The following is a 72089-nucleotide window of genomic DNA, read 5'->3' on the forward strand; positions in this document are numbered from 1 at the left end:
GGCCTGTATCAAAAGTGTGACTCAACTTAGCCTTGAGCCGAATAATCTTGAACTACAAAAAGTCTGCCCTTGAGATTCTCCTTAAATCATTCTCTACTCTCCTATTTTGGATAAAATAGTCATATCATCAAAACAAGTGTCCACAAGCTTTATGTATGTGCAAAAATGCAAGTCTTTGTATGGTTGAAGAAGCCACACTTGACCAATGATGTCTTAACAATTCTCTTGCATAAAGTTGTGGACTTTAGAATGAAACCAAGGATATTTTAAAGATAAATCAATTTCAGTATGCAGATAAGATTCTGGGAAGTTGTTTATTAGGGGAAATTTGTGAAGATCGCCCTTGGTGATGAGGAAGGAAAGGTGTGTTGGAAGGTACTGTGTGAGCATGGAGGGGACGTATGGGCTACCAGCTGTTGTGCAAGGGGGAAGGGGGGAAGAGTATTTTTTTTAAAGGTAGGGCATCGCAAAGTGGGCAAGGGACCTGTCATGGTTCAATGGTTAGGTGATGGCTTTGTCTGAGCGTAGGTGGTGGGTCGATTGTGGCTTGTTGCAAGGCATTTGTTCCTGCAAATTATAACCAACACACCCTGGGGAAATCTAGAAAATTCTAACTAATGAAAGTATCAAATGGAGTGAGCATGTAGTAAAGCAAGGCAAACAGCAGAATCCATCCAAGATGTAAAAATCCTTGAATTAGGAATGAACTTGTGAAGAGATTGAGAAAGAAAGGGGGAGAAAGGAAGAGGAAAAGAGAAAAGAGAGAGGGGGAGAAAGGAGGGGGGGGGGGGGGGGGGAGAGAGAGAGAGAGAGAGAGAGAGAGAGAGAGATGAACAGAAAGCACGGAATGAACTTGTGAAGAGATTGAGAGAGAAAGGGGGGAGAAAGGAAGATGAAAAGAGAAAAGAGAGAGGCATGAGTCAAGCGGCCCTCTCATGCTAACAGTCTCTCCCTAACATAACAATGCATCTCGATGTGCTTTGTGCAAGCATGTAGCCATTGGGTTCCTCGTAACTGCCAAAGCACTTTGGTTGTTACTAAAGATAGTTGTGGTAGTCTAATATCCCCAACACCCAAGTCAGTCAAAAGGCATCTAAGCCAAAGGCTCTCAACAATGGCTCCAAAAGCTTCCCTATACTCATCCTCACAAGTAGAAGTGGCCTTTGTGCGATGCTTCTTCCTCAACCAAGATATGTGTGAGGTCCAAGCATGAAACAAAAAGCACTATTGGACACGTGTGTCATAGCAACCATCCCAATCCCATTCTAAAAAAGCATGTAAATCTAGTGGCAATCATTCTCCCTTGGGATAAAAGAACCCAAAATATATGGGGGGATGGGAATGGAGAGAGCTTTTGGAAGGAGCTTTTTCTAAGCCATATTGTTTGCAGGGAAAAAGCTTTTCGGGCCTAGGTGGAGAGAGCTTTGTGGAGGAAGCTTTTTTTGTTATTTCACAATCCAATAGAACATTCAAAGTAGCATGTGCATTGGAAAAAATTATGCTCCGAACATAGGAGAGGGACAAGAAGACACAAGCCACCATCTCATATCATGAATTCCAAAAAAAAAAATTACAATATTAAATCAACTGTTGAAGTTTGTGCCATACAATTGCATATGGGCACTAGGGGATGTGAGCGAACTAACTTAATTACAATGCTTTTTTATGTTGTACGAGGATAGTTGAACACACGAAGTAGATCCTCATTTGTTAGCTTGCTTTGATGGATCAAGATATTATGGTTCAGGTCCAAGCCAAAGTAGCAAAGGAAGAAGAAGTAAATATTCTTGCAGGCCATGTAGGGTTTGGTTTGTGCCATTCGGTTTGCAAAGTCACCGCATGTACACATTGGGCTACTTGCAATATTTATTTCATTCCTCTCGCCCTGCACTTGTGAAGAAGATGTGTCCAACATGATTTTTTCATGCATTCCTACCCTCACGACAGTGTGCATCTTTCACTTGAGTCTGAATGTCGCCATCCGTAGTGGAAATGATGGCAAGTATCTCACTGTTACTACAACCTCCATAATCTACAGGATTGACAATGGCAAATCTTATAGGGCAATCAAGCAACAAAGGTTCACCGCTAACAGTACTCAAGACCAAACTCACCTTGCATGACGAAGAGGAAGCCATCGTTGGTAGAGCTTTCTAGAGCTTAGTGGCTATCCAAATATATTTTAGGTGACAACCTAAGCTATATTTATAGACAATCGACAAACCCAATCTAGCAATGAAGCTCTCTCTATATGTTACCCTATCATTAAGTAAATCTTGGAAAAAACCAAGGTGGTTGAGGACTTTATTAGTATCAATTTCTTGTCTGTTCAATCCCTCTCTCTATTCATATCTCTCTATCTACCTTTATCTTCCCCCTACTTTCTCTTTCTATCTTCTTTTCCACACTCTTTATCTTCCCCCTACTTTCTCTTTCTATCTTCTTTTCCACTCTCTCTCTCTCTCTCTCTCTCTCTCTCTCTCTCTCTCTCTCTCTCTCTCTCTCTCTCTCTCTCCCCAGATATTGGATTAAATCCACAAGGAGTGTATCAATTTGGTCTCATAGGTCATTTGGCTCTTTTGAAGATGTTTCATATAACATTTCATTTCATTTCATTTCCCTCTCTCTCTCTCTCTCTCTCTCTCTCTCTCTCTCTCTCTCTCTCTCTCTCTCTCTCTCTCTCTCTCTCTCTCTCTCTCTCTTCGTATGCCCAAGCGCTAGCGTCCACAAATCATTCGTGTGTGTGGATTGCAAGCGCTAGTGCTCATAGGGGGCATTGGTCTACCTGAGAGGGTGATCTCTCTCTCTCTCTCTCTCTCTCTCTCTCTCTCTCTCTCTCTCTCTCTCTCTCTCTCTCTCTCTCTCTCTCTCCGTCCTTCCTGCATGTGAGGATGCTCTTGCTCACACACGTAGGCTGCCTGCGATAGTGGAGGTGTTGATTGAGCAAGAGCAGTCCGCAGGGAAAACACCGTCGAAAGTGGCAACGCCCAGCTAGTTGTACTGGCACCTTACATTTGTTCACTTGAAAGCGAAGCACCATGAAGAAAATCCTACCTTGTCGACATGACGATAGCATTCTTTAAAAACATAAGAGTATGTAGTCCAAGCTCATCCCTATTCATTCCAACAGTACAAGATTGACAATGTCATTGTTTGTCCCATCGGCATATTGAAATCGTCCTTCTTTTGCAGTGAAGCCTCAGCACCTATAATAAGCCTACCTGCGCCTTCCCCGCGTAGCAATCATAGCAGCTTTGTGTGCAACAAGACCCAATGACCAGCTGAGCAGTATGTCTAGCTTCAACTACCTTACTCAACTGGTTTCTGCAGATGCAACTAGTTATGGCCAGCATTATGCCGCTCCAAGTACGTATAGATCATGCAAATTCAACAAGCATGTGCCCTCAGCTATCCTTCAATGTTCATGGAAATGATATGCAGCAGGTTCCCATGCCTAATTCTCAAGATTCACACCAATTATTTTCCGCACTGTTTACCCGTGCAGCAGCAAGCTAGGTAGAACCAGAAAGGAGTATCGGAGACCTTTCAAACCCTGGTTATATTTCGCAGATCATCAAGTTGGAGGGTACTTCGGATGCTTGCTGATGTGATGAGCACTCTGAAAGATCAGATATTTCGTACGATCAACCCATGGCAGAGGTCTATTCTAGTGTTTTGAAACAAAAGATATCAGATTTCAATCAATGATCAATTGGCCTAATATGGAGTCAAATCACCAATACTCATTGCCTTTGCAGGCCTGTTCAGCACATTTTTTTGTTGATGCTTTCAGGCTGTTGGCGATGCAGATGGTGGAGGCCAAAGAAATGGAAAGAGTAAACATCGAAGTGGAAAACATGAGGGCAGAAAGCTTAGCAAGATCGATCACATTGAAGCTTAGGATGGTTATCCTCAAGTAATTAAGCCAACGGCTTCAGTGCTAACTGCTTGCACTTTTAGAATAGAGTGTGAGGGGATTAGTGGCACACAACTCAATGTCAAGGGAAAGGCATTGGGGAATATTGCCACTAGTGCAAGTCATGGGACGGATGGAGAGAAAATGAAATGAAGAGAGAGAGGGTGGGACAGATGGAGAGAAAATGAAATATAGAGAAACCAAAATTGAAAAGAGAGAGAGAGAGAGAGAGAGAGAGAGAGAGGATGGGACAGATGGAGAGAGCGCATCCAGGGAGTGGGCATTATCGCTTGGTTGGGGAAACGATGGGAGAGGGAGAGAGAGAGAGAGAGAGAGAGAGAGGGTTTGCCTATATAAAGGCATATAAAGCTATACTTTTTACTCTATTTAAAATTATCATCGAGTGAGTTTTTTTATTCGATGTAAGTTAACAGGGTTTGCCTATATAAAGGCATATAAAGCTATATTTTTTACTCAATTTAAAATTATCATCGAGTGCGTCTTTTTATTCGATGTAAGTCTCTCTCTCTCTCTCTCTCTCTCTCTCTCTCTCTCTCTCTCTCTCTCTCTCTAAATCTCTATCCCAACCGCCACTCTGTAGGGGTGTTTGTTGATGTGGTAGCACAATTTTGGGTGAATGGCGCCGACATTTACCAACATTTGCTGGAGGGAGATTTTTGCATAAGATTAAGTAATCCAGCGCAAAGTTCATAGAGAGAGCTTTTTCAATAAATTTGCCAACCTGCCCATTTTTCAGAAAAAGCTCCCTCCAATCCCCTACCCAATGTATGGTCCCATTCAAGTAGAAAGATCCACTTAAATGTATAGATCCTCAACTATGTATAAATCTTTTCAAATGTGAGATAGTATAGTGAACATCCTGCTCACCTCTCTTTGTTCAATCTATGCATACCTTGAATCGCTTTGATGTTCATATTTTCACAATGCCTGACACCAACAATATAGAGAAAAAAAGACATATGAGGCCAGGGTTGTACTGACGCATAGAGTGAGAGGAAAAAAATCGGTGACTGCTTGTTGTCCTACGAACTTCATCAAGGGACTTCCCACGTCCTCCCCTGATGTGCTTGGTCACCGTGTCTTCCCACCTCATTGGTCAGCGTGACACAAACACAGTGCGTAGCTGCAAACGATGAAGGTAGAAATGGCGATGGCAGTGGCATGAGAGAACAACGTGAGGAGGAGGAGAGCGCGACCATGTTTTTCTCTCAATTGAAGGGCTCATTGTATGGTTGGTAGCTTCAGGAGAAGGGTGCTCCCTTGCGTGCAGGTGAGAGTGAAGGAAAGGTCGTGAAGCCGGATAGACAGTGGGGGAGGCAAGGAAGCGTAGAGGCATGGAAGGTCCTGATGCAGCACGACACGTGACATTTTTGAAAGTGAGAGAGGCTCGCCTCAGGCAGAGAACTACGAAGCATAGCGAGGAGGGAGGGTGGTTGGGGGGGGGGGGGGGGGGGGGACGCAACTCACATCGGAAGAAGGGCAAGCTAGCATGGCCAAAAGAGGGCTGCAAGATGCGAGACGTCTAGAGCAGAGGAGGGCGCCAGGACACACGGGAATTGGGGCAAAGCAAGACCATTTAGTTTCATAAAACTGAGAGAAGGTATCTACTCGTGTAATTAATCAATGTGTGTGAAACTTATATCAATTTGGCTAGCACTTTTTCTCTTGCCATATTTCTTTTCTGGTTGTGTGTTCCCAGTTTGATCATAGCTAGCCTTCACCACCCTTTTGGTCCATCTACGCGCCATGTCACCGCCCCGTCTCTAAACATTGTTGTAATTAAGATGCTACGCAACTAGAAAGTGCCTCTTTTGCTTGATGCATATAACTCTTCTACATGGCAAAATGTGTATACTAGGATTAGAGGGCGCATGCAACATAGGCCAACAAGATCTTCATCATACACACCACAAGGAACATCCACGTAACTGGAGATTGCCAGCAAGTTGCAATTGATCCCCCCATCTCAAAATATGCAGGAGGGATCAAACTAAACCTAGAGTTTTTTCTAGTACTAAGGTTGAGGCTCCCATTAGGATGAAAAATTTGAGAGTGTACAAGTTAGCACATAAACAAGGTGCCGTTGTCAGTCATGTGGCTTCTATCTAACCCCCCCCCCCCCCCCCCCCCCCTTCATCGTTATCGTATGTCAATGGGTTGAATGCAGCCTACTAGGGTCTCCATCATGCGGTTTATTGCTTTACTACTGCAACTTGAAGCCCTCAATCATGGCTCTTGGATCATCTAATTGTGCATATGGTGCACCCGTTGAGGGTGCATATAGGTTGAAGCAAGTTATATGCAGGGTTGTCAATGCTTGCAATCTCTATAATCCAACATTGGCTATTTTTTTGAAGGCTTTTGTTGATGTCAATGCACTCAAATGAGTCATTGATCTCCCACCCCTTTTTGCAGACTCCCTTTGTCTGCACAGCTAGTTTCCATCTCTCTCTCTCTCTCTCTCTCTCTCTCTCTCTCTCTCTCTCCTGCTTTTGCTATAACCCCTTTTTCTCTCGTGGCTAGCTTTGAATTGTTTGTGTGTGTTGTTATTTTTAGACTAATACTTCTACACGAAAGAACATAACAATTCAAAAGACAGTTTGCTTTAGACAAAGGACAATGATGAACACAAAAACAAATCGGTTCTTGATTCATTTTTTTACATCATAGTGAGAATGAGGTATCATTCTAGTGTTTTGTACATAAAATAGTCAAGAATAACTTATTTTGAAGTGAAAGAGGCTAGGTTCGACAGTGATGGGTAGTAGCTTAGCCAAAAAGATCCTAAGTAAAGATAGAGTCATAACCTGTATCCATTTAAACAAGACAAAAAAATTGTTAGCTTTGATTATGTATTACAAGTGTTAACAAACCTATCAGTTTTTATCCATTTCTTACTTAAAATTTTTTAACTTATACCTACCATCCATGTAGTGTTAAATATAGCAAATATGCATTCTTAAAACAGCAAGCCACAAATAAAAGTGACATATGTGTGTGTGTGTGTGTGTGTGTGTGTGATTGAGAGAGAGAGAGAGAGAGAGAGAGAGAGAGAGAATTATTGAACCAAAGCAAACTTCTACTTACCATGATTGAAGGTCTATACTTAGATAACAATTTTTCAACCTTAACATGTTGTTAACGTTATGTTCTATCCATGCCCAACGCCTTTGTCTCAAGCTGCTTAAAAGCCAAAAAATAAATAGTGTGTGAAACACCAATGAGAAAGAAAGAGATACCAAAATCTATGGAATAGAGCATATTTGAATGATTTATGGATAAGTACAATGGAAAATGTAAATTCAAGGTTGAGAGGATAAAACAATAAACGGGTAGGCTTTGGTCCATCAAAAATTTGGACAAAGAAAATTTTATAGTTTTAACAGGCAACTGAACACGTTTGAGAAAGTTGTTGGGAAAATCCACTTGGGTTAAAAGATCTAATGCTTTGCTTTGAGGAACCAAAACTCCCTGTGACAAAGACCCTTTGAAGTTATTAAGGTTTTAAATTTACAAGAGTTAAAATTAATCCTCTGTGCAGGAAAGCAATGAATCTCCGAAGGAACCCACGATGCTAGAAGTTGTCCGTTGGTTCAAGTGGTCATACCACATTAAAGAATCACCGCTTGGGGCTTGAGGCCCCAAGACATGCAGGTACTTGAGGGCCGCCAATTCGAACTTGAGCCGAGAATGTGAATTTATGATTGTTTGAAAAAACAATATAGTGGACTACTTTGGAGACCGTTGATGTGCTCTGGCTCGTATGTTGTTGATTAATTTGATGTCGTTTAGTTGCTTGCAATTTTTTTAAATTTTTTTATTTTTGCAAAACTCACAATTGTGAGTGAATTTTATTGATCAACCCAAAAAATTACAAAGTCTTGTCATGCTCGTGTTGAGCCATGACACCATCCAGGGACCAAAATTACATCGGAGTTGCTTGCAATTTAAAACGGGTTGTTGATCTCAATTTGAAATCTTATGCAATCAACACGCCTAATGAAATTTCATGTGTGGCTAGCTAGTTTGGCGTTAAAAGCTCTTGTTTTGCCTTTTGAAAAAGGGCTTTGGTAGCTTTTAGGTGATATCTAGAATCAAGACATGTGTTAGTAGCTGCCATGCGATGGCCTTGGATCAACAAATGCTATGTTGCCAAGTGGCTACATCCTCCACCCGTCTTCTGACAAAAGACCTTAAGCCAATCAAGCTTTTAAAAAGCTAGGTGTAGCGTAATCCCACCTATAAAATATGAAATTTTTCCTCAAAGAAACCTATAAAGTTTAGGCTTAGTGTTATAATACTCGAATCTACTAACATAATATGACGAAAGGGCTCCCCTTTACACGTGTCACAATCTACGACCTGAAGGCTAAAGTCCCAAAAAAAAAAAAAAAACCCAATTGCACGCGATAAAGAGGGAGAGAGGGGGAGAGAGAAAGGCCGCCGAAGGCGGCTGGCCGTACTAGTATAGTCTAATAACCTCTTATGTGTTGGTTTTCGAAGTTTTTCATTTTAAGCACCCAACTAGGGCATCTCTCACACACAAGGTACAATAGAAGCATTTATTTCTCTTTCTTATGTGTTTCTCATCCTAAAGCAAGAAAAGACAACAATCACCAAGGCCAGTTTAGGTATTGAAATAGTAGGTATAAAGAGCAAAGCATGGAGCGGGTATGTATAGTCCATAGATTGATCCAAGTAAGAAGTTTTCTTTTTGTTTAAGTGGTTTTAGATTTTGCTCATTTCAAATGATCTGTAGCAATTGAAGTTGTTTGAATCAAAATATGGCTCAATCATAAAAAGTACATGTTTTATTTATGTTGTGAGGTCGTGCCTTTTAGGTATAGAAGGGTAAGTAGCTCTAGCAAGTTCACGACTGAACTGTTCTAGAGTTCCAGGGCTAGAAAAATACATTTTTCCTAACCGATCAAAATAAGGGGAAACTTGAAATTCTCCCGGTTTTCAGGTCAAAATTTGAAGCTTTTCTTGCTGATTATACGCAAACTTGTGTAAATTTGCCGATTTTCTTAAAGGCAAGCTCAAAATCTAACCAGGATTTTATAATTTCAACCGGTTAAAATACACTAGACCCCGGTTTTTTTCTAACAATGTTCTAAATATGGCTCTAATCTTTATTATTCAAAGCTAGTGTTATTCATTATGTGTATGTTGCATTGTTTTCTTGATTCATTGGTTGCTTTTTCATTGGCAGGACTTGTCACTATACTTTTCTGGTTAGGTTAAGTGGATTAACAGTTTTAGCTTTGTTTGTGTTTGTGTATATTTACCATCCTAAATGACAATGATCAAAACCACTAAATGATCAATGATCGAATGGTTTTGATGCTTATTTTATCAGTACTATTGTGTTTGTTTAGCTTGTTAAACTTCTATTGGTTCACTGAGAGCTAAGTAGATAATGTGGATTGCTAAGTTTTTCAAGTAAGGTCGATACATAAGATCAACGACTAAAGTCCTTAGAGAGATGCAATCAGGTAAGCCCCTCCAGACTATCTCGCATGGGCATGCTCAAATGGGATCGACGGCTGAGGTGATCTGGATCGTTAGATGCGCATTTGGTAAATTCGGGGAGAAAAGTAAATTCGAGCAGGCTTGTAAATTCGGATCGATCGGTACCCCATGTTTTGAACCCCCGACCTCCCCACCACGAGTCATGTGCACTAACTACTACACCCTCATGCGTACGTTGAAATATAGGAGATTCGAGTATGTCATATTGTAAATGTGGCCTGATTAATAAATTCGAGCAAATTAATAAATTCGAGGCAACTTCAGATATGACGATCCATGATTGACACACCCCGTCTTTTCCTCCTCCACCATTGATCCCATTTGCCCATGCCCGTGTGATATAGTGATGAGGAAGCCCTCTTCTACTTTCCTAAAACAAGTGAAAAACTCATGGAGCTGACACACTATTGACAGTTTATACAATTTATCAGTTTGTAAGGTGTATTTTACACTTGATTTTGTGACCATTGCACAAATAGAATATTAAGCTTAATCGTTAAATTTGGAGTTCTTGTTTGAGCTTAGTAACTCTTTTACACAAGAACACGTCAAAACCTTAGAAGAATTCCCTAATTTCATCATAACCAAGCAATAGAGATACACCATACAAATATAGATGTACCTTTTTATGTAAACTAGTAAAACGGCGTCGTCTTCGACAACAGCATGGCCCCTTTTACTCTCAAGTTTCGTACAGAACAACCCGTATCGTTGCATGACGTCCACCATGCCAACCTTTGTGGGTGTGTACGCTTAGAGAACACAAGCACAAGTATAGGTAGCACCACAACAGCGTGACATAGAGAACATCTACAAAGACACACTCGCCTTTAATGTGTGCTACCAAGAGCACCTACAACTCTCTCCTAAGCATGGTGGTGAGAACCTTAGCCTCGTCAGGTTTTGCACTACCTGTCATCCATGCAACGGGGCCGCCTCCATGGGATCTAAGAACTTTGGAAGGCATTTATAACCTACAGGAGCGTGCATGCATATCTTGTGATTCCCATCTACACACACGCGCGCTTGCTTGTCCTTCCTCCCTTTAGAGTGTGCAAGAAAAATCATTTTTCCAAACATACTAAAGTCCTTTCCTTGAATTTGCCAACACAAAATTTTAGAAAATTAGGTTTGTTTGAGGGTTTTTATATACTATGTTTCTCTATTTTGGTGTGGAATTTCTTCTTTTCCTCTAGACCTCAACCGGAATTTTTGAAATTGAAAACGGCACGATATTAAGCTGACGCATTTTTCCCGAACAATATCCCTCTAGCTATTGCTTCGGGCAAGTGAACCCTAAGCAGATATCGAATCCAAGCTCACGTCCTTGATCAGTCCCATTGAAGAAAAGAAATCGCATATACGGTATGGTTGTGAAAGTGAGTGGGAAATCGAGGCGCCCTGGCTCCAAATATCAACTTATCAAATGCAACCACAATGGCCATCCACACCACATGCCATGCTAGTTGTCCTTAGCCAAAGCTCTTTGATTAATCATTGTTCAATAGCATTGCTTCCATAACCATTCTTGCTCTTATTGCGGGTGTATTTCTTTCTCTCTTGTTGTTGCTGCTGTGAAGCAAATGCTCAAGCAATTCTTGTGATGACCCTCACAAAAGCAGACCAATTGCGGTGCACCACGTGCAAGAAAAGAGGGTGAGAAAATCATCCAATTAGGTCACAAATGTGGCAAGTGGAAACTAAAAAAAAGCATCCAAGACCTCGAGTCCTCGACGCCCACATCCAACCATAGCTGCCTCTGCGCGTTTGTGAGTTTGGATGAGAAAAATGTCCTTCGCGTTGAGGGGATGCAGGATATGAACGACGCAGTGGTCGGATGCAAGTGACCATGCCTTTCCTTGGACTCCAGCTTTGCGATCACACAAAGCAGGCAACGCTTAGGCATCTCCTCCAGTTTCATCTTGGCCACGCCGGCCAACTCCTCTAATTTCTGGCAACGGTCAAGCATCTCCTTTGACTTCATGTCCACCATGCCGGCCAGCTCCTTCTCTCGGTTGTCGCTACGTCTCGCCCTTGGACTCCAGCTTTGCGATCACACAAAGCAGGCAACGCTTAGGCATCTTCTTCAGTTTCATCTTGGCCACGCTGGCCAACTCCTCTAATTTCTGGCAACGGTCAAGCATCTCCTTTAACTTCATGTCCACCATGCCGGCCAGCTCCTTTTCTCGGTTGTCGCTACGTCTCTCCCTTGCATTTCTTCTCATCTTAATGTTTTACCTTCTAGTACGGCTGGCGGCCGAAGGCTGCCTCTCTCTCTCTCTCTCTCTCTCTCTCTCTCTCTCTCTCTCTCTCTCTCTCTCTCTCTCTCTCTCAGCAATTCCATATCCATCTACTTCAGTCTTGAAGGATCAACCATCAAATCTACGTTTTGAGTCTGTTCGACAGTCGTCGCTGATCACCTCAACGTAGGAGGCAGTGCTGGCTATCCAATGTTGAGCACTGCTAAAAGACCTCTCTCCCTCTCTCTATAGATGTCTCTCTCTCTAGCATGAGAGATGGAAGGCGACGTTCTCTCTCTCTCTCTCTCTCTCTCTCTCTCTCTCTCTCTCTCTCTCTCTCTCTCTCTCGCGTTCGAGGAAAGTGTGCCTCGAGTGTTCAAGAAAAGTGTGTCTCAGCTTCTAAGGCCTTGAGCTGGTTGAGAAACCAAATCAGCCGATTGAAGGGGGGAGAAGGAGAAAACCTGCTTAGAAAATTTTAAAAAATAGAGTAAAATTGCAATAATCATGGTTATTTTACCTTAAAGGGAATTTTGTATGTTTGTGAAATTGATTTTTCTCGTACAGTCTGCTCCCCGTTGGTAGTACTCTCTCTCTCTCTCTCTCTCTCTCTCTCTCTCTCTCTCTCTCTCTCTCTCTCTCTCTCTCTCTGCTCCAGTTGGAACTTGGAGGATTCTGAGACTGCGCTCCCGGTTGGCTCAACTAATGCACTAATGGAGAGACCGTAATCTCTCTCTCTCTCTCTCTCTCTCTCTCTCTCTCTCTCTCTCTCTCTCTCTCTCTCACTCTCTCTCATGAATGCGTAGGAGTGCATACGGACACGCCATATACGGAACTGGTGTGATGATGCACAGACGCAGGTACACTTGCATGGAACCAAGCCAGCTTCAGGGCCCCCTGCCACGGTCATGGTTCACTGGTTTGAACTTTGTCCCCACTGAGCGGCGGCGATGAGTAGCGGCAAATACTCCTTGCATTCGAAGTGCGTAGGCCGGCCCAGGCAGTGACCACTCTCTCTCTCTCTCTCTCTCTCTCTCTCTCTCTCTCTCTCTCTCTCTCTCTCTCTCTCTCTCTCTCGGGCTCAGACAGTCTCTCTTTCTCCCTCTGTCTCGCTGTCCATTTGCCTCACCGCTGGGCTTGAAGGAAAAATAGAGTAAAATTGCAATAATCATGGTTATTTTACCTTAAAGGGAATTTTGTATGTTTGTGAAATTGATTTTTCCCGTACAGTCTGCTCCTCGTTGGTATACTCTCTCTCTCTCTCTCTCTCTCTCTCCTCCAATTGGAACTTGGAGGATTTTGAGACTACGCTCGCCGCTCAGGCTGCGCTCCCGGTTGGCTCAACTAATGCACTAATGGAGAGACCATAATCTCTCTCTCTCTCTCTCTCTCTCTCTCTCTCTCTCTCTCTCTCTCTCTCTCTCTCTCTCTCTCTCTCTCTCAGTGCAGCCGTTTTTTGACCTAGTAGACAGCAGTCCACTCTTTTGATCATAACTTCTTCATCCGAACTCCGATTTGGGTGATCTATAGCCTCAATCGAAGAGCACGAAGTCCTCTACGCATTGATGTAAAGACAGAAATTTTCAGAGTTATGGAAGGTGTTTCTATAGCAGCATTTCCGAAGTGAACAGGTTCAACAAAATTGATTCTCATCTCCTATTTTACATACAATGTCTTCCGGCACTCGCAAGGGTTCTTCTTCTTCAACAAGGTCCACAACAATTGTGGAAAATGATCCAAAATCTCTTAAGTGTGGAGATAGCAACACAACCACCCAACCAACGACATCGGAAACCATGATCATGGCGTACTTGGTATCATTGCAAGAGACCGTAAACAAACAAGGCGAAGACTTACGAGCACTTGCAATGGAGAATGGCACACTAAGGGTACTTGTGGTTGAGAATGAGAATCTCAAGAGGACACTTGAGATGCAAACAACACGTTTGATGCAACTTGAAGAGGAAGTCAAGGAATGTAAACGCTCTCTTGTGGACTTGAATGCTTTGAAGGAGCGAATGAGCAAAGTAGAGCATGACCATGTATTGAAAGAGGAGAAATTTGACACTATGAGCCGGGATGTATGCGACATGAAAAATGTATGCACAAACAAGTCTTGGGCTGATGTATGTGGTAGCAATGTGGTTTCTAATTCCTCACTCATGCAAGCTATGGTTCAAACAAAGAATGTTGAGAATGTAGATGTGGAGGAGTTGAAGGAACGGGAGCGACGTTCCAAGAACATTGTTATTCGTGGAATTCCCGAAGAGAAGTTAGAGACACCTCCTTCTCTTGCCATTGTTATTGAAGATTTCTTCAAAACCCACTTTGGCATGTCCGGAGTTATGGTCTATGGAGCACATAGAGTGGGGAAGCAAGGAGCTCCTCACTCGGGAGAACGGCCAATTGTATGCACCATGCCGGATGAGACCAAGCGAAAGATTATCCTTGATAATAGTTGGATCTATTTGAGGAATACAAAATGTTTTGTATGGGAAGATCGCACTATTAAGCAACAAAATATGCGTCGCAAGGCATATGAGGAAAAGAATAATAAAAACAAGGAAATCTCTCATGAAGAAAATGTGCCCAAGGAGGAGGCAAGTCTCTCAAGCAAATAGGGATGCGTGACCTATGAGACCGAGTTACAATTGAAAATATGCTTTTGGAATTGTAATGGATACCCATGGAATGCGGGGGTTGGCATTGATGAACTAACAAGCAAAGCCGATGTTGTACTTCTTGTTGAAACTTGGGAGCATGATACACAAAGGATTAACGGCTTGGAGGATTACAATGTACATTCATTGATGTGGTCAAAGAATCTCAAGCAACGAAGAGGACAAGGAGGGTTAGCATGTATGGTTAAGAAAGGATTGGAAGATTTTGTATCAATTGTGAAAGATGACAAGTACAAACGTTATGTATGGCTGAAAATTATGACACCAAAAAGAGCACCCTTTTTTGTAGCCGGTTGCTACATTCCTCATCATGATTCTCCCTTTTATGCTTGCATGGATAGAGATCAACCATTTTCTGATTTGGAAGAGGACATTGCTTATTTCAAAGGTGAAGGTGATGTTATTGTATTTGGGGATATGAATGCTCGCACAAAAACATTGCAACATGATACTCAACAATTTGATATGCCATACATTTCAAGGGAGTTGAAGGAAGCTCACTTGTATGATCGTACTTCAATGGATGAGAAAGAGCCGGATCACTATGGAAAGTTACTTTTACACATGTGTAATAGCACGGGTATGCTCATTGCCAATGGTGTATCTTTGTGGAGTGGAACCAATGGATTTACATGTAGAAGACATAATGGGGATAGTTTGATTGACTATATGCTACTCTCTGAAGCCATCATGTATCGCATAAAGAGTTTTATGTTTGGTCAATGGACCCCGGAATCCGACCATCGCACCTTATGTATTGACCTTTCATGTGGAGAAGCAACTAAGCATGATAATCTCAGCCAAAGGAAAGAGAAGTTATCACTATGTATGGATTTCAAACGGGCACCAATGTACATTGAAATGGTTGAGCAAAAATTATGGATGACAAAGCTTCAATGTGATGCACCATTGGAAACTAAATGGGAAGCTTTCAAGAAAGCTATTTGTTCTTGTGCGGAAGAATGCTTTGCCATAAAGCATCTCCATGGTATCAACAAAGATAGATCACGCAAAAGGTGGTTTGATAAAGAATGTCAAGATGCTCGAAAGTCCTTGATAAAGCTTGATGCAACTATGGACAAAGACAACTATCAAAGTCATTTGCATACATACAAGGCATTGATTCAAAAGAAGAGAAGAAGATGGGAAGTAAAGCAACAAGAATTTCAAGTCCAAGAAAAGGCACATGCATGTGGAAGATTTTGGAGAAACTTGAGAGGCAAGCGGGTTGAGAATTTTGGTAACTTGAGTCTAGTGGATATGTACACACATTGTATGCAATTATATGAGCAAGAAAATACTGAAAAAATGCCATTTTATGGTTCACTCCCATGTATGCCGTCTTTTTTTACTATTGAGGATGTATGCGGTGGGCTTGAAAAGTTGGCCACTCGCAAAGCGGGAGATCTTCAAGGTATCAAGCCGGAGATGATCAAATGGACGGGAGATTTTACCCATGAGTGGATGTGTGATATGTTCAACCTTGCACTTCAACATGGTATGCCTTATGATTGGAGTACTAATTGGGTTAAGCCTTTGCATAAAGGAGGGGATGTAAAGAATGTAAGCAACTACCGGACTATAATGATTGGGTCTCTTATGGCAAAGTTATTTGGATGCATAATGGAGATGAAATTGAGTGATTGGGCTGAAGAGAATGACAAGCGTGCAAAGGGACAAGCGGGTTTTCGTCGATGCCATAGCACCATTGATCATCTTGTCACTCTTCGTGTTCTCATGGAGGAAAGTCGGTTGAAAGGCAAGCGATTGTATTGTTGTTTTGTGGACTTTAAGAAAGCCTTTGATATGATTCCACGTAACAATTTGTGGAGAAGGATGGAACAACTCCAAGTGCCAAGTGAGTTTATGCTTGCGGTTTCTCGAATCTATGAGAAGGTGATTTGTCAATTGCGCATGGGAAGAGAAATTTCAGAAATTTTTGTAAGCACTATTGGGGTTAAACAAGGATGTCCATTGTCACCAACTCTCTTTGGTCTATGCATCGATCAATTGGAACAAATGGTACTTGACTTTATGCAAGAAGAAGGCATTGAAGAGGTCACTATTTGCAATGTGGTAATCATGCTTTTGTTGTATGCGGATGATGTAGTGCTTCTAGCACACACTTTAGAAGATGCACAAAAGCTTATGGTTGTCCTTGAGAACTTTTGCTTGCATAGTGGGCTGATTGTAAATGAATCCAAAACAAAGGTTATGCTTGTGAAAACCAACCATAAGGAGAAGCCATGCATTGTGTACAACAACGAGACACTTGAAGTTGTTGAGAGCTTTAAGTACCTTGGCCTTGAGGTTCCATCCAATCACAAGTGGCATGAATGTGCTATGCGTCGTTTGGAAGCGGGAAAGAGAGCATATTATGCATTTGAGAACATCTGTAATGCGGGAAACATCAAGTGTTGGGTTCTCAAGAAGTATCTTTTTGATGCATTGGTGACACCGGTTCTTCTTTATGGAGTTGAAGTGTGGGGTGGGAGCATCTCAAAGTCTACTTGGAAAGAGTTTGAGAATGTCCAAAAACGTTTTCTTACAAACTTTCTCCAAGTTAAGACACAAACACCATATATGCTCCTACTTCTTGAGTCGGGATCTCTTCCAATTGAGGGTATGGGCATGGAAAGGGTTGTGGAGTACATGATAAAGATGCGTCAAAACCCCTCACATCGACTTCCTACAATTGCATGGGAAGCAAGCAAAAAAGTTCAAAAGACACATAAAAGCAAGATCTTGAGCACGGGATGGATGCAAGACATAAAGAAGTGGTTTGGGAGATGGGATGCATTACACTTGCTACATGATGCTTCAATTGACTCTCAAGTGAATGAAGCTTTTCTACAACGCCAATGTATTACGGCTTGGGAGAAATCCGGTGGGTCACGCTTCATACATTACACCACCTATATTGCCCCCAACTACAAAACCATGTTCTTCGCTGAGAGAGGAAACCGTACTCACACTTACATGCTTGAGCCTATTCCCTTGTCCGCGATACGCACTATCGCAGCAATTCGGCTTAGCTCCCATTTCCTTCGATGCGAGATAGGGCGTTGGGGCAATGGAGAAGAGTCAAATCGATTGTGCACATTATGCTCACTGCAAGTTCGAGAGTCTGAGTACCACACACTACTAGAGTGCTCAGCTTTTGATCACATCCGAACTTGCTTCTCTCACATTTTCAGCCATAACTTAGACCTACACACTTTCCTCTCCCAGCCAAAGTGTGGGCTCTCCATTGCGACTCTCATCACTACAATTTTGGAGCATCGAGAGTCACTCATCAGCCATACACATACTACATCACATGTAACTTTGGTCCCATAGGTCATATTTGACCTCCGAGGACGATAATAAAATCTATCTATCTATCTATCTATCTCTCTCTCTCTCTCTCTCTCTCTCTCTCTCTCTCTCTCTCTCTCTCTCACTCTCTCTCATGAATGCGTAGGAGTGCATACGGATACTGCTGTGATGATACACGGACGCAGGTACGCTTGCATGGAACCAAGCCAGCTTCAGGGCTCCCTGTCACGGTCACGGTTCACTGGTTTGAACTTTGTCCCCACTGAGCCGCGGCAATGAGTAGCGGCAAATACTCCTTGCATTCGAAGTGCGCAGGCCGACCCAGGCAGTGACCTCTCTCTCTCTCTCTCTCTCTCTCTCTCTCTCTCTCTCTCTCTCTCTCTCTCTCTGCGAAATGCCCCCTACACCATCGATCGTTCATGCCTCCATTCCTATGAAACCCACGAGCTTGAAAGCTAATGAATCCAAAGTATCGGTGATCCTTCTGGCAACTGAAACGGGCACGGTATTAGGTTGAGACGCATTTTTCACGAAACCCGGACTCCAAGAAATTGAAAACGATGCCGTATTAAGCTGCCCCTATTGCACGTGTGCACTGCGCATCCGTGACGCGACAGAGAGGGAGGCTCTCTCTCTCTCCCCTACTGCACGTGCGCACAAGCGGTAGCTGCGATCTCTCTCTCTCTCTCTCTTAGACTCTCTATATCACGCTGCCGACGACCGGGGGCGATCTCTCTCTCTCTCTCTCTCTCTCTCTCTCTCTCAGACTCTCTCTCTCCCCGTAATCGCCACAATTGCACGGCCCTCTCTCTCTCACAACGCACTATGACGCCTGTGCATAGAGCTCACACGCCAAAAGATTCTACTTCAGACACGTATCCGAGGGAGGAGCCGGAATCCCCTCCCCCATATCTATTAGTATAGATGATATTCCACTTGACCCTACCACATATAATCCCACAGTGGAATATCATATAATCTTGTAGGTGACAAAGAAACTAGTTATTGCAAGGGATTAGTTATAGTTTTAATATGCATAGTTTGGTTGTGTAATGTTTCCTTCTTTCGTATGACTTGGCTCTCTTGCTAAGGCATATTATACTCGCGGCATCTATGGTCGGACTTTGGACTATCGAAGGCCAAGTCTGTTGCATTGTTGTATTGAGTTGTTGCTTTTTGCAGTCACCAAATTTTGCAACTTTTAAATAAGTCACTGTCGATAGAGTCTTAACTCAACAGCTATTTTGTAAAACCAAATAAAAAGAGAGAAATTCCTTATAGAATTAACAAAGCCTTCTCAAGACTCTGCACATCGTGCTATTTTTTCATATTGTGTTATTTATAAAAGTGATGATAGCTTTCATTTTCTTTAAAACTTTTTCTTAGCTAGCTCCTCCTAGGAAGCTTTCTCTCTCACACACCACACACAAGTGCAAATTACTCGAGAGTCTAAAATTGCCAAATTAGAATTACGCATGTAAAAGAAACCTACCCCGGGAGTCCCTTGACCGCGTGTTCGTCATGGCCCTTAGCCTACCACCGGGTCTTATCTTAGGCCTGACATTTCTTCTCCCTCGGAGAAGCATATTCGTCCTCGAAAATAAAAGTGGTGGTATCTTTATAAGAATACTAATATTTTTCAGAGTGGCATCTTTCATGGATCCAACTGTTCGTTTGATCGGAACACGGTTCAGCAAGAGGTTCAATAAAACCAAGAGTAACATCTTGATTTTCCACATTGTTGTCCCTTTGCAATCGTCGTGTAATCGGCTCATATACAGCATAGCGTGTAGACTCCATTTAGAACTCACTGGAGTATGCTAAACAAATTATCACAACTAAGATGTACCTGAAAGAGTACCTCTTTTCACTTTCCATGAAAGTAACTGGCTGACATAAATCATCAGCAAAGTATAATTCCTTGACTCGTTATCAATTTTCATCAGCAAACAATCCCACCACAACTAGTGTTCAAGGTTGAGAACTTGAGTAAAGCATGAAGAGGCTAAACCTAGTCGCAAACATGCTTTGCCTTATGATAAGCAAATTCCACCTAGAGCGATACATGCTTTCTAATTATATTGCTTGGTGCTAATGAACGTGCTTCGCATATCTTTTAGCACAAGATTACTCTTGTAATGTTTAATCTTGTAATCTGTCTATCTTCTTTGGATAACTGACAATACTGAGGTGTTTTTTTCCACCATTTATAGATAGTCTTCCAAAATAACTCATAAACAGGGATCACAATGTCCTAGGACATTGCCAAAAAATCAACAATGTTGTAAATAACAATCTTGATTAACTTGAAAGATCCACAAGCACACAAACCGAGCCATGATCTCTCTTGGTGATTGTGAGATCTATGTCATGAATGTACGGTAGCTCCAAATGAGACTTTGCTAAAACACTAGGGCCCATAACACCTAGTGTGTATGCCTTTAGCAAAAATAGATCGGAACCTACATATCCATGACCGTCCTGGGGCCGTCCAGTCTTACCCTAGACCTGGCATTACTTGCCAATACTTATGACGAATATGATACTCATAGCACACATAAAAAAGGAGTACAAATAGTTCTGAAAAGAAACTAAATAATTTTTATTGCAATCATTTGCAAGCCATGCTAAAAAAACGTTTGAACCATAACAAAAAATGAAACATAAGTCATTTCTAGGTACAAACAATGAAACATTTCCATTCATAGTACATTTGCTATATGCATAAACAACCATCCATTAATGTTGTTTAGCAGCACTTGGAACCTTAACAAGTCGCTCTAAGTATCCGACAATTCCTGGCCACTAAAATTGTTTCTGATACTACATGCTCAAAATGGTCTATAGAACGGATTTGACCAGCACCTAGGGATGTTGTCGTGACACATAATTGACATAGTGGGTGCTAGTGTCAGTCCCAGAGACAAATCTCCACATGTGAAATATGTCTCAGATAAGGATATCCATAAGAACAATGTCCTTCAAGTACGAGATGTACTTGTGTGTGGAGATAACTGCCAACACTCAGTAATGTGAGAGAGAGGGACCCTCTTTAATCTTGTTCCACACTGGCTAAATCGAACTCCTTGAGTTCATAGGCCATGTTGTATCTCACGTGACAACATGTACCAAAGAAAACCCTGCATGTAGGTTCATAACTGCATAATACAGGAATGTATGTTAGACACTACGGTCCAAAATACTTTGCTCCTACATGACCTTGTCATGTCTCTTAAAGAGAAAAATGGATAAAAACATAGAAGTTTATGCATTCTACTTGGAAAAGTAAACAAAAACGTATTCAAAAAAGAAACAAAACCAAATCATATGCGTACCTAGAGGTTGAACATAGTGTTCACTATTCACTTAACTGTAGTCAAAGGCACCTGCCCAAATTTTTTGCTACAAAGGCATAGGAACACTAATTGAAAATTAGTGAAATTCAAGTATTATTGCACATGTAACCTTGGGTGTTGCCTTTGCAATTCAAACCCCTTGGTTAACATCTACATTGTCAAACCGCTTGGTTAGACTTTGCAGGAAAACTGCTCAGCTAGCAGCCAATATTAGATGAAGTCAACTTTGGAAGTTGAAATTGTCCACTACCCCTTGGCAGCTTGTGGACTTCTTTCCTTGAAATTGCAAGTGTGAAGGTTCCAAGAATTGACCATCAGCACTTAAAAAGTGATTTAGTAATCAAGGTCTGGGTCTTACCCCAAAACTGTACTCGTATAGACACTGTCAATGCTATAGATAAAATATTAGATCCACTCAAATTTGAATCGTATTTACAATTGGATCTTTTCTAGATCCGAAAATCCATAATCTTGGGTTTTTATGAACAACCGTACTATTTGATTTGCTTGTTTCATCTATACACCTTGGTAGAGATAAGCATTTACGAGTTTGAGACTTTCAAAAACTCAACTTGATCTTCACACTTAAAGTATGTAGTGCTAAAGTAACGCACAAAAAATTAGTAATGGCAAGACACTTGCTTGTTCATTAGAATCGATGTGTACTCAACTAGATAGAATTGTTCAATCTTGAAAGCAATCACTTATGGATTACAAATACATGGATCTTAGCCATTCCAAAATAGATGGCTTTTAGCCCTTCTTATTACCATATCAACAATGAAAGATTTTAGGGAAATCATGCCTAATTTTACTTTTCCCGTAGAGAATCGAGAGAGAGAGAGAGAGAGAGAGAGAGAGAGAGAGAGAATGTTGAGCTAATAAAAATCCCTTATTCTATTGTGTTGTATGCCCATTTGTATGCCTTTGTGCAAAGAATGGTTGCGTCATAGCTTATCCTATAAGTGTACAACGGTCTGCTTATACAACGCTCTCGTAGAGAGAGATAACGTTAGTCACATCTTGACCACCTACCTTGTATGTGGTCGTGACTGTACCAAGGTGACTTATATATGGCACTTTGCCTGTGACTAAGCAAAAATGAAGAATGTTTTAAGACATCAATAACTTACCTCGTCCTTGACAGAGTAGCTAGTGTTATAGCGAAAGCGTAGATAGTAATGAGACAAAATTATGTCCACCTCACTTACATGTCGTGCATGCAGAGATGTGAGACCTTGGTGACATTGCTGGCCCCTTTAGATTGAGCCGATACCAGAAGTGCCTTGCACAATTGGGCAGGTATACATTACAATTTGTCGTTGTCATACATAAATTGTGAGCTTATATCCTCACTTTGCCAAATGCCCAAAACTATGTGACAATGTCGTTCCTTGCTTCTTATGAATGTTGTCAAAGCACTTTGCTTTGGATAATAGTCAATCCACGCCAATTTCAAGGTTGAAATGTACGAAAACAAGAAAACTTGAAATTGTCTAACTTGATTGCTCTGTTGTGGCCAATTGTCTTGAGTTTTCGAAATAAAAACTCGCTTAAATCGGGCTCATAGCCATATTTGCTGTGCGAGAGAGAGTTGTCAGATGCACCATATATGTCGTCTTGGCACATGATGAAACAACTTGCACACACTTGCCAAGTCTCCCCAAGTTCGTATGCTCGTAGCATATTCCAAACATGAAAAATCTTGTCTTTGCATGATACATCGTAGTAGCCCCACTTTGGATGCTACCATTGCTCATAGCTAACAGATACTCTTATAGCGAAAGAAAGTCAACCTTGTTGAGCATTTACAGATAATCGACTTTGTCGAACTGTACCACATATTGAAAAGCAAAAAAATACTTGCAAAGTATGTACCTTGTACCTGCTTGGCTTGATTACTGTTTTCCTTGACGTATACAAAGATATGGAGACCGTGCACCTGGAAGCGTTGCTTCCCCCTCCAAGACATATTAAGAGATGCTAGTTAACAATATCTATGGCCAATAAGTGTATGGAGTCGTGCTCCTCTTTATTGCATGACTAAAACTAACAAAAGGAACCGTCATTGCATCAAAAATGTAACTTGCTAAAAGCAAACCATAGAATCCTAAGTGGTCGTTTTCATAAACGAAAACAATTGATTCAACAAAAATTCAAATTCTAGGGGTGGAAAATGGAGAAAGAGAGACTCTTGTATGTGGCTTGAATAGTAACACATATGTGGCCATGCCGAGCATCTATGCATTGTTTCCCAAGGTGAGCAATGGCCTTGCCTTGCCAACAATTCCAAGTATCCGTGATCTTCCTGGAAGGAGATTTATTTCCTGCAAGATGAAAGAATACTTGAAGCTAAAAAACTCATGAAAAACATGAATCTCAAACCTTATATCAATGTTCTCTACTTGGTATCAAGTATGGGAGAAGCCATGCTCCTGGTGCATATGTAATCCTCTTTAAAACTTGTAGATAAATCCCCTTTGGTGGTCTTCGACAATGCATTCCTTGCCTCCTTCCCAAAATCATGTTGCATACGGCGCATTTCATGCATGCAACCCTTAGGACCTACACCATCTTCACATAGTTGTGGTCGATTAAATTTGTGATCGAGTGGCCTTGCTTCGCATTATATTTGTTCATCTTGCACGATCACTCAAGAATCGTGAAAATCTACTAATGGCTTCAAAAAAATTAAAAAGCTTCATTTCTTAGGCGATACCTTCGCCTAACCTACACAAGTAACATTTTGCATCAAAAACGACAAATCAATAGCACACTATCCACTCACTCCCAAGATCAATCATTCCAACAAAAGATAGACACACCCCATCAAAGAGGAAAAGAAAGGGGATTTTTTTTTTTTTGGAGATCACGGGGATATACTCAAAAGAAGTAGGTGTCCAAATAGACTTTTTTAGGGACCCATTAATTAGTTTAGAGGGGTGAAGAAAGGAAAAGGGAAGGGGGGGCTAGGGCTGGGGGGGGGGGGGTGTGTTGTATTGTTTTTTTTTAATGCTTAAAGGGGCCTCAGAGGCCAACACAGGCATATAACCTAGTGGTTAAGGTTGAGTTTTATACTATGTACGTGATGAGTTCAAATCCTACTCATTAAGATTCGTTTTAAATGGTGACCTGCATGGATATGTTAACTGGAGATGTTAAAGCATCTTGAGAAGATTCTATGTAATGAAAAATAAAAGTAGAGTCAGAAGTAATGTCATGAGACAAGGTAAAAATAAGGAGAGCAAGAGAAACGCTAAAGAGTGTAAAAGATGAGAAAAAATGTGGAACATGATCGGGTCCACAAAAATTCTTATGTAAAGAGTGAAAGGTACTTTTGGCTTTTCAAATACTAGAGCCCTTTCATTCCCTTTCCACCAGAGAGGACCTACCTTTGACTTTTCAATTGCCATGTCAAGCCTTTTCATTTTCCTCAGTGAATCGACCTAATTTTCTCTGAAGGTCTTCACTTCACTTGTTTTGAAAGAATTTTCTTTTTTCTGAAATGGTAGGGACCTACCTTGGTCTCTGCATATTTGTGATTTTTTTTGAATTTGGTAATGTTGCAGAAATTGTGTAACAGTGTATCTTGACATTCTCGTTGAGTCACCCAAGAAGATGCTTGGTGTGTGTGTGTGTGTTGGGGGGGGGGGGGGGGGGGGGGGGGGGGGGGGGGGCTCCTCTCTATATGGCATGTCGTTAAATGGAGGGGATCAAGGGTGAAGGAGGGAAAATAGCAAGTCATGCGGGCCGTCGATTTTCGCGAACAACGATTAGTAAATTTGGGGAAATTGGTAAATTTAGGTTTTGGGGGGGGGGGGGGGGGGGGGAGGGGGGAGCTAATAAATGATGACAAAATAATATCTCTTTTGGAAGTAAGAGCCTAAAAAGTGAGAATATGTGGTCATTAAATGCAAGAATATGCTCACAGCCTCACATTATGATCATTTTGGAGGTAGTGTGAGGCATCAAGCACAAGAAGAACTTACGTTCATAAATGGTAAATTCGGGGTGTTCTGTAAATTCGGGGTGGTGTGGTTTTTTCCTCCTCTCCTCCTACTTACACCTCAACTGAATACTTATTCCCTTTTTTCTTCCCCCCTTCCACTCTTCTCTATTGTGTTCATGGAGTGGTATGTTGAAACAGATGATGCGGATGACAACTTTAACATCCAGGGAAGCTCCTATACTAGCTCAAGTGAACAAGAAGATGATGCACACGAACATACACAAATGAACAGGACCCTGATAATGCCAATGTTGAGGACTCCATGTTAGTGGATGTGACTCAACATATATCTTCCGGGTACTTCTCATTTGAAAGTGATGCATATAGTTTAATGATCACATCACTCAATGAGGATATCTTTATGTCTATGCATACACTCAAAATGATTGATCATAGAGGGATGCTTGATCTTAAGAGGTGGTGCAAAATGAAAGAGACATTTTGTTTAAGAGAAGAAGAAAATGGTTCACTTTGTATTTGTCTCAAACTCAACCCATCCATGAGAATCGCGTGTAGGATTGGCAAACCATTGTTGAGGGTGGGCATCACATAGATGGCTCATCTTGTCATAGAGATCTTGCCAACATACTTGATACATTGAAGTCCACATGGTGCATTGATGCCGGTCACTATGGGATTCCCATATCCTATGTCAAAGATTTTGTCAACTCTTGTGGATGTACCCATCAAAAGAAGACTAAAGTGGCGCAAGTTTGATCTTAACATGGTTCCATCATATTTAATAAGTGCATTCAAAAACAATTTGGATTTTCAACTAGAGCAACTAATGATTGAGCACAAAGTAAGACTAATTATGGTGCGATCTGTAAGGAAGCAGCATTCTACAACTCTTGCGATTGACTACATTTGTCATAGAGGTGGAAAGCCAAAGCGCCACGGTTTAGACAAGAAGAGAATTAGAACATCAAAAAAATATGGTTGTCTATTCAAAGTTCAAGTGCAAAGCAGTGATGATAAAGATGAGGTTACTATACAGATTTACCCTAATCATGATGGCCATGTCCCGGGTAGTAGAAGTGATCTCTATTATTTGCCAATACACCAATCTATTGTGAAATGTTATGTTGAGGATTTGTTTGATATCGGTAGCTCTCGTCATGTTATAAAAATGTCACTATCTAAGGAAAGGTATCAAAGGGAGAGAGCTACCATGCTTGATCAAATCATATTTTGGTTTTTTATGATTCTGAAGGAGGTTCAAATGTTGTCCTATCAAAAACGCATTGAAGGTAGGCTCAACCTTATTTTTTTGCCATTATTGAGGTGTATATCACTGCTTTTATTTATCGTGGTCGTGTGTACAGGTAGAATCCCTAATGATGATTGGGCAACCATGCATAGTGAGGTTGCAGCTTTACAAAAAGAAAAGAAAAGTTTGTAAATCTACCGCTTCGTCTCCATCAGTATCTTGCAAGTATTCTATTGACATGTTCTATGTACGCAAGTGGTCTATTTCCAGCCTTATAATCCAACCTCACAACATCCAAAGGACAAAACCATTCTTTTTAATTCTACAAGATGATTGGATGCTACATATGGCTATGCGGTTCTCCTCTAACAATTCATGGGCGATTGATAGCACATTCAAGACAAATGTATTTGGTCTTCCCTTATTTGCAGCAGTACTACCCAACCAACTTGGACAAGGCATCCCGTTATGGTTCATGTTATGCACAACGGATGAAGGGGCACATCATGATGTTATTGCTTTGGTGGAGACACTCGACATAATATTTGCAAGAATAGGATGCATTCGACCTATTGCACTCATCATTGACAAGTCACTACAGGAACTAGAAGCATTTTCAAATGTGATCGATAAAGATCCACATTGTTGGGAAATGCCACTAGAAGGGCCACGCCGTCAAATTGCATGTCACATTATTGTATGTTGGTTTCATGCTAAGAAAGGATGGGTGGAAAATCTCATTTTACAGGTAACGGCTCCTTACATTTCCCAAGGTGTTCAGTGTCTAACTTTTTGATTTTTCAATGTCTCTCTTATGCTTGAAGGCTCCAAAAGAGTTACGAGGAGATCTATACATGGGAATGTCAAATCTCATGCAGTGTCCAAGTGAGATGGACTTTGATGCTCTATATCAACAACTACTTGATCGATATTCAAACCTTTCGAATGTGGTGCGCTATGTCACTAATGGGTGGTGCCGAAAGTTTTGTATGTGGAGATCACGATGGCTAAAATTTGGAAGGTTGTTTTCCCATGGTAATGCTGACACCACAAACTTGGTAGAACGATTGTGGTAATATATCAAGTACACTCTATTCGAAGCATGCATCAATCGCTCTATTGTGGACCTAAATACATGCACTCGTGGGTGATTCTAAGACGGGAAATCGCATGGAACCTTGCTTAGGTTCTTTATGCAAAAACAAGAAATATGTATAATTAAAGTCATACATAGATCATATTATGGCAAATGTATGCTAATTTTTCTATGGAACAACATGTATGTTCACAAGTTTGATGTGTGCAGCTGACTTTGACAGATTTGGACTTCAAGGTTGTTCCCAGAAACATACTAGTAATCTTTAAGAGAGAGAGCGAATTTTACAAAGGTATATGCTAAACCAATCATGTCTAGTGGTTGGCAATGAAATGACATTACAGTTCAAAATACTCAGCACAAGTATCCCAAATCAGTGGTATAATGTTAGCTTGCAAGCCAACTATTGCGATTGCCCGGATTGGAGCACTGAATGCAAGCACATATACAGTATTCATCTCATAGCTACTCGCTACTTTCAACACTTAAATGCTATTCTTTCCATCATGTATAAAGCTCATGAAATGATGGAAAGAATGGAGAATGATGTTAATGATCCATCTGACCAAGAAAAGGGTGCAATTGAATGCTTGCAAGACATCAAGGAGATACTTCACTCACTTGAGAAATGGCTTCCAAATAAAAGTTCTAGAGAGATAAGAATTGCCATGCATCAACTAAAGCATGCAAGAGACACGCTTGGATCACTAATCAGCCCAAACGAAATTCAAATGCCAATGCGTGGTAGCATCCACCAAGTTCAAGCACACGTCACTCAAACTCGTCTTAGCCACGGGAAGCGCAAAGTGGATTGTGAGGCTTTGAATGAAGGAGACATCAAGGGACCAATCACCCACCCTAAGAAGCCTGCTCGCCAAACTGGTATTCTTTGTAGAAAACACCAACGAGGTCGTATCATGTTCAATTTGATGAGTTTCCTCGCATTTATTATCCTTACTGTTGTACAAAGACATTACTAGTGGATCCTAGAGCTACATTCTGTTGCCATACATGTAATGCATTATTGCCCTTGATTAGTCGACATTGTGTAGAGAAGGATAGTCAAGGGCTTATTGGGCGGGGGGTTCAAGTTTGCAATGGACCTAGTAGCTTTTGTGCCACTATTGCTTCTTGTGAGCATGGGAAGGAGGACCATGGAATTGAGCGTATTCTCACTCTTATTAGCCATGATGGCAGTACTTGTAAAGTACAAGCCTCAAATATGAGGATCTTGCTTATGTACACCTTAGATCCTACAGCTCAAATGCAATTATTCTAAATTTCACCCGAGTCTTTGTAAGAATTTTGATGCTTATCACTTCTATAATTTTAGTTTTTAAGTCTCATTCATGTTATGTGGTCATGTATTGGTTCTTCAAGTTTACACCCGAATTTACTATAGTTCAGCCCAAATTTACCAAATTTCCAGAGAGCGTGCCAAATTGAAGTTGCCTTCAGCTCGGATTTACTAATTATGCAGCCTAAATTTACTAAATTTGCAACCCGAATTTACTAGCAATCCTATTACCCGTTCTCAAGTTCTTTTCAAGGGCTCTTTAAGTGATGTTGTGAAAAGTAAAAGTGATTTTGGCAAAGAGAGAGAGTACTTACACTAAAATGTTAACTTATCTTTTATGTTACAATTATTATAGCACAACAAACTCACATCAAATCTCCATAACTTACTAAAACATTTTTGAAATTTGTTGACTTGTTTTAGCATGTTGGTACTACCCTTCTACCAAAAAGATCCTCACAAATCTCTAATTATTTCATTGATACCTTACACCAAAAAGCAATTGTATATGCTACATATCAACTCTCCAAGAGTTTCTTTTACCGTCACTAAGCTCAATTATTCATCCCTTTTTCTAAGTAAATGCCAAAGGTGGCTTTCTTCTAATGCTCTTTATTTACAAGTAGTGAGTTGAGGCAAATCATACGGCACTCTAAAACCACATCAAAGCAGTAAACCATAGATAAATCTTCTCACAAAAAGTTGATAATGGCAAGATTGTAAAGTACATCATGTCATATAACAAAAAGTACATCATGTCTACCATGTACGTGAGTAAGCCGTACATTAGCTTGATCACAACATTGGTCATTCTTTACACCACTACTAAACCACACCTACAAAAGCATTAATGAAGAGACCAAAGCATAAACCATAGAACAAACCAAATCTTCTCATCATACTCTTTGAATGTAGTCATACATAAAAGACGTATAAATATGTATACATTTCTCCAAAAGACGCATAAATATGCGCATATTTCTCAAGAAAGATACATGGTCTTGAACTGTTGTTCTCGCATCCAGTTCTCAAAAGACGCGATGTATAAGCTCCAAAATACTGCAAAACTCTGAAAGCACAAAATATCACTATCTTATTTAAATAAAAGACCAACACCACAACAGTGTTGAGGAAAATTACACATACCTCTTCAAGGGGATAATATACTGATCAATTTCTCACAAGGCAAGAGAGTCAAAGAACAAAATTGCACTCTTGTCTTTTTGTAAGCGAGACACATGCCGTACATGAAAATTAAAAAATACAGCAAACATCCAATGGCCTCTGCCAAAAGACATTTGCACAATATATGTAAAAGTTGAGGTAAACACATATGAATAAATCATACATTACTAGCATCTATATACGCATCCCACAATCGGAAAAAAGTGAACATGTAGTTGAAATGTTCAACTCTGCCAAAGTAGTTTCGCATTGCCCTCTCACTAAGCAAGGTTTGAACAAAAGACAACCACAAGCTATCAATAAACCAAACATGATTGAGAGTCTACTCTTCAAAAATATGCTCCATCCACCTACAAGGTCATGGCTTTATTATATTACATATCCGTAAACCATTCAATCAAAAATCAACTCTAACAACCAACACTTACATGACAAACAAATTGAGTGTACGTGAACTTGCCATCTTACTTGTAATTTCACTTGCAAGATTAGCATCATATGTTATCTCAAGTCCATATCTTGATTAACACAATTGGATGGGGATTCCCTTATAAGATCTATTAAGCATAGGTCACTCATTACATACTATGTCAAAAAGGAAATGAGCCATTATATGGAAGAGGACGTACCGTGGCGTGTTTGATCCCATCAAGAGGTCATACACATAAGTACTCCCACTTGGAGAAGAAATGTCTATATGTGTTTGGATTTTTTCTTTACCATTTTTCATTGGCGACATGATCACCTCATTTTGCTTAATGAAATAGAAAGAAAACAAAACAAAAATGTTAAATTTTGAAAATAAATACATGACAATTTCTGGGTACAAAGTAATAAAACAACCGATACTTAGCAAATTACCAGAGATATGGTTTGGGGATGTTCCTCATCCTCCATTTGTGATGTATATTCATCTTCACTCTCCATACTCTTAGCAGGTGAAAGAGCATTATCCTCATGTTCTAAATCCATCTCCTTTTCGTTTTCTTCATCATGTTTGTTATTCGTGTATTTTCTTGACTAGAGAGACATTTAAGCATGCAAACAATCTTAAACTTAGAATTTTATACATACTAGTATGTGACCCGCGCGTTGCCGCGGCTACATGTGCGTCAATTGAAGCAACCATTGTTCTCCTTCCCTTCACAAGGAGGGAAAATGTGGGGAAATGCCTATGGTTCTTATGTGAGCTTTTATAGCTCTTTAATACACTTGTGCATCAACCACCACTATAACTACTTTCTAGATGATAATGTATGACAACACACAAGGTCTAAGTGCTCTACACATTCACATCAACCAAGCACAAATCTATCTTTTGGATCAACACTATGTCTACCTTTTTGAGTGTAAGATCGAACAATTAATGAAGTGTAGTTACTCTCCACATTCTTGTGGATTGACCAAGGACAAATCTCCTTCTAGTTGGTCATGCCAAGCTCCAACATAGTCCTGCTAATCATGGAAAGTTTGTCCCTCCCCCCCCACCCCCTTCTCTCTATCTATGTATGTGTGTGTGTGTGTATATGTTGAGTTCAAGAATTATCAGGTCAATTTGAGGTCTCTTGGGAGTGAATTAAGTAATGGACTCCCTTAGCATGATGTCTTGTCTATGTTTCTCTCTAAGGAGGCAGTGAATTTGTGATTACTCTAGAGACGCTCCCCTCACGCAATTGATATGGGTCCCTGGTGAGTGGTAGTGGCCCTCTAAATAAACTAATAGAGAGTTGGTATCCTTCTTTGGATATAGTGTTTGCATTGAATGACGAATTCTTTAGATGCATTAGCATCCCCTCTCACCATCCTTACCAATCAAGGCATTGGTCATGATAGAAACTCTCACATGCTTCACTCGTGTAGTTTTGGTCTTGCATTTGGGACATCACAATCAACTAAGTTATCAACTGCTATTTGTTGGAACTTAGGATGCATGTACCAGCCATGACTCAACATGCCAACATTACACCATATAGTAGTAGAAGAAACTTTGTCGTTGGTATGCACAACTGATTTGGTGAGTAGTGTGTGACCTGGGGGTGATTGCATGGCTATAGAAACTTTGTCTCTATACGTGGGTAAATTTAAAAATTTACAGGCTGGATTACACTCTTTAATTTAGCTAGCACGTACACTTGCATCTACTAAGACTATCGCATGGATGTTGAGGTCTCTTGCAATTGACCATAAGCGTAATATAAGGTGCATATTGTTTTTTTGTGTACATTTGGGCACCATTGGCACCTTAAAATGTGAGGGTAATGAAAGAAGAAAAGTTCACTTAATCAATCATTTCTCTTTGCAAGAGTTTGGGGCATCATGCTAAAAGAAAGGGTGTGCTACAAAACACACACACACACACACACAAACATACACACATGCATGTTCTTCTTTGAGAGAGCAGACTGTATTCAACCATTCACATGCTTGCCCTTACCCATATTTTATACCATAGCAGCCATTTGGCTTAGCTCCCACTCCCTTAAATGTGAGACAAAGCATTGAGGCACAACATGTAGGAGAGTCTCTTTTTGTATGCGAATTATATCCCTTAACAATTTGACAATGTGATCATCATACCCTACATGAGTGCTAACCTTTCGATCACATTAAACTTGCTTTACCTACATTTTAGTCCATACCATGGCCTACATACCTTTCTCTCCTAGCCACCTCATGAATTCAACTTGTCAATGACACCCTTATGTCCATAGTCTTCAAGCATGTCAAATGTTGTACTCGGTCCCATTGGTCAATCTGACCTTTAAGGATGACCTCTCTCTCTCTCTCTCTCTCTCTCTCTCTCTCTCTCTCTCTCTCTCTCTCTCTCGCGTTAACCTTTGAGGTCACTGTGTCCCCCTCTACTTGTATAAGTATGTGAGCATGCAAGCCCTTGAGTTCAAGAATTAACGTTCATCGGCTAAAAAATTTAGGTCTCTTGTGATCTTGTTCTTCTCTCTCTCTCTCTCTCTCTCTCTCTCTCTCTCTCTCTCAGGCTGCATGTCTAGTTTGTAGTATTAAACTGAAGCATGTGAGAGGCAAAGAGCCTCGTCATGTGTACCAGCAAGCCTGCTTTCTGCCCGGTCACGAGCCGGATCTTCTCTATCTACCTATCTAATCATGGTAGTTAAGAGCCTCAAAACGGGTATAGCCTTTCACATGGTTGACTTTTGAGGCCCTCTCGGTTAGCAAAAACCTGTTGAAGATTTGTTTCATCACTCAGTCAAATCAAGCATTTATCTTCAACAAGCCACCAGTTTTCTTGATTTGCAAACAAATCTAGAAGGCTATTTAGCCGTTCCAAAGTGACATGGAGGCAGTCCTACAGTGGAGGCACATGCATGGAGGTAGCCCTACAATAAGAGACCGGAGTCACCATTTCTAGGGGGAGGAAAATGGCCCACATCGGGTATGCAACACCAACCCAAATGAGCAAAGGATTGCTAACTCCAAGACCAAGGCCAATACCCTTGACTGGCAATGATCATCCTCCAATGCAATCACATCAGTGTTCTAGAAAAATCATTTTCAAAATTGCTTCCTTTAATTTTCCAAGAGGAAATTTAGAAAATTAGGTTTATTTTGCTAGTTTTTACACTATTTTCTCTATTTTGGGGCGGAATTTCTCCTTTTCCCCTTGCCCTCAACCGGCATTTTTGAAATTGAAAATGACATGATCTTAAGCTGAGACACATTTTTCCCAAACACTGAATGGAAGACCCGCCTTGCACAACCGTTGCCATGAGCATTGTAGCAGTAGGCAATGCCACCTGTCCTCTTGCAAAACCCCTTTTTTCTTGCCTATGTAAGGAGTTCGAGATATGAAAACTTGGGAAAGCTAAAAAGCCTCGATGGACACGTTGGAGATCTCAACTTTGTAGCATCCGCTTACTGGCCAAAAAAAGATGAAGAAAGTTTGGAGATGGATGTGGGACTCTCTCTCTCTCTCTCTCTCTCTCTCTCTCTCTCTCTCGCTCTCTCGTGGTGTGGAGGGTCGTAGCTAGGCAAAAATGGCGCTGGTCAGGATCAAGGGTGGCGGACAAGCAGTGGTAGAGGAGTAGGTGGCTCAAGCAATCGCTTGTGGCGAGTGAACATGTATTGGATCCAGAGTCTTGGTGTCCTGGCCAACAGAGGATTGAGGTTGTATAAGGGTGTGGGGCTCGTGGTGGATCAATTGTTGGCAAGGGTGTTGATAGAGGAGACTACATGACGCCTGTTGCAGAAACATTTGAGAAGTTGTACATGAAGTAAGTGGTGGGTTGTGTTCATGATCGAGTTTGAAGGGGGGGGGGGGGGGGCATTCTTTGTCAAGCACCAACGCCAATCAATGGCACTCTCTCTTTCTTTCAAACAGAAATAGACATACACACTCCTCAGCAGGACTAAATGGGATTGTCCCCCCCCGCCCCCCCCCCCTCTCTCTCTCTCTCTATATATATATATATATTTCCCAAACACTCAATGGAAGACCCGCCTTGCATGACCGTTGCCATGATCACTCTAGCAGCAGGCAATGCCACCAGTCCCCTTGCAGAACCCCTTTTTTCTTGCCCATGTAAGGAGTTTGAGATGTGAAAACTTGGGAAAGCTAAAAATACTGGATGATCACGTTAGAGCTCTCAACATTGTAGCATCCACAGACTGGCCGAAAAAAGATAAAGAAAGTGTGGAGATGGATGTGGGACTCTCTCTCTCTCTCTCTCTCTCTCTCTCTCTCTCTCTCTGGAGGACCGTAGCCAGGCAAAAATGGAGCTGTTCAGGATCAAGGGTGGCGGATAGGCAACGATAGAGGAGTAGGTGGCTCAGCAAGCGCTGGTGGCGAGGGGCATGCAATGGATCCAGAGTCTTGGTGTCCTGGCCAGCAGAGGATTGAGGTTGTATAAGGGTGTAGGGCTCCTGGTGGATCAGTTGTTGGCAGCCAGGGGTGGTGATAGAGGAGACTACATGAGGCCTATTGTGGCAACATTTGAGAAGTTGTACATGAAGTAAGTGGTGGGTTGTGTTCATGATCCAATTTGGGGGAGGGGGGGCGGGGAGCATTCTTTGTTAAGCGCCAAGGCCAATCAATGGCACTCTCTCTCTCTCTCTCTCTCTCTCTCTCTCTCTCAAACAGAAATAGACATACACACTCCTCAACAGGACCAAATGGGATTGGCCCTCTCTCTCTCTCTCTCTCTCATATTGACACACACGACGGTGCCGTAGAAAATAAACTTGATCTCTCTCTCAGACTTACGATGTGTTGCATCTCTCTCTCTCTCTCTCTCTCTCTCTCTCTCACACACACACACACACATACATACACACACACATACGCACACACGCATACATGCGTGCACATTTAAGATAGATCAACTTATCGATGTATGGCACAGCTCGTTGCTCGTTATTTTCCAAGGTGTGAAGTAGAGCCACCCTTTAAAAAAACAAAAGTAATCACCCTTCAAAATTGAAGGTTGGAATGAAACTCAATGGCCTTGCTAGAGAGTTCAAATAATATAAATAAATATATATAGTACCAAGTATTGTGACTTTTTGACAGAACTTGCGAGTCAAAACTAAGTCCTTTCATTTTTTTACCATCAATGTACTTGCTACTTACTCTTTACTTTTACATTTCAAACCAAATGATTTGTGGCTTACCCTTCACTTTTACACTTAAGTTCTTGAAATGAAGGAGAGAGTGACACATGGATGCCCTCTCCTTCCTTGAAAATTTTAAGCTCAATTATATATAGTATAGAAGATACAAGTAGGTGTCCCCAATTTTGAAATGGGGTTTATTAAGGAGAATCTTGACAGATCCTCCTACGCCTTGGAGAAGAAAAAAGGGAGGAGACAGCACGTGGGTGGAGAGAGAGAGAGAGAGAGCTCCTGTTGTGTATCTGTCAAGTGCATATTTTTTCGACGGCATTTGTCGCAGGTGGAGTATAGATGGGCTAATGCAGTGCTACGAGTTTGGAGACAAGGGGCCCAATATGCCGCATGGAGCTGAGGGAGTTTGGCAACAAGCTGAAGCGATGCACAGTTAAAAAATGCAGGCTTAAGCCATTGGTGTGTATTGGGTGAAGGGACAATGAGAGAGAGAGATGGTATGTCTGTGTGTGTATGAGAGAGAGAAAGAGAGAGAGAGAGAGAGCGCAGATTTCGTCTGTCAAAACGAAACGTTTGTACAGAGTGTGGACACAAACGAGAGGATTCAGAGATGGAGGGCGATGCTTGCAATGCTTTGTCCTTGCAACTCAATAGACTGAATGCCATAGTCTACAGATTTTCAAATATCCTAGATATCCTCACTATCGATATTGTAAACGTAGCTACTCATGCTTTGCTTTGTGCAACTATATGTAGACACAGAGGTGAAATAGGAAGAAAGTGCCGCGAGAACTGGAGACGAAAGTTGTTCTGAGCGGATCTTGCTGATGTGGACTGCATACGCGACGTTGATCTGGACTGCGTTTCGAATTCCTTAGTACAATCTGTCTAGATTCGGGTTAATAAGGGCGCGTAGACCCAGTAGGGATAGTGTGTTGTATTATGAAGCATTGAAGCAAAGAATGAGAGCATCTCTTACCATCCTCTCGTATCCTTTTGCAATATTTGTTTTCATCTTTGTAACTCGAGTTGGCATGTCACTCTCCCACTTCCTTATTTCCTCTTGCATATGGTTCGCAAACCATTCTTCGTATAGCATCTTTTGGAAGGAAGAGCTTAAGCGCCATCTCTTCTCACCATTTGCATCGAGATATTTTAAATGCTTCTTTCGGACAAGTTTTATGCAAGTCTCAATGCTTTGAAACCGTGTTTTGGCTTGCCTATGGGACCGTGATCCATTAGCCAAATCGGGCTTTTGACTACCTTTGGTCTCACCGCGGCTCTACGAGGAACGTCGACGATAAGACCATGACGCTCTTTGATATGGTGGATAAGGTCAACGCATTTCTCCCATGCTCTATTCCACTTTGGACAGGTTTCGTCTTCTCGACAATAGCGGACAAGCGCCATCTCTTTCCCTAAACTCCTCAATGAAGAGCTGCTTTGCCTAGACATTAATAGGCATTCTCATCTCCTACTATCTCTCTCCCCTCTCTCTCTCTCTCTCTCTCTCTCTCTCTCTCTCTCTCCCCAATATATACACAAAACCAAAAAAGGATCAATTTAAACACATCATATTTCACAAAGTTCCTTCTCTCAAAATTGTAGATTGAAGAAGAAGTGTGTCGATCATACCATGATCTTTGTTTCATATGCATCAACATCTCGTTGTGAATGCGAAGAGAAAGACTCGCCTCTCCTCTTCATAAGGCTTCGTTTTGCTTTACAAGCACAATTAGACATCCCCTTTGATGCCATCTTCATAGCTCCACTCTTTGCGGGTATTGAGGCTTTTTGTAAGCACATGCTCAAGTGAGACCGTCGTGAAGCTTTGCGGGGTGTCATCCTCTTGCATTTGAAGATGTTTTGACAAGCACACTTAAGGTTGAGCTTGACAACGGCTTCAATGCAATCCTGGTCCACCGGCTCCCTCTCACGCGGTCCTCCTGTCCTCGCAGCACGTGACCCTGCCTTCTGGTTTTTAAATGACCATGCTCAACCTTAAGCGAAGGTAAGGTTGAGAAGGCTTGAATGAGGCAGTGAAGGTGCAGCGAAGTAAATTCGGGAGTCCAAGGAAGCAGGGGCTGTAGGAGGGAATAGAGGGGAGGAAACTCATGTAAATTAGGACTACCTCAAGAACGCAATGCATATGCTTGATGAAGTGGAAAAAAAGCATCGCAGGCAGCTCAGAGCTATGGCGAGAGAGCAGGACTTAAGGGCGCTTTGCAGACGGAGGCCACATTGTAGGACAGGCTCTACGTTGATTTCCTAGCGAGACCCATCGTGGTTTCCCTTGCGCAACCCGAATTTCCCTCGCCGTTATTCGATTGCAGAGCTTTCAGCGGCGTCTCGACTCCCCCGCTGCCCACTACCCCACCCGAATTTACCTACCCCACAATCCAACGGCCCATGCAAGTCCCACTGTCAATCCTCTCCATTTAACAGCATGCCATATATATATTTATATATATATATATATATATATATATATATATATATATATATAGAGAGAGAGAGAGAGAGAGAGAGAGAGGGGGGGGGGGGGGGGGGGGGGGGGGGGGTGTTCCGTGGGCCCTCCTTAGTCTTGTTATTGAATGGCCCTAAGGCCATCATGGGGACAGGGTGAAGATCAACGTAAAAAGGGGGGGAAAATTTGTCTGCATAGCGATGGCAAGCTCTGTGCAAAAGGAAAAACTCTCATCCATTGCCTTGTGATGCCCCTCTGCATGCGGCCGCGTGACGAAAAATCTTCCTCTGGGCAATGCAAAATCAACAAGCCGTGCCGGGGAGGATTCGGCTCTGGTCAAAAATCCTTCCCTTTGTGTACTAGAGGCCTTTCCCACGCCATGTTGCCGAAAACGCTTTGTCTTCTTCCTCTTCGGCTTTCTAAGTCTCCATGTCCACGATCTTTCTCTACAAGAGGTCTTTCTCACGGTTTTCACAACCCAAGCTCTCCATGAACGAGAGAGAGAGAGAGAGAGAGAGAGAGAGAGAGAGAGAGATTCATCCAACGCTTCTCCCTCCTCCATAGCTCCCCCCTCTATGAGCTCTTATACCAATGTAAGACTTAAGGGGACTGGAGCATACAACTCTCCACCCGGCCATGCCCTATATAGGCCTTGCTTGCTAATAATAGGGCTCCCTTGACCACATGTCCGTCCTAACCCTTGGTCTGCCGCTCGGTCTTACCCTAGGCCTAACAAAATGCACGCAAAGATGGAGAAGATGAAATAGAAGCTCAAGAGCACACGACACAGGAAATAGCATTATGAGTACCAATACAAAGATAAACCTTGCCCTAGAGTGAAGACGTATGTACGAGCTGTGGTAACAAATCCCATACGTGAGTGATGCAAGGAACATGACCTACCACTCATGTAGAACGAAGCACTAGACCCTATGTGATCACTCCATAAGGAGTAGGCCCAAAACTTTTCAATAAAGCTTAGAACTACTTATAAGGCTTAACCTTTGTCAAAAAATCAACTGGCTTGTCTTTGATAGGCACATAAGCCGAGCAATCCTCTCATGCAAACAATCTCTCCCTGACGTGACGTAACGATGCACCTCAATGTGTTTTGTGTAAGCATGGAACCACCAAAGCACTCTACTTGTTGATGAAGATAGTTGTGTTAGACCAACACCCCAAGTTAGTCAAAAGACATCTTAGCCAAGTTGTGAAATCTATACTACTATATAATGGCAAAGAGGACCCCTTCCACGCAAGCTGCGACTTGAAGGCTACGATTCAAAGCGACGGGTTCAAGGTCGTAGAAGCTTTCTACCACGTGGTGGAAGCTCCATGCCTTCTCCAGCTGCGTGCCCTCTTCAGCTAAAGACCGGGCCCGCTTGCGACGAAATGTATTCAACAGCCTACTCCATAGTACTTTCGCTCTATGTTGAGTTGGCAAAAGCTCAGGATAGACAACGTGGCCTAGTTTGCGCTCACTATCCCTCCCTCCCTCTGTGTTGAGCTAGCAAGAGCTAATCCTACGTCGATCTCTAGCCACAGATCCACAACAACCCTATCCTCCCCTTATTATATAAAGGCACTCCCCCTGAAGACTTAAGGAACACACAACATTAAATGAGGGGGGGTAAGGGGATCGACGGTTCGCAAGTGGATTGCAGGATCCCGAGGGAAACTAAACCCATCCCGAGGTGGACTAAACCCGGCCAGCGTAAAAATTGAGGCACGCTAAACTTGGGCAAGACAAATATCAAGGAGGTTGGAGGGCTCAATCAACCAGTTTTGATCCCACAACCCTCACGTTCCATGCATTGAGACACGTGGGCTAAACATCTCACCTGCGGGCACATAATGTACCCCTCCCTATTTTTATGATCGTTTATTGTGACCCAACATGCTCTAGCTAGGTTTGGGGGGTTTAATTTTTGACCGGGTTTAGTTTTGATGTGACGGATGCAACTGCGATTGCACTGATTTTCGTGTCTGGACTTCTGAGCCGTGGATCCCCTCACGTTATTTAGTCATGAGGCCCGAAGGGCGCTTCCTTCAATCTCTTTGGCATCGACTCGACTCGGCATCAACCTGCAAACCTCTTTACGCTAGAGCTTTAGGCTCTTCACCATAACCTTTCTTCAGTAGGAGAAGCTCCCATGGGCCCAAATAAGCTACAGCTCTACGTACACGAGTGGTGTCGTTTCAACTCCAAGGGCACCACGTCAAATACAAGCAGCTAGCAGTCGATGATCTGTCCTACATGCTGCTGCCAGCTACCACACCCAAGTCCTCCTTGATGCTCTCATTCTCTTCAGCTCCACCTCCAACTTTGGGAAGTTTAGATCTTCAAGGGGGAACCAGACAATCAAACTCTACCCATAGTGTGAAGTTCTCTTCTAAAATCTACCCATCTTACACACTCATTCTTCGACCACCTTCTGTCTGAGCGTCTCAAGCACCATGCTCGCCCTGATGAATCCCCCGCCCTTGGAAATCCTGGCATAGCGTTACGGTTCATCTCTGTGAGCCCTCCGATCTGAACAGCAGCATTATCCAATAAGCAGCAGTGTAGCATTAGGGTTAATCTCTCTGAGCCCTCCAATCTGAAATTGAAATGCGCTGCCCACAAATCTCACTGTGAAGAGATCGATAGAGGATGATTTCTGCCCCGGGGAGGAGGGGGGGGGGGGACAGCGCTTATGTTAGGTGTGTCCAAAACGCGGCCCTTCATTTTAGCCCAATGACATAGAGACAAGTGGACATCAAACCTCTTCCACCACCTTGTCTGAACCCCTCGAAAACATTGAAGCAAAGGAAATGGCCACGAGCTACCAGCTGCCCTCTGCACCCCATGCTCCAAATTTCATTTTTCCCATGTCCACAATAACATTTCCTCAACAGTACAAAAGATCTTTCATAGCACTGGCTGTAGATAGTTAAAAAAGTAATGGGACTCCTTGGGCTTTTTCTCAGCAGTTCATTTCTCCATGAGAAAAAGCGACACAACTTGAACATCTTAGAAACAGAAGCATTGTGATTCCACGTATTGTAGGTGCTAAGATAACAAAAAATGGGTTACAATCTTACAAATTCCTCCTTTAGAAGAGCCTAGCTCATAATTGGAGTTGCAGTCTAATCTTTTCTGCCTCCACAACCTCTCAAAACAAGCTTATTGTCCAGATCTTCATGGTTCTGAGAAAGAGAGCTGTCGTATAAAACAAGTAGACCAACCACAAAACTGAGAACTAAGTTGTGAGCTCCATAACGGCACTAGCCATATCTCTATTGGCAGAGTTGATCTAAGTTGTCAGCTCCATAATGGCACTGACAATATCTCCATCCGCAGTCTTCAAAGCATTCACAGCCTTTGACCGAGAGACACCAGCCTGGGTCATAACCAGCTCAATATCTTTGGGTTCAACGCCCGTTTCGTCCACCTCCTCATCTTCCTCAGCCTCATATCCACCAGAAGGTTCAGCTTTGGCCGCGCCATGTGCAAGATCAGGAGCTTTAAACTGCTCCGCTGCTTGTGTTTGTAGCTGAGAACTCAAATCCTCGATTTTCGCTTCACCGAACACAATGTATGTGTCTGATGCCGGGCTTTTGAAAACGTCAGGCTTTGAAATCACAAACATAATCTGTCCAGAATCCACAATAAGGCAGAGTATCAGTGCATCAAGTGATCAATTTCCACCCTTTCCAAAGGTATCTGTCCTAATCACACATAAAAGCAAAATGATAACCACATCAAGGTAAACAATAAGAGCCCTTAAAGATTTGTAAATGTAGATAGTTGCCAAATATATCTTATTTATAAACTTGTGTATAGGAGTTGAGGATAACCTATTAAAATTTATGACAAAAATGGCACTTTACAGTGTATTTTTGCCATAGTTATCCTCAAACTTGGAAATTTTAGGCTACCCTTTTGAAAAATGGCTTCTGTAACATTGCTTAACCATCCTGAAGACCTTTACAAAATACCATTGGACTATAAATAGCCCTATGTTTTCCTTCTACCAAAACTGTTCTTCTAGATAGTAACCATGCACAGCAGCATGTCATCGCGACCACACGTGTCAATAAATGATCATCAAGCCAAACGAACAATAAAATAAACAATTAATGAGCAATCTTGATGGCTACATTTCATAGCCAAGAATGATTCAAAAAGCCGTTAAAACCACCATGATCTCACTTGCAACATATACAAAGAGAGAGTTCAAATTCACAAGCAATAACTGATTTGCTAGGGCTTACATTCTTGTTCCTTTTAATTGTCACCCTGGTAACTCCAGACACAACTTTCATACCCAGCTTTTGCATTGCCTTTCTGCTCTTCTTCTCACTTCGGCTTTGCTTAGATTTGGAGCCTGGGACCCCATCTTCACCTGTCCAAGAGCAATGGCAATCAGCTCTTCTGAGCACAAGTTGCACACAATACATGACAGGAATGCCCTTAATTACCATCAACATGACCCTCTTCAAGTTCATCATCGTCATCATCATCATCGTCGTCTTCATCGTCGTCGTCGTCATCATGATCCTCCACTATTGGCTCATCCTGTTAGCAAATCAATTCAATGAGCAAAAAACTGTCAGAACAGCATGTAAAGTGCACCTGATACAATGAGACCTATCTGGAAGGACAAGAAGACTGAAGGCAAAAAAGAATGCAGCACCTCTCTCTCTCTCTCTCTCTCTCTCTCTCTCTCTCTCTCTCTGTGTGTGTGTGTGTGTGTGTGTGTGTGTGTGTGTGTGTGTGTGCGCGCGCTGCTGTTCAGCATCATATCAAACGCCAAGAACAGTGAAGACAAAAAGTAATGTGGCTACCATACACTTCAACACTCTCTCTTTCTCCCTCTCTCTCCACCAAGAAACACACCAAATGCGATCGCTTAGCCCACACAGAAAACAGAACGACCCCCAAGCCACTGAAACTTGTAAAAGAATATACCTTGAGTTTCTGCTGCTCCAGCTCTGCGGCCAATTCTGCTGCATTCTCAGCAGTCATGGCGACTCTTTCTGTGTGCGGGAGGTGTTAGGGGGCAGGACAGCAAGGGTTTTCTACGCGCTGAGGCCGTGGCTTAAATTGTATGTCGACCCTTTCATTTACATTTTAGGCTCGGTTCAGACTGAACCTGCAGAAGAAACCTTCGCAAATCTGCCGCCGCCTAGTGTGAACAGCATGGAGGAGGAAAAGCAAAAAAGTGAAGGGGGCTGAGAGAGGCCATCAACTCTTTCGAGGGCGGGGGGTCGGAAGAAAAATGGAGGGCCCGACGGAAGAGTGCCTCAACTCAAACCAATCAGATTTCGCCATGGAGCATCCACGCCCCTTTGCATTTCTCTCTCGTTGCCTAGTCGGAACCCACGCTTAGGCTACAAACCGAGAGTGTCGCCCAGGATTTTTGGCCTGCCCCAAAGGGGTGTGGCCTTAGGCCCCTGTCACACTGGGGCACCCGTCCACTTTGCCTTTGAATGGCGGGCGGTCTCACAATGTCACACTGGACTATATAACTACTGACGGCCAACTTTTTTCAACGAACAGCCTGTAGCCAGGTGGTATACCATGCGCGATTCTCGTTGGGTGTCAAGGCTCAAAGCTTGTGAGCTGCGTTCGCGCTTCCACTTTTGGAGGATGGCCATGCAAGAGAAAATATGGCCGAGTTGGTAAGACCGGCACTCTGAGAAGGTGAGGAGACCAACTTTTGCTTTTTTTGTAGCCTATAAGGACATGCCATCTCAGATGGGTCGCGTTTTGCCGGCCCAGTGTGATAGGGGTCTTAGGCACATCCGTCTATGTCTGTCGCTGGCCAATTGAAGATGAAAGAGCACCATCTAACGGGAGTCTGCGCACATGCTGCAAGTCTCGCTGTCGTTGAGCTGCAAGTCCAACTGTTTGTCGCACTGCCCATGTCACAACCAATAGGGCCTCTTCCCTCCACCAAAACGGCTCTCCACCGAGGGTGACCGTTTAGGCTTCTAGCTTGACGTTGCGGTGGTGCAGGTGAGAGCGACGCTAGCTGAGTGCAATATTGTGGTGGGGATCTGGTTAGCCTATGGTGAGCTTTGTACATTTTTGCATTGGAAGTAGCCACCGATGCCATGCATGTGCACAGACTGTTTGTTCACTGTGCGCGGAGGAAGATCTCTATCCCTGTCATGCTCATAGAGGGCAGTGGAAGCTACTGGCAGGGCAGCCACGTCAAGGAAGAGAAAAGCTTTTCCTCCTCCACCCTCCCTTGTGTCATAATAATCAATATCTAATTCTCCTAAATGATTTTCTCATATTAAACTGATCATTTAATGTGGGGAAGTGCCAAGGGAGAAAAAGCTAGAATATTGGTTAAGCTAGCAGACCGTCCACAGTAGGGATCCAAAGGAGGGAAAATAGGGATCCAAAGGGGGGGGCATCTGCAAAAGAGCCATGTGAAACAATGGGCCAAAAAGACCCTAAGGTTCAGCCCATTAAGACTTCCAAAATGCTAAGGTTCCAAAATTCAAAGGTTGTGTCCAAAGGTCAACCCTAGGGAAAATTGGATGCTTAGTGTGTGCCCTAAAAGTCTTTTCACATCCCTACATGGGAGGGGGCGAGCCCCAAAGCTAGGGGATGAGAGAGAAAGCCACACACACACACACAGGCTCCCTTTACACAAAGGGAATGAGGGACACATGTCAGCTCCCTAGGCCAGATGCCCACAAGGTGTGCCCAATTCCTATTGGAAGACCCTTGAAGTGGACCAATGAGAATTAAGCTAGAGTAAATCTAGTTTAATTAATTTAAAAACATTTAATAAAAGAAACCAATGAGAATTAAGTCTCCTAGAAGACTATTGGGCAGTCTCCCAAGGGGTCCAATGAGCATTCAGGAGCCCCATGGCTTGCCTGATTCCTATTGGCCAGGAGGCAAAGGGGTCCAATGAGAGTTTAGTTTAATTATTTAATTACCTAAAGCTCTCACAAAAGGGGAAAGGGGGACACATGTCAGAAGGCTATCACTTATGCTGCTTAATTCCTATTGGCTTGACCTGGGGAGGTCCAATGAGGCAAAAGCCAGACCTATTTAGCAGCTAGGGCTCGCCCAAGAGAGAGGGGGGGCTGATTTTTGCTTGGCATTGACACACACACACTCACACTTGACCATGTGTGAAGGAAGAATACTCTATCTCCTCCCAAGCTTTAATGGAGAGCTCATCACCTACTCCAAGCTTGTGAGATAGAAGCCTACATCAACACTCTCTTGGCATGTGGATGCAAATCCAACCAAGAGCCAAGCTTCAATGCATGCTCATCTTCTCTACCAAGCTAATTACTAAGCTAAGCTATGCTAATATGAGTGATTATGTGAGGAGATGTACATCTTTCTCGTAAGATACTTCTTTTTCCTCTCAATCTACTCTCATACCCTGCTAGCTCTCACCATCTTCGAAGGTGTGTGAGGTCTTGGGTCTGAGAACGGGGATAATTCAAGTTGTGTTTGATTAAGTGTTTTGCTTGGTGTATGAAGCTTCCATCTTCATTGCACTAGCTAGTCTTGAAGGAACACAAAGAATTGTATTGTACAATGTCTCTCTTGATGGGAGAAACCATAATACAAAGCCTTTTGGAGGGGGGACCGGCTCCATGCAAATCCGGTCCTCAACTGTTGTCAATAGCTTAATTGCTCTCTCTTTTGAAAGTATTGTCGATGCTATCTAACTAGGTGTTATGCTTTTTGTTGCTCTCTCCACCCAAGCACTCTTGTAATTCTCATTAGGAATCTATTCTAATGAAATGCCCACTATGTTCATGCTAATTTCCGCTACACATAAGATTTTAGGCCATTAAATGTTACATTGGTATCAGAGCTCAAGGTTTCTCTTTTCTTGCTCAAGAAGGGAGGTCCTCAAGCTAGCTACAAATGGTTGGTATTATTAATTGCCTGTGAGTAAGTAGAATAGGGATTTTTCAGCCTTGCAGTGCGCCTGCCTTTGTGCAGTTAACGGGGCATCACCGTCGAGAGCTATGGTCTTAATAGTGGAGTCCTACGGGGCTTGCCTACGGCTTAACCACTATTGAGCTATTAGAAGCTTGACAGGAGCCGGTGCTGTTTTGGTGTCGAAAGACCCTCTCTTCTATTCCTTGCAATTAATGGTATTCGAGCCGCGGGTACAGTAGCTTGAGTGCTTTTTCTAAAGGGGTAAAGAGGAGTAGCAACTAGGGCTTGAAGTGCCAAAGTACACCTAAAAAGTTTACACCTAAAAGTTGTTAGAATGGCTGACAATAGTAAAGAGAGTGAAATTAATGTTGATAACTTTGATTTTGCTCATGAGCAAGCTACTAATGATGCTTCAATGCTTGTTAACTATCTTGTTTCTAGGCTTCAACAAGCCATGGGCAATCCATCTCTCCAAAGTGAAGTGCAACGGCAGCTCCGTGCTCACGGGATTCTCCAAGCTCATCACCATGACGAGAGAACACCTAGGAAGCCTCCTTGTGAGACTACCAAAAGAGGTCTCTCTCCGATTCGGGAAGAAGAAGAGAATCCATATGAAGGGCTCAAGAACTTACTTCTTGATGATGCATCTCCTTCCCAAAGGAGAACTCAAGAGCCTCCACCGAAGGAACGAGAAAGAAGCGAGTCTCCCGCCACCTCGGCGGAGATGGCTCCACGAAGACGGCGGGCTAAACGCTCTCCATCACCACCAAAGCGGAGAAGACCATCACACTCTTCTCCACGCCATAATTCAAAGAGGGATGATAAAAAGCAAGAGAAGAAAAAGGCGAGAAAGAGGACACCCTCTTCTCCATCTTCTTCATCCTCTTCCTCTTATGAAAGCTATGGTGAAGACGACAAAGATCAAGACAAGAAAAAGGCGAGAAAGAGGTCACCCTCTTCTCCACCTTCTTCAAATTCTTCATCTTCTGAAGAAAGTGATGGTGCAACTTTTGAACCATCAAAAAGAAGAGGCCATAGGAAATCCTATGCCGCATGGAAGAGGTCGTCCAAGCTGAAGAAATTCAAAGAGGGAGGGAAGAGCATCTCTTTCCTTACCTATGATGGCACCTTCGGTGCTACAGACAAAGTTTTGGCCTTTATCCAGCAATTCGATGCGGCGTTTGGAGATGAGGGCTTCACGGAGTCCTCTAAGCTACGCCATGTAGCTATGCACTTTCAAAAGTCCGCCAGACAATGGTGGTCTAGCCTACGAGCCAACGGTGAAGCTCCACGAACATGGAAGGCTTTAAGAGCTTCCATTATGAAGCAGTTTTTGGCCACCGATGCCAAAGACAAAGTACTCACCGAATGGCGAAGCTTAAAGCTCTCTCCCAATGAATCTATCCACAAATATGTAGACAAGTTTTGGGACCTACAACTCAAAGCCACTGTCTTCAAAAAGTTGGATTTTGGAGAGCAAAAGCAACAATTTTGTGCGGGCTTAACCGAAGAAATGGCGGAGTATGTCAACTCCCAAAGGCCACGTACCATATCGGCGGTAATACACCATACTATGGTGGCCTCGCGAATCAATTTCCAAACGGGGGGTAAAAGAAATAATAAGCCCCCGGAAAACAAGGGTTCCAATGAGCCTAAGGGGAAGGACAATGTCCAAAAGTCTCCTAAGGGCAATTCCAACAAAGCTAAAGAGAAGGGAGTTTACAAAGGAAAGAATAAACTCTCTCCTGAAGAGCTTGAGCGTTATCGTAAAGATAACCGGTGTTTCAAGTGCGGCGAACAAGGGCATGCGTACCGCGCTTGTCCCCAAAAGAACAACCGCCAAGATCCTCCTAGAGCTTCTTTGGTTGAAATCCAAGAGGAGGAGATTCACCAAACTCACCACAAAGGATCTCCTCTATGCCATGCTTGGGGAAAGGTAAGAGAACATGATGCTTTTATTCTCTTTGACCCTGGTTCTACTCACAATTTCATATCTATGGAGTTAGCCACCAAGCTAGGCATACAATCCTACGAGATGGGAGATATCCTACCCGCAGACAGTGCCTTCAAGGGGCAAGAAGCTTCAGTCACTCCCTTAATCGGGAAATTGAGGCTTCATGTCCAAGGCTATGTGGACAAAGAGGACTTCTTTATCTCTCCTCTCAAGCATGAGGATGTAATCCTAGGGGCACCATGGTTTGACCGCCTGGCTGCCCATGTTAAATTTCCTGAAAGGAGAATCTCCTTTAAGTTCAGGGAAAAGGACATGTATATAGATGCTAAGGAGATGGGTAACACCATCCCCATTGTACATACACCAGCTTTCAACAAGTCAATAAAGAGCTCTATTTCCGTGTACATGATTTTTGTTAAAGATTCTCAAAATGAACCTAATGCTTTAGCAAAAGAAAATAAAAGCAACCAAAAGGAATTAGAGTTATCCAATTTTCTCAAGGGGTTTCAAGATGTCTTTATTGACGACATCCCTTGTGAGCTACCTCCTAAACGAGGTAATGACGACCATGCAATTGAACTTCTTCCAGGAAGTTCACCGCCTAACAAACCTCCTTATAGAGTTTCTCAAGCTCAACAAGAGGAGATTATGCGGCAAGTGCATGAGTTAGTTGAGAAGGGCATGGTTAGGCCTAGCTCATCTCCATTTTGCTCACCTGTGCTATTAGTGCAAAAGAAAGACGGCACATATCGTATGTGTGTCGACTATAGAGCACTAAATAGGATCACTATCAAGAATAGGTTTCCTGTTCCACGGGTAGAAGACCTATTTGATAAGCTACAAGGATCGACCTACTTCAGTAGGATTGACCTAAAAAGTGGCTATCATCAAATAAGGATAGTTGATCAAGATATTGTAAAGACCGCATTTCGTACTACATTTGGTCTTTACGAATACATTGTCATGCCTTTTGGCTTGACCAATGCACCAGCCACATTCAACCGCTTGATGGAGAAGCTGTTCAGGCCTCATCGAACCTTCACTGGAGTGTTCTTTGATGATATTATCATCTACTCTAATTCATTGGAGGAACACAAGCAACACCTCCAGGTAATATTTCAAGTTTTAAGAGAGAATAAACTTTATGTTAATCGAAAGAAAAGTGAATTTTTCTTGCAAGAGATTCAATATTTAGGTCACATTATCTCTCAAGATGGAATCCAAATGGATCCATCCAAGTTAGAGGTAATAAAAGGATGGCCTAAACCAAGGAATCTTCATGAACTAAGAAGCTTTATAGGTATGTGTGCATACTATAGACGCTTCATAGAAAAGTTCTCACAAATTGCGGGACCATTACATGACCTAACAAAGAAAAATGTTAGGTATACGTGGTCTGCTAAGGAGAACAATGCTTTCGAAAAGCTTAAAGAAAAGCTTATCTCTCAACCTGTGCTTACACTACCGGATCTCTCAAAACCATTTGAGGTCCAATGTGATGCTTGTGGTGATTGCCTTGGGGTGTTTTGCTCCAAGAAGGGCACGCCATAGGCTATGAGAGTCGAAGGCTCGACCCTGTTGAGCAAGCTCTAGGCATATACGAAAAAGAACTCCTTGCAGTTCTACATGCCTTAGACTCATGGAAGCACTATTTATTGGGGACTCCTTTCATTCTGCGAACGGATCACCAAAGTCTTAAGTACTTCATGACGCAGACCAAGCTCTCCGACAAACAAATGAGGTGGGCAAATTTCCTTTCGCAATTTCATTTTCATATTGCTCACATTGCTGGCAAGCATAATCAAGTAGCCGATGCACTCTCAAGACGACCGAGAGTGAATGCGGTTTCCATAGCAACTCACAATGATCTATCTTCAATGATAGATGAGTATGCTATTGATCCCGATTTTAGAGATGTGATTTCAGCCCTTGCATTAGGGAAGAAAGAAGAACCATTTACTTTACAAGATGGTTATCTTCTCTATGGCAATAGACTATGCGTTACTAACTCACTACGTGAGAAAGTAATGTATGAATCTCATGCTCCCCCATATGCGGGGCATAGAGGGATTCAGTCTACCCTAAAGGGAATTGAAACATATTTCTATTGGCCTACCATGAAAGTGAACATACATGAGTATGTTTCCAAATGTGTGGTATGTCAAAAGACAAAATTTGATAGAGGGAAGCAACTTGGATTGCTTCAACCCTTGCCAATCCCTAATTCACCGTGGGAGAGCATATCCATGGATTTTATCTTTGGATTGCCTAAGTCTATCCATGGGAATACGGGAATATGGACGATAGTAGACAGGTTTAGTAAACAAGCTCATTTTATACCTGTCAAAAAGACTATCAAAGCCCATCAAATGGCAACCCTCTTCATTTCACAAATTTTCAAGTACCATGGCTTGCCAATATCCATAGTGTCGGATAGAGATCCTAGAATGACCAGTAATTTCTGGAAGGGTCTCTTTGAGAATTTAGGAACAAGACTAAACTTCTCTTCGGCCTATCATCCACAAACTGATGGCCAAAGTGAAATAGCTAACCTAACCATTCTTGATCTATTAAAAGCCTATGTAACGGAAGTAGATCAAAGATCCCAATGGGAGAAGTACTTACCCTTAGTAGAGTATGCTTACAATAACACTGTACATACTTCCACAGGAAAAGCACCTTTCGAGGTAATTGAGGGAAGATCAAAAAGTCCCTTGCTACTTAAGGTACATGGGAAGATCTTCGCTGCAGATGAGTATAGCCGAGACCTACAAGAATCTTTCCAAAAGATTAAGGATGCTATCTCTATCTCACAGCAAAGGCAAAAGGCTGCTGCTGACAAGCACAGAAGAGCCCAAGCCTTTAAAGAAAACGATTGGGTCTTGTTAAAGTTTCCCAAGGCTCGATTAAGGCACACGACGGGCAAGAATCCTACGGGCCACCAAAAGTACTATGCTAAACTAGCAAAAAGGTATTATGGTCCCTTCCAGATTCTTAGGCCAATCAATGAGATGGCCTATCAACTTAAGTTGCCCAATCATTGGCTCATACACAATGCTTTTCATGTGAGCCTCTTAAAGCCTTACAAAGGAGAGCCACCTCAAGAACCAACTATTGAAGACCCACCGGAGATCGAGGACCACGAGGAGGTGCTGCAGCCCGAGTCCATTCTCCGACATGAAGACAAGGTATTAAGAGGCGGTAAGACTATCCGACGATATCTTATTAAGTTTAAGAATTATCCTTTTGAAGATGCTAGATGGATGCAAGGCATACAATTAAAGGATAACCTAAACCTTGTCAATGCTTACAATGCTTCCCAAGAGTAAGCAAATGTACAAAATGTTAAAAATGAACAAAATTTTTTGTCTTATAAGACTCTCTTTTTCTTATTTGTGCACAAAAATGAAGTAGTATGCATGCTTAGATCAAGTTTGCGGAGACGACGTCTCCCAAACACCAAGTAGAGCTTGTCACTCTACTATGGAAGACTGATAGGACTAATGTGCAGACATGCTTGCGGCAGCCTCAGGCTCTCAAGCGCCAAATGGACTAGTCATCCATTATGGAATGATGTCGTAGGGTAACATAGGGATCCTCTACCCGCTAAGAAAAGGACTCATGCATATGCTTTATCTTCTCTACACCATAGTCGAGGACGACTATGATTTCAAGAGAGAGGTAATGTCATAATAATCAATATCTAATTCTCCTAAATGATTTTCTCATATTAAACTGATCATTTAATGTGGGGAAGTGCCAAGGGAGAAAAAGCTAGAATATTGGTTAAGCTAGCAGACCGGCCACAATAGGGATCCAAAGGAGGGAAAATAGGGATCCAAAGGGGGGGCCATCTGCAAAAGAGCCATGTGAAACAATGGGCCAAAAAGACCCTAAGGTTCAGCCCATTAAGACTTCCAAAATGCTAAGGTTCCAAAATTCAAAGGTTGTGTCCAAAGGTCAACCCTAGGGAAAATTGGATGCTTAGTGTGTGCCCTAAAAGTCTTTTCACATCCCTACATGGGAGGGGGCGAGCCCCAAAGCTAGGGGATGAGAGAGAAAGCCACACACACACACACAGGCTCCCTTTACACAAAGGGAATGAGGGACACATGTCAGCTCCCTAGGCCAGATGCCCACAAGGTGTGCCCAATTCCTATTGGAAGACCCTTGAAGTGGACCAATGAGAATTAAGCTAGAGTAAATCTAGTTTAATTAATTTAAAAACATTTAATAAAAGAAACCAATGAGAATTAAGTCTCCTAGAAGACTATTGGGCAGTCTCCCAAGGGGTCCAATGAGCATTCAGGAGCCCCATGGCTTGCCTGATTCCTATTGGCCAGGAGGCAAAGGGGTCCAATGAGAGTTTAGTTTAATTATTTAATTACCTAAAGCTCTCACAAAAGGGGAAAGGGGGACACATGTCAGAAGGCTATCACTTATGCTGCTTAATTCCTATTGGCTTGACCTGGGGAGGTCCAATGAGGCAAAAGCCAGACCTATTTAGCAGCTAGGGCTCGCCCAAGAGAGAGGGGGGGCTGATTTTTGCTTGGCATTGACACACACACACTCACACTTGACCATGTGTGAAGGAAGAATACTCTATCTCCTCCCAAGCTTTAATGGAGAGCTCATCACCTACTCCAAGCTTGTGAGATAGAAGCCTATATCAACACTCTCTTGGCATGTGGATGCAAATCCAACCAAGAGCCAAGCTTCAATGCATGCTCATCTTCTCTACCAAGCTAATTACTAAGCTAAGCTATGCTAATATGAGTGATTATGTGAGGAGATGTACATCTTTCTCGTAAGATACTTCTTTTTCCTCTCAATCTACTCTCATACCCTGCTAGCTCTCACCATCTTCGAAGGTGTGTGAGGTCTTGGGTCTGAGAACGGGGATAATTCAAGTTGTGTTGGATTAAGTGTTTTGCTTGGTGTATGAAGCTTCCATCTTCATTGCACTAGCTAGTTTTGAAGGAACACAAAGAATTGTATTGTACAATGTCTCTCTTGATGGGAGAAACCATAATACAAAGCCTTTTGGAGGGGGGACCGGCTCCATGCAAATCCGGTCCTCAACTGTTGTCAATAGCTTAATTGCTCTCTCTTTTGAAAGTATTGTCGATGCTATCTAACTAGGTGTTATGCTTTTTGTTGCTCTCTCCACCCAAGCACTCTTGTAATTCTCATTAGGAATCTATTCTAATGAAATGCCCACTATGTTCATGCTAATTTCCGCTACACATAAGATTTTAGGCCATTAAATGTTACACCTTGTTTCTCTTTTGAGCCCCCCCCCCCCCCCCCCCCCCCCCCCCCCCCCTCTCCTCAGTGAGCACTTCCACCCTCACGGCTCTCTTCTCTAGCCTATGGCCCATTGTCATGCAAGCAAAGGGAGCACATATAGCTACCACCTAGTGTATACTAGGGCGGCGGAAGAGCTGAGCTCTCCTGTGTTCCGTGTGGAAGTGGTGGAAGGGTACTTTTCTTCCACACTTCCAATCTGAACCCACCTTAGTGATGCCTCCCCTTTTTGCTAATGAAAAAGGAGAGGTTTTTTTTTTGCCTTTTTTTTTGGTTGGCACATTAGTTAGTGGGCACTCTTTGTGCCAAAAAAGCTCTCAAGACAATGATGAAGCACCATGACTAGGATGTGAGTAAGCTCAAGAATTGACATTGATTTTGGATTTAAGCTTTCGATCTTGTTGAGGTACATGCGTATGTGCCTTGCCCGACCACCCAGGCCATGGGCGCCCGCCCACTGACCACCTTATGTCATAAAATATAATATCTAATATCTAACCAACCCAAATGATTCTCTCATATTAAACTGATCACTTAATGTGGGAGAATAAACGAGAACAAGGGTTAAGATATAGACATGTGCTTATAGATCTATCTCAACACGGGGCAAATGGTAAAGGGGCCCAAATGAGAGATGGTCTTTAGCCTTGCTCTTTGATAGACCATCTCTCATTTGGGCCCCTTTACCATTTGCCCCGTGTTGAGATAGATCTATAAGCACATGTCTATATCTTAACCCTTTTTCTCGTTTATTCTCCCACATTAAGTGATCAATTTAATATGAGAGAATCATTTGGGTTGGTTAGATATTAGATATTAGATTTTATGACACCTTATTTGTTGTACATATACACAACAATAAAGAGTAGCTCACTTGAGCCCTACTCCACTCAAACAATCTCTACTCTCTCCTTCTCCCCTTCATGCACGCACACTGCATCGCGCACGCACTCTTCGACTGGTAGCAGAGCTTTGGTGGCGGTGGCGGCGATCGCCGCACGTGACGGCTTCTCGACGATCAACATGGAAGCAATGGAGCTCGTAGGCTATGACAGAGCTCAGAGTTGGAACTTGAGCTCGGCGGTGGTAGATCTGGTGCGGATCGGAGCCACATCGGAGTGGATCGGTGAGATCTCGGATCTCGGCTACCCGAGTGTGCGCAGCCCCTCTCTATGAGAGGGACCTTGAGAGAGAATCGAGGGCATCTACAGGGATTTTCTTGCAAGCACGGACTCGAAGAGATCTACAGGTTGTCACGTGAACTCACAAATTGAAGGCTTAAGAGAATGGAGCAAGGGAATGTGGTGTAAACACACACGCTCACACAGTGCACACAATCGAGTTGGAATTGGTCAGCAGGTGCAGCAAATCGAATAGCACTTAAAAGAGGGAGATTGTTGGGGTATAGCTGCATGTGCTTTGCCCGGTCACCCAGACGACGGGCACACGCCCACTGACACCACTTATTCTTGTACATATATTAAGAATAAGGAGCTCCTCATTTGTGAGGTTGACTCCACCCACACACTCTCTCCCTCTCCTTCTTCCCTTCTCGCACGTACATCGCACTGTTGATCACCTTGTCACTCTTTGAGTTCTTATGAAAACGTCTCGATTGAAAGGAAAAAAGGTTGTATTGTTGCTTTGTGGATATCAAGAAAGCTTTTGACATGGTACCGTGATAAAATATTTGGAGACGTATGCAAAGCCTTCAAGTGCCGAGAGAATTTATGCATACAGTCTTTTGCATCTACCAAAAAGTGATATGTCGACTACGTATGGGAGATGGAAGTTCAGAATTTTTTGCAAGCACCATTGGTGTATGCCCACTTTCCCCAACCCTCTTTGGGCTACTCATTGATGAATTGGAATGCATGGTTCTTGAATTTATGCAGCAAGAAGGCATAGAAGAGGTTAAGATCGGGAATGAGGTGATCATGCTTTTGCTTTATGCCGATGATGTAGTGCTCTTGGCACATACTTTAGAAGATGCACAAAAGCTTATGAGTGTCTTGGAACGCTTTTGTCTACATAGCGGACTGATCGTGAATGGATCCAAAACCAAGGTTATGCTTGTAAAGACCCTCAATGACAAAAATCCATGCATTGTATACAACAATGAGCAACTTGACATGGTAGATAGATTCAAGTACCTTGGCCTTGAGGTTCCATCCAATCATAAATAAAAGGATTGCACAATGCGACACTTGGAAGCCGGAAAGAGGGCTTATTATGCATTTGAGACCATGTGCAATGTTGGAGAGATCAAGTGTTGGGCTCTCAAAAATTACCTCTTTGACACGTTGGTATCACCGGTGCTTCTTTATGGAGTGGAGGTGTTGGGTGGTAGCATTGGAATACTTGGAAAGACTTTGAGAATGTCCAAAAACGTTTTCTCACCAGCTTTCTCCAAGTCAAGACACAAACACCCTACATGCTCTTACTTCTTGAGCCCGAATCACTTCCCATTGAGGTATTGGGCATGAAAAGGGTTGTGAAGGAGTACATGCTTAAGACACAACGTAGCCCTTTGTATCAACTTCCTAGAATTGCATATGAAGCAAATCAAAATGTCCAAAAGACATGCAAGAGCAAAATACTAAGTTCATGGTGGATGCTTGACATCAAAAAATGGTTTGGAAGATGGGATGCATGTCACTTGGTCAAGGATGCGTCGATCGATTCTCAAGTTAATGAGGCCTTCTTACAACGCCAATGTATCATGGCTTGGGAGAAATCTGGAGGTTCTCGCTTTAGCCATTACACCACACACGTTGCCCCAAACTACACATCTTCTTTGAACAAGGTAACCAAATCCATCCCTACATCCTTGAGCCCATCCGGTTGAGTGCGATCCGCACCATTGCCTCCATTCGTCTTAGCTCCCATTCTCTGCGTTGCAAGACAGGACGTTGGGGCACCAGCGAGGAGTCTCATCGACTTTTCACCTTATGCCCTCGTCAAGTGGGAGAGAGTGAGTACCACACACTACTTGAGTGCCCAGCTTTTGACCACATTAGGTTCTCTTTTCCCCATATATTCAACCATGAGCTCTCCCTACATACCTTCCTCTCCCAACCACGATGTGGAGTCTCTATTACGACACTCATTTCATCCATTTTTGAGCATCACGAGTCACTTATGACCTCCACTCACACCAGTGACATGTTCATTTGGTCCCATAGGTCATATTTGACCTGCGAGGATGATAATAGAACTATGTATCTATCTATCTATCTCTCGCTCTCCCTTTTTTCTGCTCTCTCCTTTGAGCGCCATAGCTTGAAGAGATTCATTTCACCATCTCCATCTCCAATGACCTCGCTGACAGTCCTAGCCTGATTTGACATCTGCACCAAACCCTGCTCGATGTCGATCTGTTGACTTTGCCAAAGCTTACTTTTGTTTCTCTATTTTTTGTAGCCCTGCATGCCTCGCTCTTGGTGTTGGCTGCAATCCCCGAGCTCCACACGATGCCCCCATGCCTCTACACGTGCCATGCCCTCTTGGTCCACAGCTCCTACTCAACATGTCAACACCCACTAACACAACCCTCTGATGCCTTCAACACCACGTCCGGGGAGCCTCCATAGCATTTTCCTCGATTGCAACCTTGCACCATAGCCCGTTGACCATCTCTTGCTCAATGTCGACGTCAAACACCCTTCTGTGCGTCCAACTCTTCCAGCCCGTTCTGATTTATCACTCTCCTTATGTCTAATCCACATGTTTTCAAGTGCATGTTGCTCCTTTGTTGTGTGCACCACTCTGGTTCCCTAGTGCTGCCTCATAGAACTATTATAGACTGCAATGCCCCCAACAATAGCCCCTTGTAATTTTCCTCTATCTCGAGTCCAAACTCCATGACGCTACTATCGATCAACCTAGAACACTATACCCTTACCTTGAGCTCCACCCACTATTGTCATCTCCTTGCAATAATGCACTTTTTCCTCTACCCAGCAATGCCAAATCATGCCCTTAAAGCACATTGCTCCTGAGTTGCCCCTCTTTGCCTATTGCTCCGCTCCCATATAGCTGGTTCCCACAATCGGTCTACCAATGCAAGTGTGGAATCTTGCAGGCTTTCAAAAGACAAGGAAGACAACATACACATATAGTGCATACCCACATGCTCACACCGCATGAAGAGATTTGCTAGAAATGACAGCAGAGGCAAAGGAGCTTGGAGACAATGAAGGACTTTGTAAAAGCTGTCAACGGGGAGCTTCCCATGGAAGCTTTTTGTGTGCCAATGAAGACTTTTGAATTTATCTTGGTGGACAGAAGAATATCATGCTCCACCATTATGAAGGTGCGGCAAGAGGACATGGGCTTTGGTGGATAGGTAAACTCTGACTCTAAGGACTTCTCTTCATGCATGAAAGCTCAACCCTAAAATCTCTACATGGATAATCCTTGGTTTTCTAGGTAGAGAATCCCTAAACCTTCTCTCACTTGAATGTAGGCATTTTATTTCCTATTTTGCTAATTTCGAAATGGTTTAGAGCTACCATTTCATGCTTGGGCCCTGCCAAATGTGCCATTGCCCTGGAAGGGGGTCGCGCTTTAGATTGGAGCTCCTATGGGTGATGATAGGGTCCCGTGTTCTTGCTACCTTTTTACAGTCCTTTTATGTTGTCTTCATCGTGCGGCTCGCAAGAACCTTGCTCCGGTTGGATCTCTTTTATTGGTTTGTAATATTGGCTTTGGCAAAAATACATTTGGCACAAATCATGAGTACCAACTCTATGAACTGCCACTTTGGATCTCGAGGCAATAAGAAACAAAACAGTCTTATCCTATTCGCACACTTGCAAGGTGTAGTCAAGGGCTGTTAGCGAAATCTTTATGATTCAAATCCTTGTATGTGTCCATGTCAATCATAGTTTGTCTCCCATAATTCAAGCATAGATGAGACTCTTGTAGAGATGGGCCAATTGTAATGGAGCTAGTTCTCTGTCTTTGATTAACCTGGATTTTTCTCCTGTATTTGAGGCTTACACTGGAGGATACATACTTCATTTTTGTACAATCAACAAAAAAATGGTACATTTGAATCATTTTTAGCACATGGCCCATACCATGTGTTAGGCACGAAAGAAAAATGTAATTCTAACTTATAGTGTCTTTGTGATGGAGACTTGAAGAAATGTTAAAGCCAAACCTTTGTTGATGGCTATATAAAAGCTCTTCTTTTGCTTGTTTGTTTTAAATTTTAACATGGTATTTCACGCATAGGTTTTACAGTCATCTAGCTTCCATGCACATAAAGGCTATATATATAAGGCAAGGCAACATTTGATGTACACAAACATATGGGTGTCACAAGCTCATGGTTGTGATGCAACATGACGCTTGTTGGAAGACCTTGAAATTTTTCATTTGAAACGTTCATTTTAAGCATTGGATTCATCTTACATAAGAGGAGATCTCTTTTGTACCCAAATTTCATGTTTTTGCATGGTGACATGTTGTTGTAACTTACAATGTGATTAGAGGTATGGGACAAGAAGCACTAAAGTTGTGCTGGATTGAGAGGCTCTACTCGTGGTCCATAGGATCCTATGAATTCCAAAGGTATCATCTCTTGAAAGTTTCGACCAAATACTGCAAAGGACATCATAAACCACTTTATTTGCATCATGTTTCATAGAAGAGGACATAAGTAATACTGCAATGAGACTAAAGGCCTTAGGTCTCAAGATGGTAGATTGGGAATAAAATAGATGAGACCGAGGGCAAATGTAGTCATTTTCTTGTGTACAAATGTTGCTCATGTGGCATTGGGCAAGAAAAGAGGGCCTACAAACATGATACGTTCATTTTTGCACGCATGATACCTTTCAAAACGAAGGATGGTCTAATTAACGTGGAATGTCTCAAGCTGAGTTCTCTCTAGCAAGATTGGTTATTTTCTTGCAATGGTCATGATGGGAACAAGCGAAACATTAGTGCTTTTTAAGCTAGACTCGTCTCCTTTTCTGGGTCATTTTTGTTCCGTGCATAATCTAATGGCAGGTCTCATGATTCTATCACTTGTTAGAAAATGTGAATCTCATGAGATGCCCCCTTTAGTGTGAAAAATACAAAGGGAAGGGGTGCTACCAGGCGGGTGAGGCGAGAACGGGACAAAGGTGCAGGCAGTCAGGGGGCCAGATAGCAGTGCGAGGTGAACGAGGGAGGATGAGGCAAGGGCTCGCATAGTCAGTGAGTAGCTCAATAACAACATCGACACATAGTCAGCAAGGAGGTCAACGGCAAGGCATGGACGTGCGTTTTTAATAAGAGGAAAGATGCACATGGCTCAGCAAAGTGTGGGCTCACCCGACTAGTCTAGCTTAGCTCTGGGAAGGGTAACGCTTGCAGCGATCTTAGTTCAAATCCAAGTTGCACCCTTACAATTTTGTTAACCCTCACGCACATTCCTATCACCTACGACGGACGCCGTATTATTTATTTGGTAGAGTCAGGTATCAGGCTTGTCGGTCCAATAGGAAAAGGGTAAGAGTGATCGCCGATGAAAGACGCACTCTAACTGGAACATTCAAAGGATTAGTTGGCTAAGCATGGGTGCCCAAGTGTGAATGGGGCGAGCTCATATAAAAGTCAACTAAACCTAAAATTCACTCATTTCTTTCATTTGTGCAATTGAAGAGTGCTCTTGCTCCATCTCCATCTTCTTCTTCTTCACCTCTTTGTGTGTGTGTGTATCCGTGAGAGAGAGAGAGAGTGTGTGTGCGATCGAGCATTGCGACGATGGCACGACGGCGACGAAGCGGTTGAGCGCGGCGCAGCGGTGGCTCCTTCTTCTTCGCGGCGAGGAATCCTCCACGATAGCAAGCGTAGAGTGGTGAGTGACACACCATCGCCATCTTTGAGCTTACTAGTTTAGGCTAGTTGCGTGCTTGGAGCCATTTGTGGCTCGCACACAGTGTATCGGCAAGTTCCTTGCATTGACACGTTGGTGAAGCCAAAGTGTGTCGACTCTAGAAGGTGGCATGGGCAGATATATGCAGGCGAGCAGAAGCATGGCAAAGGGCTGGAGCAGCTAGGAAAATCATGGGCTGACAAGTAGCAGCGGAGTTGTATGACTGATGCGGTTTATAGGCCAAGAAAGGCTCCATGAGGGCCTAATTTGGGGAGCAGGTGAAGTGGATGCGAGATGCAGTCTTTGGGTCCAGAAAAGAAGAGCTTGAAGTGTTGAAGGAGTAGGTCTAGACGGCTCATCAAACCGAGCTACGGAGCCCAAGTTATTGAAGGTTGAAGTTCAATGGATTGCAGATTCTTATCGGTGGACAGGGCAGCTGGGGACAGGTGGTCCAAGTGGAAGTCGAGGTACAGGTGTATAGAGCTCAATTTATGGAGCCTACCCGTCCTTTCAGATTGCGGATCAGAGCCATGGTTTGCATTTTATGGCCAGTTGAATTTTTTCCAGGGGCCAGGTCTGAGCCCACTTGGCTGCATTGAAGGGTATGCCATCTGGCATCTTTTGGGCCTTGCCAAAGTTCTCGATGAAAGTGTGTGTCATGTGGAGCTAGCACAAATTAACGGTGCATCAATTGGATACTCGATCAGCTAGATGTGGCAGGACGAAGCCAGGAGGTAATGCCGAGAGGAAAGTGACATATACTTTTTGGTTTTTTTTGTGGCCTCTGATGACAACATTGGAGATCTCAAAACGGAGCAAGGATTTGGCGAATTGAAGTTGGGAGGATGGATTGCAGGTAGCATTTTACGGCCCATCAATCGGTTTTATGAGAAATCCTTGGCAAGCAGTGCAAATTGGGGGGAAAATGGGTTTTTTAATTGCTTTTAGGGGGGTTTTGGAACATTGAAAATGGTGGATTCACCTCCGCCACGTGGTCGGAGGTTATCCCATATGCGCAACGGACGGGCCAGTCAATGGGGTATAAGGGAAGAAAGAGGCGCCACTTGGGGGTCTTGGCTATGGCGCGAGCGCGGCGGCCGTGCAGGGCGCTACGCAGGGCGTAGTCGGCGGGTTTTTGGACGATGATGCGGCGCCAGAGGCGGCGTGCCCACGTGTGAGAAAGGAGGCCAGTTGGCCTTGATGACGTGGCAAGCGTGCGACTAGAGGCGAGTCCCGTGGCTCAATTGGGGCCCCAAAATTTTGAAGGAAAGAGGGAGGGCAATAGCGACCTCGCTATTGCCTCCCCCCTCATGGAAGAAGGTGATCCCACAGTGAAGCGAGGGCGAGGCCAAGGCCGTCCAAAGATCTAGCAAGGGAAAGTGGAGAATAGAGATCAAGCAAAGCAAGAGAGAGAATTCAAAGGCCCAAGAGGAGCAAGTCGGGCAGCCAAATTGAGAGGATAAAGAACCAAGAGGTGTAGCATGCAATTGTTTCCAAAAATGAACTATGCCAGGTGCAAGCAATGCAAGGAAATTCCAAATGAAGCTACAAGTGAAGTGCACGAGATGAGGAGCTCTCATATATTTTTGTTTTTTGAACCTCCTAGATACACCCCTATAAAAGAATGTAAATGGGCATTGAAGACCCCGAGGATTGGTTAGCAGATTTCGAGTTATGGATGTTGTCGATGCGTATATCAACGAATGCAAAAGGATTGCAAATGGTACCATTATTGATGCGAGGACGAGCCAAGGTGTGGTTCAATGGTTTACAAAGTAGTGATCGAGAATGTTGGCAAAGATTGCAAAGTCACTTTTTGGAGCGGTTTCGAGAGGTGATTACGCAGGAAGAAGCTGGTGTAAGACTAAAGGCGGTACACCAGGATGTAAGTAAAGATTTCTCCATTTTCATTGAGCAATTTAAAGCTAGTTGGAAACAGTTAGAGGTTGCTACTGGAGTTAAAAGCAATCAGTATTTGAAGCTATCAAAGCTGCTCGACTGCTTACATCCGAGGATTAGAGAAAGGGTCGAAGAGGGTGCAGATACATACAAAGACATGGTCGATCTGGAAAAGATAAAGAGTAGAAAGGTAAAGCGGAAGCTGGTGTTGGGTATGCTAAAGCCAGCAGATTCTATGCATGTTGCAGAGGTAGCAAAGTGCTCCTTGGTCCCACCAAGGGCAATTCCAAGTGCTCGGAATGCCCAGCCTGTTGAGGTAAGACCTACTATTGGCTATGTTCCTTGGAGATTTTCAGTATGTGAAGTGCATGTGCCGAGGGTGGACGAGTTTTTCAACAAGGAGAAGCTCCATGTTGAGGTGAACAAAGAGGTGAAAGCGGTAGCAGAAGTGGAGGTTCCGGTGCGGGTTGAAGAGGTAAAGCCTGTTCTTGTGGAAAGTTTGCATAAAAAGATAGCAGCATGCAATCAGGTTGCGGATACCGAGGGTTCAGGAGCTGATGAAGAAAGTGAGCAAAGTCAAGAAAATGGTCAAGCTTTTGTGGAGCAACAAGTGGATGCAGATGCTGATACGGAGTCGATATATAATGTTGTTGATGATGAAGATACAAGCTCGAGCAGCTGGGATACAAGCGAGGAGAATAGTGCGGATGAGTCCACATCCTATGACGGGGAGACAAAGTCTGAGGAACCTAAGCTGGTAAAGGTAAATTTTCCCTCAAATGTGTTTGATGATATGGTAGTAGCCCATGTGCAAGAAGAGCAGGGAATGAAGCAAGCCCAGATGCTTGATGAAGGCCAAAGGGAGTGGTTTAGGCCTACAGGTGATGAAACGCAGGTAAAGGTAGTGTGTGGTGCCATGCTAATGGCGGTGCTGATGAAAGTAGCGGTGGAAGGTGCCATGGTGGTGCAGCAGGTGCAGCATTTTTCCAGGAGAGGTAAAGCGGCTGTGTCTATGGAGGAAGGCAAAGATGGTGCAATAGAGACAGATTTGCTTTCTTCCCAAGAAGAGCCTGATGCAACTGTAGAAGAGGTTCTTAAAGAACAGGTAATTGCAGCTGAAGAGCAAGAGGTATTGGTCTACCTCGAAGGGCCATTTCACGAGGAAGGGCTTGATGATGCTGGAATTGATTGTGTGGCCAAAGAGGAGATTGTGATGCCAAATATGGATGAGATTTTAATGCAGCAGACATGTCCAGTGGTGGAGAAAGGAGAATCCCATACAGTGACTTTGCGTCCATTAAAGGTATGTGAGCTACGGTTGATGCGTAAGGTGGTAAATGCAGCTATGCAGAGTCCGGTTCAGCAGGTACAGGGTCTATGCTCAAGGCCTCCACTTTATTTGGTTGGGAGGGAGGGTCAGACATGTGTTGGAGCTTGGTATCAGGTAGGCTAGGGCCAGCTTACACACATGGTGGTCTAGGTGCTACGATACGGCACTATGTTGAGCAGTTACAAATGGCTGAAAGATATCAAAGGTAGGTGTTTGATCCCGGTGGAAGCTATATGATGCAGGGGGTGGGGCAACCCACTTGAAGGTTTGGTAGTAGGATGCAATAAAACTATGTAAATATGGTTTTAGTTTTCTCATAGTGTGTGCCAGGTTTTGCAGTTAGTAGTGGAATAAAAGCTTTTATGTGGTTGAGCATTATGCTCAATTGGGGGGTGGGCAATGATGGTGCAGCCAAAGTGTGTCGACTCTAGAAGGTGGCATGGGCAGATATATGCAGGCGAGTAGAAGCATGGCAAAGGGTTGGAGAAGCTAGGAAAATCATGGGCTGACAAGTAGCAGCGGAGTTGTATGACTGATGTTGTTTATAGGCCAAGGAAGGCTCCATGAGGGGCTAATTTGGGGAGCAGGTGAAGTGGGTGCGAGATGCAGTCTTTGGGTCTAGAAATGAAGAGCTTGAAGTGTTGAAGGAGTAGGTCCAAACGGCTCATCAAACCGAGCTACGGAGCCCAAGTTATTGAAGGTTGAAGTTTCAATGGATTGCAGATTCTTGCCGGACAGGGCAGCTGGGGATAGGTGGTCCAAGTGGAAGTCGAGGTACAGGTGTGTAGAGCTTAATTTATGGAGCCTACCCGTCCTTTCAGATTGCGGATCAGAGCCATGGTTTGCATTTTATGGCCAGTTGAATTTTTTCTGGGGGTCGGTCTGAGCCCACTTGGCTGCATTGAAGGGTATGCCATTTGGCATCTTTTGGGCCTCGCCAAAGTTCTCGATGAAAGTGTGCGTCATGTGGAGCTAGCACAAATTAACGGTGCATCAATCGGATACTCTATCAGCTAGATGTGGCAGGACGAAGCCGAGAGGTAATGCCGAGAGGAAAGTGGCAGATACTTTTTGATTTTTTTTGCGGCCTCTGATGTTAGCATTGGAGATCTCAAAACGGAGCAAGGGTTTGGCGAATTAAAGTTGGGAGGATGGATTGCAGGTAGCACTTTACGGCCCGTCAATCGATTTTATGAGAAATCCTTGGCAAGCAGTGCAAATTGGGGAAAAAATGGGTTTTTTTATTGCTTTTAGCGGGTTTTTGGAACATTGAAAATGGTGGATTCACCTAGGGCCGCCACGTGGCCAGAGGTTATCCCATATGCGCAACAGACGGGCCAGTCAGTGGGGTATAAGGGAAGAAAGAGGCGCCACTTGGGGGTATTGAGGTGAGCATGGAGCTCTGTGAACTCTTGGCTATGGCGCGAGCGCGGCGGCCCTGCAGGGCGTAGTCAGCGGGTTTTTGGCCGATGATGCGGCGCCAGAGGCGGCGCACCCGCGTGTGAGAAAGGAGGCTTGTTGGCCTTGATGACGTGGTAGGCCCGCGACTAGAGGCGAGTCCCGCGGCTCAGTTGGGCCCCAAAATTTTGAAGGAAAGAGGGAGGGCAATAGCGACCTCGCTATTGCCTCCCCCTCTCATGGAAGAAGGTGATCCCACATTGAAGGGAGGGCGAGGCCGAGGCCGTCCAAAGATCTAGCAAGGTAAAGTGGAGAATAGAGATCAAGCAAAGCAAGAGAGAGAATTCAAAGGCCCAAGAGGAGCAAGTCGGGCGGCCAAATTGAGAGGACAAAGAACCAAGAGGTGTAGCATGCAATTGCTTCCAAAAATGAACTATGCCAGGTGCAAGCAATGCAAGGAAATTCCAAATGAAGCTACAAGTGAAGTTCACGAGATGAGGAGCTCTCATATTTTTCGTTTTTGAACCTCCTAGATACACCCCTATAAAATAATGTAAACGTGAAGGTTGGAGGGCTTTTTTGCCGGAGGGGGTGATTGAAATTGCAAGCCTGTGTAGTGCAAAGCTTGCCATTGAAGCTGCATACTTGATTGTACTATTCCCCTATGCAATAATACCAAATATTTGTCCCTGTTTCTTGTGTTGCTTCTCCCCATTCCCCTCCTTTTCTCTCGCTCTTTGTGTATTGGCCAGTGCTTGAAGAGGGTTTGCCTGCAACTTGAAAGGTGTTACCAAGAGGGCATAATCGGGGTGTTTTGTGAGTTGGAAAGGGTGAGTTGAGCACGGTGGGTGCATTTGTGCTGCAAGGTATTTTTGCAAGGTATGAGATAGTTGTCATGTGTGCTAAAGTGGAGTTGTTAGTGCTAAAGTTATTTGAGAGGTTAGGGGTGTTGTGGAATCCTTGGGCTATAGAGAGGCAGACATTTGGTGTGCTGGGTGTGTTCCCTATTCCACCTCTCCAACGTGCGACAGATGCGCACATTTTTGGCATCGTTGTCGGGGAATGCCATACACTAAGCTTGAATGGCACTCTGTGCTTCTTTGTGGTGCATTTTCAATTGTAGGAAAGGTAGGGAAGGAAGGTGTGTGTGTTGAGAAGAAGGATTTTGTTTTGCTATTGTGTATTTCTTTGTTAATGAGGTTTTGAAAGGTACTATGTTTTCTCTGTGATAAGGGGTTAGTATTAAGGTTGTTAGTTGTTTGTAATGTAAAGTACAGTAAGTAGGAAGTATATCTGTTAGAGCTAATGAAGTGTGTTAGTGTGTAACAGTAGGTGTATTAGTTGTAAGTAGGTAGATAGAGTGTGTGTGTGTGTGTGTGTGTGCTCGCGCGCAGGTCCTTGCGACCTTATCCCAAAAAAAAATCATAAAAAATAATAATTTTAAAGGATGGACCAGGATAAAAAATATCTCCCAGACCCAAGCCAGAACCAAGCCCAAGCTCACACTCAGGCTCAGACCTCAGTCGCCCTTTAAAATTACGTATTTTAGCTTCACACATAGCTAAAAATCAAATTTTTTGAGGACCAACGGAGCTTCAAGTGACCGAACGTTGTGTTGTAAAGCACACCGGGACCCTCTGAGTGATACACTCATTTTGGGCTATCACACACTTTAATAAAAAAACCGATCGTTAAAAAACATAAAAAAAAGAGTGAAAACGGACGCCTAAAAAAGTAAGCGGTTAACCTTTGAGGTTATTCTCTGACGCTTGGAGGGTGCCAAAGGCACATGCATCTGCGCTCTTGTCGTGTGCTAGAGACGGAGAAACTAGAGAGAATTTCGACTTACACGAGTTCTCAATATCCACCTACCTTAGGTTCCGGGCCCTCGGAAGGGACCCGAGGTAGTACAAACCAAGACCCAAACATAGCCGGTAGTGACTCTTCCTCTGACTACGACGTCATGGAGGGTTTCCCAATGCCTAATCCCAATAGATCAAGCCAAGATATACATGCCGTGGGCCCGCGGTCCGGGTCGAGCGTGCTTAGCCGCTTGAAGGAAACCTTTAGTAGAGCCACTTGAACATGGAGCTAATGATGTAAATGAGGGGGGTGGGGAAGTAAATTCTCCATTCATGACCAACGTAGACCCTATGCCCTTAGAGAGTGTGCACGTAAATACTTCATTCACTGCACCCCCGACTCTTTAGAGCTATTCCCCTCCGAGGTCATATTACTTGATGGTAGAAGCCTTGCCGAAGTGCAAGAGGTTGAGTGATATATCATTGCGGCTAGGGAAAAGGAAGTTGAGAGCTTACGCAAGGCGGAGCAATGAAGAGATTTAAAAGCAAAAGCCCCTATGTCAATATCCTTGCTAAGAGAGCCATCGAGTGCTCTTGACTTAGCAACCGCTAAGGGCCAACCCCTAGAAAGCAACATTGCATCTAGCTCAAAGGACACCCCTAGCACCTCAATCCTAGATGGAGTGTTCTTAAATGAGAACTGGGAGTACGAACAACTCTAACCGACCTATACAAAAGTCACACCTATCACGTGGGTTGGTTAGATGTCCTACAATCCACAATGGGTGCTACTAGTGTGGAGGATCAACAACAAAGAGTTTGTGAGGTCATCCATAGGGTAATTGAGTTAGAGAGACAGAACAAGGGGATCAACATGCCTTCAATGGGTCTCATGAGATTCTTGGATACAGGAAAGGCTAAACAACCGACCTTATCTCAAATGGAGACTCCCTCGGTAAGTCCAATGGATCCTCCATATGTTGTTTCGCCAGGGGTCTCAGTGCAATCTGAGCCCACAAGTGATAGCTTTACTTTTCCAAGTCTAGCTCATCTTTCTCTTGATAGCACCATGGCTACCATGCCTACCCCAATGATGGGCATCCCCAAAACTCGCCATGGACGTCATTTTTTAGTAAAGCACCCCTACATGGTAGCTCAATGCCTGCAACAGTACCTACCAGTGTGTACCAATCGTATACACCCATGGGTCCTCGTACTCATGTAGTCCCTACCCCTCCCATTGTTTCAACAACCTATGCTCCACAACCACAACACCCAAGTTATTATTTCCATGGGACCATACCAGCTAGCATTAGCATGTCACATTCGACGTTTGCTATACCCAGGGCCACCCATATGAACTTTGGATCGCCACATGGCACAATACCGTACCAAATGTGGAACCCAAGGGCTTCCTATTTGCCAAGCCCGATGCCAATACCTACTACACATGTAGTCTCTAGAGCGCCTTCACCCACGGTGCCTGCTCACTTAGGTGACTTGGCAACATTTGCTCAAGCTATTGGTCGATCTATTGCTCAGAATATGTGTAACACGCCTGATAGAGAGCCTAGAAGTAAGGCAGTACAAATAGCCAAGCTCACACAAAAATTTAGTGGAGATAGGGATATGAGAAATCATATCGAAGAGTTTGAACAAATATGCGATTCTCTAGGAGAACACAATGACCTGCATAAGAGTAATGCTTTAAGCCTAACCTTAAGTGGGAAGGCAGGGGATTGGTATAGAACCCTAAGGGTGGAAGAAAAAACGATTTACCCTACTCTTAGGAGACTGTTCTTGAAAGAATAATACGAGAGGGAGTGCTTTCGGGTTTAGCCTCTCAGCTCTAGAAAACCCAACGAGAGGAAGGAGAATCGGTGAGAGACTTTATTAGTCATTTAAAGCATTTGAATTCTCGTTGTAATTCAAATGAACGCTTCAACAATAACCAATTGCTTGATAGATTCATTAGGGGATTATGACATGAGGATAGCTACAATGGCCGAGTCATTAGAGGTGTAACCTCTTGGGAAGCAGTCACCACCAATGCGATCCAATTGGAGGATAATTTAATGATTCAAGGAGAAAGAGTGTCCGTTGAGCCTAAATCTATTAGCTCGAAAGCATCGGAGCATTAGCCAATGACCTTAAAGCCTATTGCTAAGGAGCCAAAGAAATCTGAGATGACTTTAGCAGATCTCACTACGGCTATTCAAGAGAGTCTTAGAGACAGTCGTGCTCCGCAAAACAATCATATGGATCCAAGAAGAGAGCAACAATGGTGCTCAGTATGCTATGGATCCCATAGTACCAGTGAATGCCCTACTTTTAGAGTAAAATTCAATGGGAACTGCAATGCTTTTGGGAGGTATGGTCATCAAGCTAAGGATTGCAAAGTATTTAAGTGCGTGATGGCCAATAGAACAACCTTAGCATGGACAGACACACCTCAAGTACCTGCATTGATGCCGGCCCCACCTCTTGAACAAATAGCAAAACACATGGTCCCTAGGGCCCAAAATGTTGTACAAACAACACCCTTATCACCTCTAGTGCTAGGACCGCAACCACCACATCCGAGAATCACTTCTGTGAATCAATTGGGTTGTGAGTCATCTATTGCTTGTTTGGAAGGCTGTGAGGAAGATATAGACCCTAATATTGCCTATGGAATGGATGTGCTTGAAGAAAGTCCACAATACTACATGGAGGACTATTGGGGACAAGTCAAACCTGTCTATCAAGTAGCTGCTCTTGCTGCAAGAGGCCAAAATATCAATTACACTGCTAAGAGACCACCTCTTCAATGCTATGAGTGTGGAGGTCCACATCGTGTAGCCGATGTCCTATTAGGCTACAAAACAATGCCACACTAATGCAAATGAATAGAGCGAGCATGTCTACAATGCCAATACTCATGTGTAATCGATGTGGCATAGATCATTTGATTGCCCAATGTCCAAATAATCCAAATGCACCGAAGATGACGCCATTGAACTTGATTGAGGTCACTGAGGAGCCATCACAAAAGAATTTAGTGGAGACGGGGATGTGAGAAAGCATATCGAAGTGTTTGAACAAATATGTGATTCTCTAGGAGAACACAATGACTTGCATAAGAGTAATGCTTTAAGCCTAACCTTAAGTTGGAAGGCAGGGGATTGGTACAGAATCCTAAGGGTGGAAGAAAAAAAGATTCACCCTACTCTTAGGAGACTGTTCTTGAAAGAATACATACGATAGGGAGTGCTTTGGGGTGTAGCCTCTCAACTCCGGAAAGCCCAATGAGAGGAAGGAGAGTCGGTGAGAGACTTTATTAGTCGCTTAAAGCATTTGAATTCTCGTTGTAATCCAAATGAGCGTTTCAATAATAATCGATTGCTCGATAGATTCATTAGGGGATTACGACATGAGGATATCTACAATGGCCTAGTCATTAGAGGTGTCACCACTTGGAAAGCAGTCACCACCAATACAATCCAATTGGAGGATAATTTAATGATTCAAGGAGAAAGAGTGTCTGTTGAGCCTAAATCTATTAGTTCGCAAGCATCGGGACATCAACCAATGACCGTAAAGCCTATTGCTAAGGAGTCAAAGATATCTGAGATGACTTTAGCATATCTCACCAAGGCCATTCAAGAGAGTCTTAGAGACAATCGTGCTCCACAAAACAATCATATATACCCAAGAAGGGAGCAACAATGGTGCTCAGGATGCTATTTATCCCATAGTACCAGTGAATGCCCTACTTTTAGAGTAAAATTCAATGGGAAGTGCAATGCCTGTTGGGAGGTATGGTCATCAAGCTAAGGATTGCATAGTGTTTAAGCACGCGATGGTCAATAGACCAACCTTAGCATGGACAGACACACCTCGAGTGCCTGCATTGATGCCGGCCCCACCTCTTGAACAAACGTCACAACACATGGTCCCTAGGGCCCAAAATGTTTTTCAAACAACACCCTTACCACCTCTAGTGCTAGGACCGCAACCACCACATCCGAGAATCACTTTTGTGAATTAAGTGGGTTGTGAGTCATCTATTGCATGTTTGGAAGGCTGTGAGGAAGATATGGACCCTAATATTGCCTATGGGATGGATGTGCTTGAAGAAAGTCCACAATACTACATGGAGGACTATTGGGGACAAGTCATACCTGTCTATCAAGTAGCTGCTCTTGCTGCAAGAGGCCAAAATATCAATTACACTGCTAAGAGACCACCTCTTCAATGCTATGAGTGTGGAGGTCCACATCGTGTAGCCGAGTGTCCTATTAGGCTACAAAAGAACGCCACACTAATGCAAACCAATCAAGCGAGCACGTATACAATGCTGATAGTTATGTGTAATCGATGTGTCATAGATCATTTGATTGCCCGATGTCCAAATAATCCAAATGCACCGAAGATCACGCATTAAACTTGATTGAAGTTATCAAGGAGCCATCACAAAGTGTGGTACCAGTAAACGTACTCACATGATCGATGCTCCAAAAAACAAAATTATATTCTTGAGGAAAGAGACAAGGCATCAATTGCCCAATCTCAGAAAAAGAAGAAAACACGAAGGAAGAGATCGCAAAAAGCAGCGAAGTCCGACCCCAGTTCAAAGACCAACATAGGGACTGGTGACGACCTCGTATATGAACGACACTCAAGAGGATTCTGATTCAGGTGAAACCATGGAGACTAAAATGACCACTAAGATAGAAACCAACAAGGAAGATCTTCATGAGCCACAATGGCCAGGATCCAAGAAGAAGATAGGAACTTATCCAAACCCTACAGAGGAGATCGAGCGAGTCAAGTAGTTAAGGAGTTTGGTAGAAGATACCCAAAGGGATCTAGAACCAGCACCTAGGCAGATCCAGATTACAGACACCGTGTTCCCTACGCAACAACAACCTCACCAAGTCCATAGACCCTTAGCCATACCTAGTGTCATCCAAGAAGAAAGTGACATAAAGTCATGGGAAAGTGGGCGTACTCACTTCTTGATGGAAAGAATGTCTACAGAGGGACTACCTGATCCTATCGAAGAAATGGAGATACCATCTTCCCGACGTCAAGGGATTGAAGCCCAAAAGGTGCCGTTAAAAATTGCCAAATTGATGGATTTCATGTCTTCAGAAGTTAGAACCACCATCATGTCCAAACTATATAAAGACCCCGAGCTAGTCTCAGCTCTTCGAGCCTTCCTCAATGGAGAACTGAAGTTTGGGCTACCACAATTTGCGCAGAAGGATGGAGCTGGGGAGATTCCAATAGAGGAGAAACACTTAGATCCACAACCCAACCTAAATGAGAACCTTGTTATAGAAATACCTGTTAACAAGTTGGGACAATACTTTGAGGGTGATGAATCCAATGCGACCATACTAATCACTAATAAGGGATTAACTGTGAAGGGAATCCTTGATGGTGGCGTTGGGGTTAGCATTGTGACTAAGAATTGCTGGGAAACTATGGGAAGACCTCACCTTGCGACCACAACCATAGTAGTGAAGATGGCCAATGGGTCTATTGTTAAACCTATTGGGATGCTAGAAGATCTCAAGATCAAGGTCTTTGGACATAAAATAAGAGTTAACTTCATTGTTATGGATTTCTCCAAACACACTATGGCATCGGAGATGATCTTAGGACGTGATCTTAGGACGTCCTTTCATGAGGGAAGCAAAAATGGTGCA

At 43.2% G+C, this 72089-nt stretch overlaps 1 protein-coding gene and 1 pseudogene across 1 annotated transcript; both read right to left on the reverse strand.

Annotated features, from left to right (window-relative positions):
• Positions 1 to 29655: 29655 nt before the first annotated feature.
• Positions 29656 to 36577, reverse strand: LOC147465253 (uncharacterized; annotated as a pseudogene).
• A 4408-nt stretch (positions 36578 to 40985) lies between these two features.
• LOC147465254 (nascent polypeptide-associated complex subunit alpha-like protein 1) lies at positions 40986 to 43074 on the reverse strand. The gene is made up of 4 exons (XM_086519123.1): positions 42872 to 43074; positions 42382 to 42478; positions 42175 to 42305; positions 40986 to 41552 (listed from the first exon to the last, which is right to left on the reverse strand). The coding sequence occupies exons 1-4, from the start codon at positions 42926 to 42928 to the stop codon at positions 41214 to 41216; spliced, it is 624 nt and encodes a 207-aa protein (XP_086375249.1). The 5' UTR covers positions 42929 to 43074; the 3' UTR covers positions 40986 to 41213.
• Between the last annotated feature and the right edge of the window lie 29015 nt (positions 43075 to 72089).

The sequence above is a fragment of the Adiantum capillus-veneris genome, chromosome 1 (assembly GCF_014529385.1).
Source record: "Adiantum capillus-veneris isolate H3 chromosome 1, ASM1452938v2, whole genome shotgun sequence".
NCBI lineage: Eukaryota > Viridiplantae > Streptophyta > Polypodiopsida > Polypodiales > Pteridaceae > Adiantum > Adiantum capillus-veneris.

Coding starts and splice junctions, on each gene's coding strand:
- LOC147465254 (XM_086519123.1), bottom strand. CDS start 42,928: ATGACTGCTGAGAATGCAGCAGAATTGGCCGCAGAGCTGGAGCAGCAG. Junction 42,306..42,381: donor TGAAGAGGGTCATGTTGATG/GTAATTAAGGGC, acceptor GCTCTTGGACAG/GTGAAGATGGGGTCCCAGGC. Junction 41,553..42,174: donor CAATTAAAAGGAACAAGAAT/GTAAGCCCTAGC, acceptor GATTCTGGACAG/ATTATGTTTGTGATTTCAAA.